The following is a 72,089-nucleotide window of genomic DNA, read 5'->3' on the forward strand; positions in this document are numbered from 1 at the left end:
TTGTCTGACTACGCTGCTTCCCATAAGGGATGGCAATGAAGGTCAAATAATTTAGGCACAAGAAGTTTGAGGTGACCTCATGGGTAGGAGGACACCTCGGACCCGCCGGCCACCGCCGCGCCCGCGAGGGACACTGATCGGCTGATCGACAGTAACAGTAAAAGGAGACAGGAAACAGCCGTACTGTACTGTACATTATGTGTTGCATGTCGTTATAGGTGAGCCGTACTGTACTGTACATTATGTGTCGCATGTCGTTATAGGTGAGACGTAATGTACTGTACTGTACATTATGTGTCGCATGTCATTATAGGTGAACAGTACTGTACTGTACTGTACATAATGCGTCGCATGTCGTTATAGGTGAACAGTACTGTACTGTACATAATGCGTCGCATGTCGTTATAGGTGAACAGTACTGTACTGTACATTATGTGTCGCATGTCATTATAGGTGAACAGTACTGTACTGTACTGTACATAATGCGTCGCATGTCGTTATAGGTGAACAGTACTGTACTGTACTGTACATTATGTGTCGCATGTCGTTATAGGTGAACAGTACTGTACTGTACATTATGTGTCGCATGTCGTTATAGGTGAACAGTACTGTACTGTACTGTACATAAAGCGTCGCATGTCGTTATAGGTGAACAGTACTGTACTGTACATTATGTGTCGCATGTCATTATAGGTGAACAGTACTGTACTGTACTGTACATAATGCGTCGCATGTCGTTATAGGTGAACAGTACTGTACTGTACTGTACATTATGTGTCGCATGTCGTTATAGGTGAACAGTACTGTACTGTACTGTACATTATGTGTCGCATGTCGTTATAGGTGAACAGTACTGTACTGTACTGTACATTATGTGTCGCATGTCGTTATAGGTGAACAGTACTGTACTGTACTGTACATTATGTGTCGCATGTCGTTATAGGTGAACAGTACTGTACTGTACATAATGCGTCGCATGTCGTTATAGGTGAACAGTACTGTACTGTACTGAACATTATGTGTCGCATGTCGTTATAGGTGAACAGTACTGTACTGTACTGTACATAATGCGTCGCATGTCGTTATAGGTGAACAGTACTGTACTGTACATTATGTGTCGCATGTCGTTATAGGTGAACAGTACTGTACTGTACTGTACATAATGCGTCGCATGTCGTTATAGGTGAACAGTACTGTACTGTACTGTACATTATGTGTCGCATGTCGTTATAGGTGAACAGTACTGTACTGTACTGTACATTATGTGTCGCATGTCGTTATAGGTGAACAGTACTGTACTGTACTGTACATAATGCGTCGCATGTCGTTATAGGTGAACAGTACTGTACTGTACATAATGCGTCGCATGTCGTTATAGGTGAACAGTACTGTACTGTACATTATGTGTCGCATGTCGTTATAGGTGAACAGTGCTGTACTGTACATAATGCGTCGCATGTCGTTATAGGTGAACAGTACTGTACTGTACTGTACTGTACATAATGCGTCGCATGTCGTTATAGGTGAACAGTACTGTACTGTACTGTACTGTACATTATGTGTCGCATGTCGTTATAGGTGAACAGTGCTGTACTGTACATAATGCGTCGCATGTCGTTATAGGTGAACAGTACTGTACTGTACTGTACATTATGTGTCGCATGTCGTTATAGGTGAACAGTACTGTACTGTACTGTACATAATGCGTCGCATGTCGTTATAGGTGAACAGTACTGTACTGTACTGTACATTATGTGTCGCATGTCGTTATAGGTGAATCACTCTACATCTGAAATCAGGGGGACGAAGCTCAGAGGCGCTGCGAACCCCAAAAGCGGAATCACAAGGATTCCGAAGGACAATTCCAATCTGAATTCAAGGGGACGAAGTGCCTAGGCACTGCGACACCCCAAATGCGGAACCACAGGGATTCCGAAGGATACCGAGGGACATACACAACCCACCGAGACGGTTTAAATGGTTGTATGCGGCACAGACGGGCGAGGACCGAAGTCCAAACGCTCGGCAGCCACATCCAGCCAGGACCAAAGCAGAAGGCGCCCCTCTCCCACTCCCTTACGGGTGTAGGCCAGGACGCCTCTACTTTACTGTGGGGCCTTGAGCCCACGCGGGCCGGGCAAAGAGTGGTTGTACGCAGTGTAGATGGGCGAGGGCCGGAGCCCAGACGCCCGCCGACCAAGCACAACCCGGAACTCTAGATTGGTGGTATATTCCCCTCCTAACGGAGGAGCCTTACCCAAATCGGGTTACGAGCGTAAGGCGTCCCTGCAGAGCCCAAAGGGTTGCAGTGAACGTTAGGTCACCGCACTGCCCTCCAAGAGGGTGCGCCACAAACGTTGCCTGCGATCCGAAGATCCTAGCAAACATGCGGGCTTCATGCGGATTGACACCGTGCTCTTCCCCCCGACCGAAACGAGGCGAACTGCCGATCGAACAAGGCGGACGCCCCCGCACCGACCCCCACGCAAGCCCATGGGTCCCCCACCCGCCATGGCGGGCAGGCGGATCCATGAACGGCATGCCGGATCAAGCAACGAGAGCGCCCCTCGCATCCATCAACAACCCTTGCGGGCACAGTTCGGAAATACCACCAAGAAGGAGCAGAAAGCCCCGCTCCGCACCCAAAGAGCACGGGTCGGGGAACTGCTTAAGGGGCCTTGAGCCCCCGCGGGCCGGGCAAAGACTGGTTGTATGCGGCACAGGCGGGCTCGGCCAACTCGGCAGCCACATCCAACCAGGGAAATTGTCTGACTACGCTGCTTCCCATAAGGGATGGCAATGAAGGTCAAATAATTTAGGCACAAGCAGTTTGAGGTGACCTCATGGGTAGGAGGACACCTCGGACCCGCCGGCCACCGCCGCGCCCGCGAGGGACACTGATCGACAGTAACAGTAAAAGGAGACAGAAAACAGCCGTACTGTACTGTACATTATGTGTTGCATGTCGTTATAGGTGAGCCGTACTGTACTGTACTGTACTGTACATTATGTGTCGCATGTCGTTATAGGTGAGACGTAATGTACTGTACTGTACATAATGCTCCGCATGTCGTTATAGGTGAACAGTACTGTACTGTACTGTACATTATGTGTCGCATGTCGTTATAGGTGAACAGTACTGTACTGTACTGTACATAATGCGTCGCATGTCGTTATAGGTGAACAGTACTGTACTGTACTGTACATTATGTGTCGCATGTCGTTATAGGTGAACAGTACTGTACTGTACATTATGTGTCGCATGTCGTTATAGGTGAACAGTACTGTACTGTACTGTACATAATGCGTCGCATGTCGTTATAGGTGAACAGTACTGTACTGTACATAATGCGTTGCATGTCGTTATAGGTGAACAGTACTGTACTGTACTGTACATAATGCGTCGCATGTCGTTATAGGTGAACAGTACTGTACTGTACTGTACATTATGTGTCGCATGTCGTTATAGGTGAACAGTACTGTACTGTACTGTACATAATGCGTCGCATGTCGTTATAGGTGAACAGTACTGTACTGTACTGTACATTATGCGTCGCATGTCGTTATAGGTGAACAGTACTGTACTGTACATAATGCGTCGCATGTCGTTATAGGTGAACAGTACTGTACTGTACTGTACATTATGTGTCGCATGTCGTTATAGGTGAACAGTACTGTACTGTACTGTACATTATGTGTCGCATGTCGTTATAGGTGAACAGTACTGTACTGTACATAATGCGTCGCATGTCGTTATAGGTGAACAGTACTGTACTGTACTGTACTGTACATAATGCGTCGCATGTCGTTATAGGTGAACAGTACTGTACTGTACTGTACATTATGTGTCGCATGTCGTTATAGGTGAACAGTACTGTACTGTACATAATGCGTCGCATGTCGTTATAGGTGAACAGTACTGTACTGTACTGTACATTATGTGTCGCATGTCGTTATAGGTGAACAGTACTGTACTGTACATAATGCGTCACATGTCGTTATAGGTGAACAGTACTGTACTGTACTGTACATAATGCGTCGCATGTCGTTATAGGTGAACAGTACTGTACTGTACTGTACATTATGTGTCGCATGTCGTTATAGGTGAACAGTACTGTACTGTACTGTACATTATGTGTCGCATGTCGTTATAGGTGAACAGTACTGTACTGTACATAATGCGTCGCATGTCGTTATAGGTGAACAGTACTGTACTGTACTGTACATAATGCGTCGCATGTCGTTATAGGTGAACAGTACTGTACTGTACTGTACATAATGCGTCGCATGTCGTTATAGGTGAACAGTACTGTACTGTACTGTACATAATGCGTCGCATGTCGTTATAGGTGAACAGTACTGTACTGTACATAATGCGTCGCATGTCGTTATAGGTGAACAGTACTGTTTACTGTACTGTACTGTACATAATGCGTCGCATGTCGTTATAGGTGAACAGTACTGTACTGTACATAATGCGTCGCATGTCGTTATAGGTGAACAGTACTGTACTGTACTGTACATAATGCGTCGCATGTCGTTCTAGGTGAACAGTACTGTACTGTACTGTACATAATGCGCCGCATGTCGTTATAGGTGAACAGTACTGTACTGTACTGTACATTATTTGTCGCATGTCGTTATAGGTGAACAGTACTGTACTGTACATAATGCGTCGCATGTCGTTATAGGTGAACAGTACTGTACTGTACATTATGTGTCGCATGTCGTTATAGGTGAACAGTGCTGTACTGTACATAATGCGTTGCATGTCGTTATAGGTGAACAGTACTGTACTGTACTGTACATAATGCGTCGCATGTCGTTATAGGTGAACAGTACTGTACTGTACTGTACATAATGCGTCGCATGTCGTTATAGGTGAACAGTACTGTACTGTACTGTACATAATGCGTCGCATGTCGTTATAGGTGAACAGTACTGTACTGTACTGTACATAATGCGTCGCATGTCGTTATAGGTGAACAGTACTGTACTGTACATTATGTGTCGCATGTCGTTATAGGTGAATCACTCTACATCTGAAATCAGGGGGACGAAGCTCAGAGGCGCTGCGAACCCCAAAAGCGGAATCACAAGGATTCCGAAGGACAATTCCAATCTGAATTCAAGGGGACGAAGTGCCTAGGCACTGCGACACCCCAAATGCGGAACCACAGGGATTCCGAAGGATACCGAGGGACATACACAACCCACCGAGACGGTTTAAATGGTTGTATGCGGCACAGACGGGCGAGGACCGAAGTCCAAACGCTCGGCAGCCACATCCAGCCAGGACCAAAGCAGAAGGCGCCCCTCTCCCACTCCCTTACGGGTGTAGGCCAGGACGCCTCTACTTTACTGTGGGGCCTTGAGCCCACGCGGGCCGGGCAAAGAGTGGTTGTACGCAGTGTAGATGGGCGAGGGCCGGAGCCCAGACGCCCGCCGACCAAGCACAACCCGGAACTCTAGATTGGTGGTATATTCCCCTCCTAACGGAGGAGCCTTACCCGAATCGGGTTACGAGCGTAAGGCGTCCCTGCAGAGCCCAAAGGGTTGCAGTGAACGTTAGGTCACCGCACTGCCCTCCAAGAGGGTGCGCCACAAACGTTGCCTGCGATCCGAAGATCCTAGCAAACATGCGGGCTTCATGCGGATTGACACCGTGCTCTTCCCCCCGACCGAAACGAGGCGAACTGCCGATCGAACAAGGCGGACGCCCCCGCACCGACCCCCACGCAAGCCCATGGGTCCCCCACCCGCCATGGCGGGCAGGCGGATCCATGAACGGCATGCCGGATCAAGCAACGAGAGCGCCCCTCGCATCCATCAACAACCCTTGCGGGCACAGTTCGGAAATACCACCAAGAAGGAGCAGAAAGCCCCGCTCCGCACCCAAAGAGCACGGGTCGGGGAACTGCTTAAGGGGCCTTGAGCCCCCGCGGGCCGGGCAAAGACTGGTTGTATGCGGCACAGGCGGGCTCGGCCAACTCGGCAGCCACATCCAACCAGGGAAATTGTCTGACTACGCTGCTTCCCATAAGGGATGGCAATGAAGGTAAAATAATTTAGGCACAAGAAGTTTGAGGTGACCTCATGGGTAGGAGGACACCTCGGACCCGCCGGCCACCGCCGCGCCCGCGAGGGACACTGATCGACTGATCGACAGTAACAGTAAAAGGAGACAGGAAACAGCCGTACTGTACTGTACATTATGTGTTGCATGTCGTTATAGGTGAGCCGTACTGTACATTATGTGTCGCATGTCGTTATAGGTGAGACGTAATGTACTGTACTGTACATTATGTGTCGCATGTCTTTATAGGTGAACAGTACTGTACTGTACATAATGCGTCGCATGTCGTTATAGGTGAACAGTGCTGTACTGTACATTATGTGTCGCATGTCGTTATAGGTGAACAGTACTGTACTGTACTGTACATAATGCGTCGCATGTCGTTATAGGTGAACAGTACTGTACTGTACTGTACATTATGTGTCGCATGTCGTTATAGGTGAACAGTACTGTACTGTACATTATGTGTCGCATGTCGTTATAGGTGAACAGTACTGTACTGTACTGTACATAATGCGTCGCATGTCGTTATAGGTGAACAGTACTGTACTGTACTGTACATTATGTGTCGCATGTCGTTATAGGTGAACAGTACTGTACTGTACTGTACATTATGTGTCGCATGTCGTTATAGGTGAACAGTACTGTACTGTACATTATGTGTCGCATGTCGTTATAGGTGAACAGTACTGTACTGTACATAATGCGTCGCATGTCGTTATAGGTGAACAGTACTGTACTGTACTGTACATAATGCGTCGCATGTCGTTATAGGTGAACAGTACTGTACTGTACATTATGTGTCGCATGTCGTTATAGGTGAACAGTACTGTACTGTACTGTACATAATGCGTCGCATGTCGTTATAGGTGAACAGTACTGTACTGTACATTATGTGTCGCATGTCGTTATAGGTGAACAGTGCTGTACTGTACATAATGCGTCGCATGTCGTTATAGGTGAACAGTACTGTACTGTACTGTACATAATGCGTCGCATGTCGTTATAGGTGAATAGTACTGTACTGTACTGTACATAATGCGTCGCATGTCGTTATAGGTGAACAGTACTGTACTGTACATTATGTGTCGCATGTCGTTATAGGTGAATCACTCTACATCTGAAATCAGGGGGACGAAGCTCAGAGGCGCTACGAACCCCAAAAGCGGAATCACAAGGATTCCGAAGGACAATTCCAATCTGAATTCAAGGGGACGAAGTGCCTAGGCACTGCGACACCCCAAATGCGGAACCACAGGGATTCCGAAGGATACCGAGGGACATACACAACCCACCGAGACGGTTTAAATGGTTGTATGCGGCACAGACGGGCGAGGACCGAAGTCCAAACGCTCGGCAGCCACATCCAGCCAGGACCAAAGCAGAAGGCGCCCCTCTCCCACTCCCTTACGGGTGTAGGCCAGGACGCCTCTACTTTACTGTGGGGCCTTGAGCCCACGCGGGCCGGGCAAAGAGTGGTTGTACGCAGTGTAGATGGGCGAGGGCCGGAGCCCAGACGCCCGCCGACCAAGCACAACCCGGAACTCTAGATTGGTGGTATATTCCCCTCCTAACGGAGGAGCCTTACCCGAATCGGGTTACGAGCGTAAGGCGTCCCTGCAGAGCCCAAAGGGTTGCAGTGAACGTTAAGTCACCGCACTGCCCTCCAAGAGGGTGCGCCACAAACGTTGCCTGCGATCCGAAGATCCTAGCAAACATGCGGGCTTCATGCGGATTGACACCGTGCTCTTCCCCCCGACCGAAACGAGGCGAACTGCCGATCGAACAAGGCGGACGCCCCCGCACCGACCCCCACGCAAGCCCATGGGTCCCCCACCCGCCATGGCGGGCAGGCGGATCCATGAACGGCATGCCGGATCAAGCAACGAGAGCGCCCCTCGCATCCATCAACAACCCTTGCGGGCACAGTTCGGAAATACCACCAAGAAGGAGCAGAAAGCCCCGCTCCGCACCCAAAGAGCACGGGTCGGGGAACTGCTTAAGGGGCCTTGAGCCCCCGCGGGCCGGGCAAAGACTGGTTGTATGCGGCACAGGCGGGCTCGGCCAACTCGGCAGCCACATCCAACCAGGGAAATTGTCTGACTACGCTGCTTCCCATAAGGGATGGCAATGAAGGTCAAATAATTTAGGCACAAGAAGTTTGAGGTGACCTCATGGGTAGGAGGACACCTCGGACCCGCCGGCCACCGCCGCGCCCGCGAGGGACACTGATCGACTGATCGACAGTAACAGTAAAAGGAGACAGGAAACAGCCGTACTGTACATTATGTGTTGCATGTCGTTATAGGTGAGCCGTACTGTACTGTACTGTACATTATGTGTCGCATGTCGTTATAGGTGAGACGTAATGTACTGTACATTATGTGTCGCATGTCATTATAGGTGAACAGTACTGTACTGTACTGTACATAATGCGTCGCATGTCGTTATAGGTGAACAGTACTGTACTGTACTGTACATTATGTGTCGCATGTCGTTATAGGTGAACAGTACTGTACTGTACTGTACTGTACATAATGCGTCGCATGTCGTTATAGGTGAACAGTACTGTACTGTACATTATGTGTCGCATGTCGTTATAGGTGAACAGTACTGTACTGTACATAATGCGTCGCATGTCGTTATAGGTGAACAGTACTGTACTGTACTGTACATTATGTGTTGCATGTCGTTATAGGTGAACAGTACTGTACTGTACTGTACATTATGTGTCGCATGTCGTTATAGGTGAACAGTACTGTACTGTACTGTACATAATGCGTCGTATGTCGTTATAGGTGAACAGTACTGTACTGTACATTATGTGTCGCATGTCGTTATAGGTGAACAGTACTGTACTGTACTGTACATAATGCGTCGCATGTCGTTATAGGTGAACAGTACTGTACTGTACTGTACATAATGCGTCGCATGTCGTTATAGGTGAACAGTACTGTACTGTACTGTACATAATGCGTCGCATGTCGTTATAGGTGAACAGTACTGTACTGTACTGTACATTATGTGTCGCATGTCGTTATAGGTGAACAGTGCTGTACTGTACATAATGCGTCGCATGTCGTTATAGGTGAACAGTACTGTACTGTACATAATGCGTCGCATGTCGTTATAGGTGAACAGTACTGTACTGTACTGTACATTATGTGTCGCATGTCGTTATAGGTGAACAGTGCTGTACTGTACATAATGCGTCGCATGTCGTTATAGGTGAACAGTACTGTACTGTACTGTACATTATGTGTCGCATGTCGTTATAGGTGAACAGTACTGTACTGTACATAATGCGTCGCATGTCGTTATAGGTGAACAGTACTGTACTGTACATAATGCGTCGCATGTCGTTATAGGTGAACAGTACTGTACTGTACTGTACATTATGTGTCGCATTTCGTTATAGGTGAACAGTGCTGTACTGTACATAATGCGTCGCATGTCGTTATAGGTGAACAGTACTGTACTGTACTGTACATAATGCGTCGCATGTCGTTATAGGTGAACAGTACTGTACTGTACTGTACATAATGCGTCGCATGTCGTTATAGGTGAACAGTACTGTACTGTACATTATGTGTCGCATGTCGTTATAGGTGAACAGTACTGTACTGTACTGTACATTATGTGTCGCATGTCGTTATAGGTGAACAGTACTGTACTGTACTGTACATTATGTGTCGCATGTCGTAATACCAACCCCAGTACACAGTGTGTTCAGCAAGGCCAGTTGTCGGTGTGGCAGACCTTCCTCCTGTGATGCTTTCTTCTGGGTCCCAGATGTAGTGGTGACGTGTGAAAGAAAGAGACGGATGCTCATTATTAGCTAGTTGTTGTTCTTGCTTACTGTAAATTGTTCTGGATTAAAGGCATCTGTTAAATGCCTAAATTGTAAATTGTACATTGTTGATAAAATAAAAAATATACATACAAACACCTTGCTGTGTGTGTGTATATATTTAATATTATTTAATCAACAATGTACAATTTAGGCATTTAGCAGATGCCCTTAATCCAAATAGTATAGGTAATATAGTTACCTTGCCATGATGGGACTCCAAGGAATGATGGGAAATTAAATGAAATTCTTAGATTGTCTTGAAGAAATGAAATTCGTCAATTGTTTTATTGAATGAAACACAAACACACACGCACGCACACACGCACACGTGCATTAACATCCACACCACCACAACGTCCTTATAGCCATGTAGGGTAATACGGTACGGAGCTGCACTAATTAATATCTGTTAATTTATGTCACTAGAAGAGTGACACAAATTCAACGTTTGCCACCTGGAAAGTACTACGAAAAGAGGTTAATCAAACAGAAACTACAACATTTGGACAACCTGGCGGGAAGGAAACAACAAGTTAGGGAAAACTCACACAGCTTCAACAAACACACGGCACACACATGCGCGCTCGCTCACACAGATACAGGGGGGAGCGCTGAAGTCCTTCAGCGCCCCCCCCCCCACACACACATACACACCCTTAGGCCCATCACAATTACTACATAAGTATTTGTGATAAAGTGCAAATGCCTCAAAATGTTAACGGATGACCAAAACCTACTCAAATTCCATCAAACGGTTTTTAACATTGTAATAATCAGTGTAAGGCTAATGACATTGAAACACTGCAATACATTGTAATTTTGAAAATTACAATATTAATATAATATGCTATTACAATTTGTAATAGCATTGTAACACTATGTAACTAAATAAATAAATTCCAACTCACCAGTCTGCCAGGTCCACAGGCCGGGGAGAGGCAGGGAGCCAAATCTGTACCTCTCCCCCACACTGTTCTGAGGAGGAGAGGCAGGGAGCCAAATCTGTACCTCTCCCCCACGCTGTTCTGAGGAGGAGAGGCAGGGAGCCAAATCTGTACCTCTCCCCCACGCTGTTCTGAGGAGAGGCAGGGAGCCAAATCTGTACCTCTCCCCCACGCTGTTCTGAGGAGGAGAGGTAGGGAGCCAAATCTGTACCTCTCCCCCACGCTGTTCTGAGGAGGAGAGGCAGGGAGCCAAATCTGTACCTCTCCCCCACGCTGTTCTGAGGAGGAGAGGCAGGGAGCCAAATCTGTACCTCTCCCCCACGCTGTTCTGAGGAGGAGAGGCAGGGAGCCAAATCTGTACCTCTCCCCCACGCTGTTCTGAGGAGAGGCAGGGAGCCAAATCTGTACCTCTCCCCCACGCTGTTCTGAGGAGGAGAGGTAGGGAGCCAAATCTGTACCTCTCCCCCACGCTGTTCTGAGGAGGAGAGGCAGGGAGCCAAATCTGTACCTCTCCCCCACGCTGTTCTGAGGAGGAGAGGCAGGGAGCCAAATCTGTACCTCTCCCCAAAGGCTGTTCTGAGGAGGAGATGCAGGGAGCCAAATCTGTACCTCTCCCCCACGCTGTTCTGAGGAGGAGAGGCAGGGAGCCAAATCTGTACCTCTCCCCCACGCTGTTCTGAGGAGGAGAGGCAGGGAGCCAAATCTGTACCTCTCCCCCACGCTGTTCTGAGGAGGGTTCCAGACAAGAGCACCAGGCATCATTCTCCTTTAGAAATAAACAAGAAAAAGGATATATTAAAAAGAAAAACATCAGAACCGTCTGAAGTGAGTGGTAAAGGAAAGGAAAGGTACTATGTTTACCCAGGGTAACTGGATTAAGGAAAGGAAAGGTTTTAACATTATTGTAGTAACCATAACAGTGTAAGGCTAATGACATTGAAACACTGCAATACATTGTAATATTGTAAATTACAATATTAATATAATATGCTATTACAATTTGTAATAGCATTGTAACACTATGTAACTAAATAAATAAATTCCAACTCACCAGTCTGCCAGGTCCACAGGCCGGGGAGAGGCAGGGAGCCAAATCTGTACCTCTCCCTCACGCTGTTCTGAGGAGGAGAGGCAGGGAGCAAAATCTGTACCTCTCCCCCACGCTGTTCTGAGGAGGAGAGGCAGGGAGCCAAATCTGTACCTCTCCCCAACGCTGTTCTGAGGAGGAGAGGCAGGGAGCCAAATCTGTACCTCTCCCCCACGCTGTTCTGAGGAGGAGAGGCAGGGAGCCAAATCTGTACCTCTCCCCCACGCTGTTCTGAGGAGGAGAGGCAGGGAGCCAAATCTGTACCTCTCCCCCACGCTGTTCTGAGGAGGGTTCCAGATCCCCCACCGCCGTTCTGAGGAGGGTTCCAGACAAGGGTTGTACTGTACTGTACATTATGTGTCGCATGTCGTTATAGGTGAGCCGTACTGTACTGTACATTATGTATTAAAGCATGTATCTATTTATAATGCAATCACAGTTGCGACCGCAATGTATCTATTTATAATGCAATCACAGTTGCGACCGCAATGTATGCGGTACCCCGGCACAGAGCCGGCTCCGACCCAAAATGGACCGGACGGGGGGAAATCACTCTACATCTGAAATCAGGGGGACGAAGCGCCGAGGCGCTGCGAACCCCAAAAGCGGAATCACAAGGATTCCGAAGGACAATTCCAATCTGAATTCAAGGGGACGAAGTGCCTAGGCACTGCGACACCCCAAATGCGGAACCACAGGGATTCCGAAGGATACCGAGGGACATACACGACCCACCGAGACGGTTTAAATGGTTGTATGCGGCACAGGCGGGCGAGGACCGAAGTCCAAACGCTCGGCAGCCACATCCAGCCAGGGAAATTGTCTGACTACGCTGCTTCCCGTAAGGGATGGCAATGAAGGTCAAATAATTTAGGCACAAGAAGTTTGAGGTGACCTCATGGGTAGGAGGACACCTCGGACCCGCCGGCCACCGCCGCGCCCGCGAGGAACACTGATCGACAGTAACAGTAAAAGGAGACAGGAAACAGTCGTACAGTACTGTACATTATGTGTCGCATGTCGTTATAGGTGAGCCGTACTGTACTGTACATTATGTGTCGCATGTCGTTATAGGTGAACAGTACTGTACTGTACTGTACATTATGTGTCGAATGTCGTTAAAGGTGAACCGTACTGTACTGTACTGTACATTATGTGTCGCATGTCGTTATAGGTGAACAGTACTGTACTGTACTGTACCTTATGTCGCATGTCGTTAAAGGTGAACCGTACTGTACTGTACTGTACATTATGTGTCGCATGTCGTTATAGGTGAACAGTACTGTACTGTACTGTACATTATGTGTCGAATGTCTTTAAAGGTGAACCGTACTGTACTGTACTGTACATTATGTGTCGCATGTCGTTATAGGTGAACAGTACTGTACATTATGTGTCCCATGTCGTTAAAGGTGAACCGTACTGTACTGTACATTATGTGTCGCATGTCTTTAAAGGTGAACCGTACTGTACTGTACTGTACATTATGTGTCGCATGTCGTTAAAGGTGAACCGTACTGTACTGTACTGTACATTATGTGTCGCATGTCTTTAAAGGTGAACCGTACTGTACTGTACATTATGTGTCGCATGTCGTTAAAGGTGAACCGTACTGTACTGTACATTATGTGTCGCATGTCTTTAAAGGTGAACCGTACTGTACTGTACATTATGTGTCGCATGTCGTTAAAGGTGAACCGTACTGTACTGTACATTATGTCGCATGTCGTTAAAGGTGAACTGTACTGTACTGTACTGTACATTATGTGTCGCATGTCTATAAAGGTGAACTGTAATTTACTGTACTGTACATTATGTGTCGCATGTCGTTAAAGGTGAACCGTACTGTACTGTACTGTACATTATGTGTCGCATGTCATTAAAGGTGAACCGTACTGTACTGTACTGTACATTATGTGTCGCATGACGTTAAAGGTGAACCGTACTGTACTGTACATTATGTGTCGCATGTCGTTAAAGGTGAACCGTACCGTTACTGGGTTAACGATCCCCATTTCCTGTCAGCCTACTTTCTATCCCTTCATAAAAAAATAAATAAAGGCGAAAGACAAAAAAAAAAAAAAAATGGCCTGTCTTGGTTTAAAGCCCACTCACCACGACAAGGTGCAGGCCGAGAGTGGGGAACACAGCACAAGAACACATAATAATAATAATATATTTTTTATTTATAACGCACTTTACATTTGAAGCAAATCTCAAAGTGCTACAGGCAGAAAAATGTAAAAGAAAAATAAGAATAAAACAGTTAAAACAGCACACACTTTATGAGCAGTCCAAGTAGCATGACTGTCATTAGCAATAGTGGTTAGGAGTCAAGATATGTAGCATCATCTGTTAGTTGTAGTTAGTAGTATGTGATCTGTCACTTAATATATAGCTTCTGTAACCCTGAGAGAAAGAAAGAGAACAAAACAAAAGAAAAATGCTCATTATTAGCAGGTTGTTGTTCTTGCTTACTGTAAATTGTTCTGGATTACGGGCCTCTGTTAAATGCTTAAATTGTACATTGTTGATAAAATATTATAAATATATACAGACCTTGCTGTGTGTGTATATATTTAATATTATTTAATCAACAATGTACAATTTAGGCATTTAGCAGATGCCCTTAATCCATATAGTAAAGGTAATAGTTACCTTGCCATGATGGGAGTCCAATGAATGATGGGAAATTAAATGAAATTCATAGATTGGCTTGAAGAAATGAAATTCGTCAATTGTTTCATTGAATGAAACACACGCACACACTCTCCTATACACGCATGCACGCGTGCATTAACATCCACACCACCACAACGTCCTAATAGCTATAGGGTAATACGGTACGGAGCTGCACTACGGTAATTCATATGTTAATTTATGTCACTAGAAAAGTGACACAAATTCAACGTTTTGCCACGTGGAAAGTACTACAAAAGGGGGTTAATCAAACAGAAACTACAACATTTGGCCAACCTGGCGGGAAGGAAAGTACAGGATAGGGAAAACATTTGGCCAACCTGGCGGGAAGGAAACAACCTTGGGAAGGAAACAAGATATTCAACAGTTGGTACTTTGAAGAGATGTGAAGAGATGAAATCTGAAACCTGAAACTAGAGAAGAGAGAAAACTAGACTAAAGACCTTGGTACGGGAGGACGGGTAGCAGAGCACAATGGACGGGGGTCGCACGAGGGACCGCTGGGTACGACCCGGTTCCTGCACAACCCAGTTCCTGCACGACCCGCCTGCCCATTATGCCTGATTATCCCAGATTCAACCCATACCCCGGGGAGAACTACACTATAACTGACGTAGATCCAGCGTCGTCCAGCTCGTAGATTCAATGTTGTCAACGTCGGGCCCCAAATTCAACATGCTCGTAGATTACACGTCGCGTCGGGCCAATCAAAAACAGATTCAACACACACACGGCAAACACATGCACGCACACACAGACACAGACAACCCCCCCCCCACACACACACACACACACCCCCACACACACCCTTAGGCCCATCACCAAGTATTTGTGATAATCGCAATACTTTTGGGATAATAGTCATAATCGCTCCCATGTTAGAAAGTAGTGGAAGTAGCAGATCTAGGAGCTCAAAACTGTTTTGATCTCATAGATCTGCTACTTTCACAATTCATGTATTTGTTTTTGCAATTTAAATAATTTATTAATACTTGTGACAGGCCTAATGTACCTCAATGTACCAGCTTGAGCGGTACATTTGCATGGGGATTCCAGACAACATAGCGCGCCCACTATCGTTGACCGGGCGAGGAGACCCCCCAGGCATCTCGACCCTATCCCCGGCGTTCGGAGGTCACTCCCCTGGCGTTCCCAAGGAGCATTCCAGACATCAAGGACAGCCGGCATAATTTTCCTTAATAAATAATGCCTATAAATAAATAAACAAAAAAACAACAAAAAACAAGTGTTAGAAATGACTACACCTGTACGTGCCCATCGGCCTACTTGAGAACGATGCAACTAGGGAACCTAATAATACCCGTTGTCAACTTGTCATAGCACCCGTTTTAACGGGTCCCTTTTGTGCCCTTACTGTATATGGAGGTCTCTACTGTATCTGTCCGTCTGTGCCTGAAGAGTGCAAACTGACTGGAAAAAGTGGACTGGTTAAGTAATCAATTGGCAAGTGTGGGGTTGCCATGGCAATCAATTGGCTGAGGCAGAGGCTGGAAATTGCACAGGTGAGGCCGGGGGCTGATTGGGCCCACTGGCAGAGCCTGACCAGGTGTGCTATGACAAGTTGAAAATAGCCGATCTACAAGCTCACAACAGCTCGCAGTGCAAGGTATTACCACTGCAATGCTGTAGCTAAAGAAAAAAATACAATCTTTCTAACAGCAATGCAATGATGAATATTATTTAAAGGTATTCATAAGCAGTGTTGGAATAAATACTCTCATTTCTGACTTGAAGGACAACTTTAGTTGTTTTCAACCAAGGTTCATGTTTTAGGCTCTGATTAGAGAAAGTAAAAGATGAGTGTTAATTTGTTCATTTTAATTTGCTGCTTTCTTTCGTTTTAAATTCGAACATGGGGCTAGAAAATGTTATGATGATTTCTTTAATAATATTTACTATAGTCCTACTAGACCCCTGGAAATGGCATCTGGCCTCAGAATATCACGGGATCAACTGAATGTGAAGGAGGATACTGGGGGGGGGGATGCCATACTGTGTGTCATAGGCTCAATATGTCAGTTTGTCACCTCACCCTTGACATTCAACAGATCCCGTGATCTTTTGTGGCCAGATGTAATTGTATGGGGTCTAGTAGGACTTCACTATAGTGTAGGAAAACAAATCGCTATAACATATTTAGCCCCATGTTCGAATGGCCCCCGCCCATGTCAAAAATAGGTAAAATCGCTAAAACGAAAGAAAGCAGCAAATGAAAGAAAATGTATGCTCATCTTTTACTTTCTCTAATGACCTAAAAAACATGAACATTGGGTGAAAAAATAGTCCAGAATTGTAAATGTACAAAATATTTGGTTTTAAAAATTTACATAAAGTACCAAAAGTAGAAAGTATAGTAATTCTACAGAATGTCCCATTACAAGTTTTCAAATGTGAGCTTGTAGATCGGCTACTTTTGTATACATGTATACAGGACTGAAGTGGTTAATGCATGTTTTGTAATAAATATTTAAAAAAAATCTGCAAAGTAACTAGTAACAAATGTTTTCAAATAAATGTAGTGGAGGTAGAAGGATAATATTTGGATCCCAGATGTAGTTGTAAATGAATGATTGTCCTTTTGATCAACGTTTGCCTGTCATCTCTCCTAATAGGTGGTACCAACATCAATACAGAATGGATGGAATTGTGGACAAAATATTTTATAGAAGTGTATATTTGTTAGTCTCTAGTCTAAATGTTCTGGTGAATTTAAAATGGTGGACCCTATTGTAAACAAGTGTAATGCTGTCCACAGTAACAGTCCTTGTATTGAGTTGTGCTTTCATGTGAAATGTAGCCATGCTGCAAAACTGTTACTTCAATCAATTTTATCCGACACAACAAAACATTCTAATAGCCTATATATATAGTTTTGGATCCGAGTAATTCTCATGATCTCATCAAACGGTGGTTCCGTGGCTCAAATGGGTCTGAGAGGCTAAATGTAGCTCTTCTCAACAACATTGACGACACAGGCGGTTCTTTATGAACGGGCATTTATTGGGCATTCTTCTCATCCCAGCTGTTCCATGCCTGGTTAACCATGCCCACACAAAAAAAACAATAAACACACAACACAAACAACCAGCGAAGCGCGTCACGATACAAACATTGACCAAACAAACAACAAATGTAGAAAATGCGCGATGCGCAGGCGAGCGCGTCCATCAAACAAAAACAACGCAACAAACACCAATCCAAACACAACAATATACCTCGTTGGCCGGCGGCCTGTCGCGGAAAAGGCCCCTGCATCCCGAGTTGCTTAGAGTCCTTTGAAATGTCTCTTTGACTTAATGTTCTTATAACTTTAGCAGCGCAAACGCACTACACTGCTGCACGCGTAGCCTACTGCTTCCTTGTGCAGACCAGAGTCTGAATGAGAGAGACACGGCTTATTGCACCACCTGTGTGCAATGGCAGGTAATCACGCATCAATCAGTCAACCATCGTCCAGTGTTGCTACTGAACTGACAGACAGAGAACCTGGCTCTGCCTCAGAAAGTTATCATCACATGTTTTACATTTTAACCTTAAATTAAATCAATTATGAACCATATATTTATTGTAGGCCTACATCGTGAAATTGCTATGAATTATTCTTTATAAACGTATGACCACCATGAGCTGTTGTATCCCAGCTATTCCAAAGCAAACACTTCAATAACAGCACTTACAAATGTCATCAAACGGTGGTCCGTGGCTCAAATGGGTCTGAATTCTGATGGCTAAATGTCATCAAATGGTGGTCCGTGGCTCAAGTGGGTCTGATATAGGGCTAAATGTCATCAAACGGTGGTCCGTGGCTCAAATGGGTCTGATATAGGGCTAAATGTCATCAAATGGTGGTCCGTGGCTCAAATGGGTCTGATATAGGGCTATATGTCATCAAATGGTGGTCCGTGGCTCAAAAGCAGAATAAATAGGCTAATGGACCTTGAAAACCCTGAGCTAAATAAGCTAAACAGTAGCGTAGCCCAAGCCAACACCTGCAAACACTCGACCCACCTGATTTTGATAGACCGCAGAACTGAGGACTTAAGTTTCCACAGCTTCTTGTTGTAGAAGATTTTTTTGTTGTTTTTCTCCAGCCTGGTAAAAACAACACAGACGGCCTACTCGCTGTCCATGTCAATTAAATGTTATGTTACGAGTTATTCATTAAAACAAACGGCATATTGTAGCAACAAACACTCTAGCAGCGTGGTGGTGTTGGCGTGTGGTTACACCAAAGGGTGGCGTGAGCTGTGAACTGATGCAGATGGTACATGTGACCATACAAATGCATGCATACTGATGCATACAAACAGATACAAATACAGACATACAATTATAAACCTGGGGCCTATTTCACGAATCTTGGATTAACTAATCCAGGATATAGGCCAAAGCCAGGCTTTTTAAATCCTGATCTTTACAGCCTGGTTTATTCCGTTCCACTAAAGCCAAGCGAGGCTCAGAATTGGCGGATTTGGCGAGCCGGGATCAGCAAGCCTGGCTTAATAGACAGTCTGGCTTGTTGTCTCTAGACCCATTCTGTGGATTTACTGATCCTTCTTCTTCATGGGGTATTAAGGCAGTTTGCATCCTTAATAGTTGCATTACAGCCCCCTTCTGTATATCTCATTATCTTTACTAATCTATTCAAGACCAACTGATACAAGGATTTAAGCTTCTAAAATAAATACTGCTGCTGTAATTAAAGAGAGAACATACTCTCAATAGTGGATAGACTGAATGATTAACTAACCCAAAAATATAGTTTACATTTTACCACTACTATTAACTTAAAACAGAATTCTTAATATTGTAAGCATAATGATATTGTCGCATTGTGATATTTGGCCATAACTCCCTCCTCTGAGGGAGCTACCTTTGGGGAAGGGGGTTGTTTTCCAGACAGGGGCCAGACTGGTGAGGTTCATAGGTTCATTGGTTCATTTAGCATGCCAAAGTTTGTGCTATTGCCATTGAGAATGCATTGGGCGTTTAAGTTAAATAACTCAGAAAGTACAAAACATTTCAAAGTAAAAAGTTCCAGCATGTGTTTCCACAGTAAGCTGAATTTTACAAAGTGTGAATGGAGTTTCTAGGTGAAAGTGATTTTTTGAAGTGCCACTATCTGCCTATAAATGTCTCAAATTTGAAAGCACTATATTTCTAAAACTATGAAACATTTCAAAGATTCCTTTTCAGGCACACATGTCCACCGTAGGATGAACCTAAATAGGTTTGAATGGGGTTTCTAGGTGTAAGTATGTAGGACTAGTAGTGGGTGAAACGTTACAATATGTTGTAAAACAATGACTAATGGTAATATTTAGTGGTTTTCACTTTTACAAAGAATAATAATAATAATATAATATAATAATTATTCTTAACCGTGCACTTGCACGACAGCAAACCTATTCATGGGGAACATTCACCAAAAGCAGCTGATCTACAAGCTCACAAGCTGTCATGATGTTGTGCAGCCTATATATTTTGGTTATTTGATTTTAGTGCTTAAATTAGTCCTTTAATGCAGACCGATACAAATAAGGCAACATAAACCCATAATAATTGAATAAATCTGGAAAACATCATTGGTTTGTGATCAGTTTGACTGCTTAATGAACAGTAAAGACATCAGGATTAGGTTAAACCTGGCTGTTAGCCTGGTCCGGAGCAGGCTAAGTCCAAAGCATAAGTTTCCATGGTAACTAATGTAGCATCACTTTCATGAAACCGAATCAAGCCTCAACATATCCAGGTTAACTGGTTAAATTAATCTGGCAAGATCAACCAGCTTTCATGAAACCGGTTAAGCACTGATCCAGGATATATAAGCCAGGATATGTGTTAAAGCCCGGCTTAATCTCTAATCCAAGTTTCGTGAAATAGGCCCCTGGGTTACATTAAAATGACGCACTGTATCATACAGTATTACGAGAATACGAGTTAACTTGCTGGGGAAATACAGTGTGTGTTATAGAGACAGGATGTCGGCAGAGATGTAGCTTATAAATGATAATATAGGGCCGTGAAATGGACAACAGGATGGCACATGGTGACATGACATTAAGTAGGGGTGGGATGAAAACATATTGTCACAAACATGGGGCAAAACAGGGAACAGGCCAAAGTTAAAGATGATTAGGGATGTGTAAGGTGACAAATGTGAGTGACATGGAGGAAACCTTGACATTAATTGTGGGCAATCTATCCATCAGTATTAAAGTCATTTTAAACCCTTTAAAATGGAATAAAGAAAGAATAGCTTATCCTTAGTATGCAAATTAGTCATGCATCCGTGCACACATACGCACAACAGGTGTTATTGCTATTATGTTATGTTGTTTAATGCTTTCGCTTTTCTTTGTCTTTATTGCTCTGTAAAGCACTTTGACCTTCATTTCATGTCATGAAAGGTGCTATATAAAATGCCCAAATCGGGTCATCAGGTATACTACACAATTTATGTAGTATAGCTAAATCTCCTGATTTCGGGTTAGTCTTTTCCTAATCCTTGTGCATTATTACCTGCTTACAGTAGGCCTAATCTTTGGTTGTATTGTCTTCATCAGGCCGGAGACTGTTTTCGCTCCTGTCCGTTTGTCTGTGTGTCTGCGACCAGCTAATCTCCGGCCCCGTTAGACCAGTGTGAAACTATGCACGCACACTCCCAGTAGGTTAAGGAAGAATCTCTTCAACCTAATGGTGGCGCTATAACTGGTCCATTCATGTTTCGGCCTATAAACTCTGTAGGTCTTTGTACGCCATACAATCAAACTTTTTTTTTCTTTAGATCATGGATGGTGCAACTTCCCACATTATGGGCCTGACACTTTTTGTCCAAAACTCTGATTATGTCTCTGGTCGTGTGATAAAGATGTATCTTGTCAGCTTTTTCAGATTCCATTCAAATTGGCTATGATTTAATAGCTTTCAAAGTTTGAGGGAGGGGCACAAGATGTCAAATGATGAGCATTTGATTGCCTTGAAACTTTGTATGCACACTCACAGTAGCCCAATGAAGAACCTCCACCACAAAGGTTTAAAATCAGCCTCATGGTGGCGCTATAACAGCCTGCTTCACGTTTTGGCCTATAACCGTTGAACCCAAGTTCATATGTTCCATAATTCCATATGTTAGTGTCCTACAACCTTTGTCCAAAAGGCACTTTGCCACTGTGCCGCCGAGCAAGGTGCAGTGGTGCACCTTGTGGTGCATGTGTTGTGATCAAGATATATCAGTCAGATTTCTCATATACCACTCCAATTGTCCATAACTGCCTTTCAAAATTTGCCCGGCCTGTTGGAGACCTGCACTCAGAGGAGTGCACTTATCTAATTTTATAGTATAATTTACTCCAAGCTTTATCTCATTTTCTGTATCTATTGTGTTTCATGCTGTACTGCCATGTCAATTGAATTTCCCCCACAGGATAATAAAGATCTATCTATAGCTATAGTATCTGCAACAAATTGAACTGAAGAAAAACAATACAAAAATCTAAAACTTAACAGGAATTGCAGTAGCAGGTTCAACTTGCAAACATTTAGAAAACTAGGAGTCCCTTGACTTGTATGGTAAATAAATGACAATTAACAAAAAAACAATCACATGGTTGTTTGAAGGGTTTGATGTCAAATTAATAAACATCTTATTAACTAGTACTGTAGTGTCATGCAGTAAACTACACACGCTGGAAGGGGTTAAGTATTCACCAGCCCACCAGATAGCATAAATTAGTAAATAATGTATTAGGTATTTCTTGGTTGCCATGGAGATGCAGGGCTTGCTAAAAATAGCCAAGGTATGTAATATATTTATAAAACTATGATGAACTGTGGGAGTAGACACAGCCTTTATCGAAAGACATTTATTTCCTACATCAAATCATTGTAATTGCAATTTGTGCATGCTGGTTGTGTACCTCACCGTTACAGATCTTACTGCACATTCTATAACGCAGACAATCAATCATTTAACCCAAATGTATCATGTCCCATTGCGGCTAAAGGTGTTTTTACCTGTAGCCTACTATTGCCAAATACAACAACCCTCTTGAATCTTGAATCTATGATGTACTAGGGCCTAGGCTTAAGCCTTAAGGGGTACATTTCTGGTCCTCTTATGAAGGCAGGCTCTGGCCTCTGGCCAGGTCAATATAGCTCACACCAATCAATCCTTCCATCCCATTTATTACAGTAGATTAGTTAGCAGGCAGACGGACTTGTGCATGTTGGCTCACAGGAAAAGGCTCGTGAAACTGAACTTGTTTGTTTATAAAAGCGTTGGAGTCTAGGGTACGTTCAGATATAAGCACTGAGCCAATGCTGTGCCAAAACAAATCAATACGTGAGTGCGCTCCCGGTGCACAGATCTGAACGCACCCATAGAGAGATCCCCGTTACTGGAAATAAGAAGAAAAATAAAACAATCTATAGCAATGATTACTATCAGAATAATAAGCTTTGCGTTATAACAAAAGAAAACTTGTTTTAACAAAGAAAATATCACTTATAGAGCGTCGCAGTCCCACCCCTTTCATGACGACGAGAGGCCCGGGAAGAGAATTCCTGATTTATTTTTCCCATAGACGTTTCAAAAAGTATTTATTTAAAGACATGTAAGCCTCGGACAACCTTGTGACAAATCATTTCAATAAATAAATAAAAACATTGCGTTTATTGTCATGATTTGTCACAACAAGAGTTGGCTTTGTCCGAGGCTTAAAATGTCTTTAAATACTTTTTGAAACATCTATGGGAAAAATCAATGGGGAATTCTCTTCCGGGCCTCTCGTCGGGGGCGGGACTGCGACGCTCTATAGGCATACTACTTTTAAATATACTGTATATTTAATGTAGGCTACATGTAGCAAGTGGCACAATGGGTAAGAGATTGACTGCGTGTAAACCAGGTTCGGAAAAGGAGCTCAATGTGTGAATGAAAACCAATGAAATAAGGGAGGCAGAAACTGGAGTTAAAGGGTAACTGAAATATTATTATTATTATCAAAAACAGAACTTAAACAACTTTGAACATTTATAGAAAATAATAAACCAAAAAATGGGGGCCCTTTAAAGGTGGTGACTGTCCAGGTTGAGTTCCTAATTATAGGGGAAATTCGGTCTGTCTCCAGGGGGGAGAACTGGGTTACCACATTTGTGGAGGGAGGGGGGCGTCGAGGTCCGGGTCGGCTCGCCAGGTCCAGGTACCAGCCGGTACCAGAACCATCCAATGGGTTTCCTTTTAAGGACACAAAAACCTGACCTGCAAGGCCAGGTGTCTACATCAGTCTTTTGTTCAAAAAGTCATTGTTGTACAACTTTAAATAAAAAACTATAAAATGAGTAAAGAGTTCGATGTGATCAGTATCGAATCTTTAATCATTTATCGAATAAGTCTATATCTTTACATGCATGTTTTTAGAAAATAAAATTCAAAGTATTTTATAATATATATAATTATATAACATGACATATATATATTATAATAGAATACACCAATATTAATTATTAAACAAAAAGTTCAAACATAACTCATAAATCAAATGCTTTCAAAATAAACACAGTTAACCAGTTGATCCAAGTTAAAGTTAATGACACCAAGCCTATATGACTCACCGAAGAGTATCCAAAGATTGTCACAGTGAACCTGCTGCTGCTGCCATGCTTCTGTCAAACATTTCGGCCATCTTGCATAGGTGGAAGTGGGAGTGGGGAGTGTAGGACCTGATGTCAATTTTATACTGCCTTGATTGACAGTTGACATGGGTTGCCATTTGCTGGGTTACATACATCTAAATAATTTATATATTTAGCGAGTCGAGAACTTCAAGTACCTCAGGGCCTGGACTACCTCAACTGAACAGGATCTGACGGTTCGGAGAGCACTTGCCTGGAAAGCCTTGCAATTCAATTCAAAGGGCTTTATTGGCATGAGAAAACATACATTTACATTGCCAAAGCAGAAAGAACAATACAACAATACAGCAATACAATCAAAACAAAAAATTATGTACTTTGAAGGTCAGAATCTTCAATAGATCAACTTCTGTGTACCTTGCACAGGATGAGGAGAGTGTGGAAATCAGACATGGGAGAAGATCTTAAGAGGCGGGCAGGCGGCTGTTCATAGCTACTGTGTGTGGAGTCAGTACTGCTGTATGGGGCAGAGACATGGACCCTCACAGTACAACAGGAAAAAGCCCTGGATGGAGTCTACACAAGAATGCTACGAATGGCACTAGGTGTCACATGGACGGACCAGACCGCATCAGAAATGTGGACCTCTATGGGACCTACCATGGGTCACGGACAAAGTCAGAGAGAGAAGGATGAGGCTGGCAGGGCACTGTGTCAGGCACCCAGAACTTGAGGCAAGTAAATTTACTCTGTAGGAGCCAAACCCAGGGCAAAGCCAGGAGGGTAAAGAAGCGTACCACCTATGTAGACTTGCTGCGGCACGACAGCTTGGCTAACAACACTGCAGACTAGAGCTCAAGAACCTGATGTTGGATAGGAATTTGTGGAGGGCAGCGATCCAAGGAATCCCGAGTTGGTGTTGGCTAGACCTCACTCTGCAGCAACGACAATGAAGATATATTTAACCACTTATGTAAACTGTCAATGGGTCTCGTCATGGCCCATGGGGGCCCCTGGTATTCAAGGGCCACTGGGCAATATGCAGTAGAATGCACAAATCATCCAAACATAATCATTATCTATGATTAGCTACAGAGTAAATATGCCTTTTTTGTTGAGGATCGGCACTGTTTCTGTCTGGCTGGTTACTGGTCCTAACTCGATGCATCAACCATCCAATTGTGCACTCTGTACAAGCTGGCCCTTTGCCATGCCATGAATGGCATCATTGTCAATAACATATTCATACAGTTCTAGATCTTGATTAAGGTTATCTCAGTTACAAATCCATACAGCCCATCAATAAAATCCTTCCCAAGTACGGGGAAGGCCACATTCATACCCAAAGCACGATGTAGTACTTCACATGAACTTTCTTAATCTAGTTTTGATGTTATATCCAATGCTATAAGAATGGTCGCAGACAAACAGCCGAAGAAACAAAGAAATGGAAAATCATGGACTGAAATCTTGCAGCTCCACCATGCTTTTGCAAGGGGTTAAATTAAATGTCATAGTATGTTATAGAAATTACTAATCATTTAATTTGTTGGTAATAAAGAAAAAAACATTGAGACACTTCATAATGATTTTGAAAATATAATGCAATATGATTGCAATCCAGTGTCAAATCGTGTTTTGTTCTTTGTTTGTTGTTCTGTGTTCATTTCATTATTGTATGAATGTTGTCAAATCGTAGAATATAGTTTGAATCAATAGTGTTGTTTTGCGAACAGATTGAGACCAGAAAGAAATAAACTGTATATAATAGTAAAAGACTGGGTGAGGGGGACCCCTAGTGGCAATACAATATAGTTTAATTTGAATACAGTCAGACAAGCTTTATTTGTGATGTATGATTTCCATCCTCATGGTTTATGGAAGGATAGGGAAGGACTCAAGGAGTGGAGAAGTGGAAGATCTCCTGACAAGAGAGCTGTGGGATATTCAGGGAGAACTTCATCAAGGCTGCCTAGTGCCTACAATGTCCTGCTATGCCATCCCCAAAAACCTTATTAGCCATATAGCCAGCATCAGCAGCACTGGTACTAGACTATAGGCTACTATGCTAAAGTAACTAAAGTAAAGTAGCCCTAAATGTATGGTCTCACACTCACAGTTGTATTTGTTTTGCTAGTAGTAACAATTTTAAGAAAGAAGAGTCAGCAGAAAGCACAGGAATTAGGAAAAGAGTAATTACAGGCCTGCTTACAGGGCCCTAGCTCTGATCCATAGCTCTAATGCCTTTGCAAAGGCATTAGCTATGGACAATGCAGAGCTACTAGGCTCCCAGCACTTGGACTGACTGCATGGACATGGCATGGTGAAAGAGCAAGATTGGTGTGGTCAACAGTAGGCTATATACAGTATTGTATCAATAATAATAATAATTGTAATAATAATAATAATAATAATACATATAATCCAAAATATACATGCACAGGCAATTTACCCCAGTACTGTGGGTAGAACAGAACAGTCTACAGTAGATAGTCAGGAAACTGTTTCTGCTGGCTTCACTTTCATATTATTCAGGAACGGGTGGATTGATTCATTGTCATTTTAATCGATGCACTATACAGTTAACTCATGTCCATAATTCCCTGATGTCTTGTGTAAGGGTACCTTACGATCTATGGTCCCCTCCATAGACCAGCAGGCCTATTGCAGTCTCACATTGACAAATACCCTGCTCAGGTTATATCAAACTCCACCTCCCCATTTCCACACACAGTGTACGTGAGAGGAAAACTGAAACTGTGTAAAAGGTTATTCTCAAATATCCCTCAATGAACAGATGTTCGCTCTTTGGATTTCAGTTTATGAATCATGTCCCTTCGGTCACTCTCAATATGATCTTGTTTCTCCATTATCACAGTTAAATGAGAATACACGACTTGGTTTGGTTATCCTTCTTTAGCAATTGAAGAACTTGCAATGAAGGCAGACCTGCTTCCAACAGCCAGGTTAAGTTAGGTGTAGTAACCCTCACCCCAATAGGGATTTCACTCCAGTTATGTAGTTTCAATTTACTTTAGGAATTTGTAACCAACTATAGCCACACACCCATACAAGATAGCTGATAAGAAAACAGCCTAAAGAACCTTATATTCCTTTCTCTTGATGTTGCCAGTATAACAGTGTCATCCATTAGAATTAAAACTGATCCATTTTAAGAAACCATCGTCCCCACAACGTTTTTTAATCTCTCTGATGAGCATGTTGACATACATCACAGACAGGAAGCAGGGTGTTGTAGGGAATAGGATCCTTGCCCCACTCCGCTGCATGCTGTTATTGTGGTGGGGCCCAGGATACTGTACATCATAGTAACTCCACAGTCCACACCCCATAGTCTTTTTGTATTGGCTTAAAATATTGTCTATACATTCATGAATCCACTTGCTGACCAGTTGTTGGTATTGGGCAATCTTTTTTATAGGGGTTTCTTGTGACCCTACCATTAACATCCTATGGCAGGCAAAGATATCAAAAATGTCAAACTTTCCTTTTGCTTTGCTAGGCTTTGCTTTCCTTTGGTAGGCTGCCAGACTACCAGGATCTTTGAAGAGTTTTCCTTTTAGGACCCTGTCATATAGCCATATGCTTTGAGAAAGTCTATAAAGGTAACCTACAGCTTCTTTCTGACACAATGTTCAATTATAAGCCTAAGTGACACAATGTGTTCTTTGCAACTTCTTTTAGGTTGAGCTCTCCTGACTGCTCTCGGAATGGCTTATAGCAGCAGGACATCAGTCTGTTATTAAACACATAGTCATGCACCTTTGCTACAGTAATTATCTCCCGGTAGCTGGTAATTGTCACAATCAAGTTGGTTACCTTTCTTATATTCTTAAAAAGCATGATCAATCTGGCAGGGGCCCAGCTCATCGGTTTCATGAGTGTACCTAGAAACATCACCCATTCACCAAGCACCAGTAAGACGCCATAAAAGGCGAGAAGCGACCACAGGGCTGAGATTACTCTACACGTCTACAGGAATAATGTCACTTCATTATGTCAGCACTACAGCAGAGTCCTGATGTCACTCGCTAATCCCCTGGTCCAGGGCCGTAGAAGTTTCATTTTAAATTGTCTCATATAAGCATTGTGGTCCAAAAATAAATAAACTGTCTCAGCGATATTGTCAGGGAGGTGTCTCTGTGTCGTCACAACAGTCAGTCAGTGATATCACTTTGGGTTTCTGAGGACATTTCTCAATGCACTCTCAATGCACAAAATGCAACAGTACAACTAAAGCATGAAAACCTGCAAGAGTAAACACAGGCTTCCTGCGCGTTTTCATAGTAACAGTATTTTCCACCTCTTGGTACCACAGCACCTCAAAGGCCCTTAAAACAAGGCTCCAGACCTCCCAAAACAAACTGGTCAGGCTCCTACTTGGCCTCACCCCCCGAACCCACCTCACCCCTGCCCACTTTGACAGGCTGGGATGGCTTAGGGTCGACGACAAGAAAATGTGGAACGCCCTACCAACAGTCATTAAGACATGTGAATCCCTTGACTCCTTCAAAACCGCTCTCAAAGGGCACCTACGGATGGCTGCAATTCGAAACTGGCCTCTGTAAAATCTGATTCCTCCATCCACCCCCCCCCCCCCTTTTCCCCTCACTGTATATGTATCTTTTCCCTTTTTGCTTATATATGATGAATTCCTGTTTTGTTCTTTAACTACATAGAAGTGTCTATTTGTATGTCTCTATATGTTTTGATGAATTGAACAATGTGGACCCTGTTGTAAACAAGTGTAATGCTTAATTGGGTCGTCCACTCACAGTTAACAGTCTCTGTATTGAGTTTGTGCTTGAAATGTACTGTAATTCTACAAACTGTTAATAAATATTTCAATCAATAAAAAAAAAGCTGTAGGCCTAGTCGCAATTTGCGACGGCAAACACACCTGGGCTTAGTTACACCATCAGGGTCTGCTCCTTTTCTTACCTTTAGTTTGTGGTCAATCATGAACATATCATTTGACATAATCTGTCAAAAGGATAAAACACTACAATGTTTGAGAGCTATAATTTCACTGTGACCCTTTGAGAGTTGGGTGTGTGTAAACTGAGTGCCACGTGTTGAGACGGAGGGGATTGGGATACCACTACCAGAGACAAAACATATATAAATGAATAATACAAACTGGAAAAGTGTGCTTCTCTGTGCACAGATCACTGGTAGGCCGGGTTACCTACCCAGCAGTGCCTGCTGAATCTGAAAAGCAGTCATAGCCATGAGGTCTGCAATCTGCAACATCTATAGATAGATACAGTGTACCGAGTTGTGTGTTTTGGACAAAATTTGTAGTAGCAGCAAAAAGGATAATCTAGTCTGGGTAGACTAGTGTGTCACCTTGCTGGTCATTATACACCAGGAGTGAGTGCAATTTTTAGTTCTGCTCTAAACACAGGTATTGCAGAATGACAGTATATCTAAAATTAGGTGCAATCGATATAAATACATTTTTAGTACCCGCATTTTTTGTTGCTTTAAGGTATTGTTTTCTGTAAAGCATCTTTGAGTACTTGGTAAAGCACTACATAAATCCGATGCATTATTTATTCACAATTCACATTGTAATCAAACTAGAGACCTTTGAGAAAATTATACAGTGATTCAATGTTTTTCATCAAGTTTAATGCCAATGCTTGTCCTTGTGTTGTGTTTTGCGTCATGGTTTTATGCTGTAACCAATTTCCCCTAAAAAGGGAACTGACACCTTAAAAGAAACACGTCATAACTATTCCGAGTCCTAAGAAATGACTTAAGTTTCACTTCCATTTTCCTCACCATTAAAAAAAAATAAAGAGAAATAAGAGACATGAAACATGAAGATGACAAATTTACTCACTATACGAGTAGCTTTGTTCTTCTAAATGGCCATCTGGCCATCTGTTTTTTTAGACCAAACAATTCACGGAAGGTTTTAAACTGTAAAACAATTCTTCTGATCTACAATACTTTTATACTGACAATTAGTTCCTCTGTAATTAAACTAAACTCATCCCTAAGTATTGAGATAAGATACGACTGGAGAAGATACTTTTACCATTGGAAAACAATACACAGTAATGACAGACTTATCAGAATCCAGATGGTTCCATTTATTTGGTTTGATTACAACTGCTGTCTTACAACACTGCAAACGTGATGGTAGCAACAGGACGCAGAAGTTCAAGGAGTGCAGATCATTTTAGGGCATGGCTTGGAGATCTGAGAATATGTTATTGAACTAAGTAATAAGTCATAGGAGAACAAGGAGATAAGCTATTGAACTGTAGATAAGAGTAATGCAAGAAAGAGCAGAGTAATATGAGTGACGTGCCTGTGAGAAGACAAACTAGACTTTAAAACATACTCCAATAAGCAAGATATTAAGATATAAATACAGGTAGCATTCATTTGGTGTGAAGCGATCTAGCTGCTTTCCTTGCCCAAAGTGTGTTTGTCAAACAGATACTCTGCCATGCCATTCTGGGGGGCCCCCATGCGTCGCAGGTTGGTCACCCAGTCCGAGAGCTCCTTTATGGACTTCACCTGCTCGTCCAGGTAGTGTGTCTCGATGAAGTCACACATCTGTTAAAAACAAGAACACGAAGGGGAGGGGAGGGTTATGTTAAGTTATATTATTATTTTTAAATCTGAAATAAATACTTTCAGTCATCTGAAACCGCTTTGTGGAAAAGATATTCCACTCTTATTAATAGAACCGATATTGATTTGCCTGAATGCCTAGCTTCAGCGGCACTGAAAATAACCTTTATACTGTATATTGCACGGTTGAGACGATGATGAATGTGCACTGTATTTTCCACAAAATGAAGACTTCACTTATCAACTTTGCTATCACACTTTGTATTACACAGCTAATACGAGTGACGCAGCTCTCAGCAAAATGCCTTCTGTCGTTTTAAGTAAGACTGAGCCCATTTGGTAGATGTAACATTAAATCAAAACAGTTGAAAGATCTAAATGAAAGAAGAAATTATACTAAAAAAGGTGGAGTTAATCATTGATCTGACTCTGCTCTCCAACTCAGCTGTCCTGGAAAAACTCCCAGGAATCAATGTTTAAAGAGCAACTCAAGGACTTTGTTGGCCTGAATGCAATCCATCCACATTACTAAATCAGGTTTCAGGAAACAACACAGAACAGACACTGTAAATAGCATTGTATAAATAGCATTGTATATCATTCATAGAACCAGGAGTGAGGAAGCCATCATGCTTCCATGTTAAGATCATCTTACTTTGAAAAAAGAAAAGAAAAAGGACTCTCGCTTAAAGCAGTAGGAGATTTGTGAACCACAAAGTTTGATGATTCGTTTTTCTATGATATTGATTGTATGTAAAGTCTTAAGGATGAACTAATGCTATCTGGTCTTCTTTATTTAACAATCAATATTAATGACCTTGACAATTATTGTATCAAGTGCTAATCTTTATTTATATAACTATAATACGACAAACTACACTATACTTTATTTGTAATGATGCAATAAGACAAGTTTAACAGCACAATCCACTTGATGTGGACAGAAGATGGTTGTGAATGTGAACATTGATCTGCTACCAGGTTCATTTGGAAGAAATCCAAGACCACCTCAGTCCTTCACCTTCACAGATAAACTTAAAATATGATAAGATCTTAAATATTCCACCTTACACTGTCACTGACAAAAAAAGATTGTGAACACTGACAGTACAAAAATGGTCCTTGACAAGGTTCACTTGGAAGCAACCCAAAACTATTACAGACTATTTTTCAATCTTATCGCAATGTTTTATTTAACAATCAATATGTGATGGTGATAAGACCATCAATGCCGTCTATTGCCGAGGCAGCAACATCAAGAGCACAGCATTAGTCATGGAGAGCTTTGCCACAAGGGGCAATGGCCTTGACAACTGCTTGAGAATCAAGTCTTCACTGTGAATTCTTGGTATTGTAGAATCAAGCACCATAATATGTTATATGTTTAGTATAGGGCCAGAAAACTGATTATAACCCTAAAACATTTTTGCCTCATTTTATACAGCTAAAGTCACAAATTGACTAGACATCTACACATTTGTCAGTGGAGCATTCCATTTGAATTTACGTTATGCAAGTGATACATGGGTCTCACTTGCCCGTTAATATGCATATCATCAGCAGGAACTTGCAATTCATGCACACACAATAATGGGAACTACAGTATGATAATTAGTACCGGTAAGTAAAAAAGTTCATGATCTCCTGTACTCACACATACCTTTGTTGTTTTTTCAGCTTCCTATTTTTTGCTTTACCATCACACACTGAAAGGGATGTTTGTTAACCTCTAACCTTAATTTTATGTCAACTTTCAAGTAAGGATAATACTCACATGTGGGTCATTATGTTCAGTGGAAACCTTGTGCAAGTCCAACAAGGACTGGTTGACGCTCTTCTCAAGCTGGAGGGAACACTCCAAGGCCTCAACACCACTGCCCCACTCGTCCCTCTCAGGCTTCTGAAATAAACAAAGAAAAGGACACGGACAAAGTCAGCAGGGATGAAAAGTAACCGAGAGCTAAGAGTGATCAAGGAAAAGTCATATTCCCCATAAAATGTAATTGAATTTCTTAACTGAAGCTGTAACTGAACAATTAGATTAGGGGGCTTAACATCTAGTCTGCACAACAAGTTCACACTTCTATCTTTCCAAGCAAGTTTGCGGTTTAACATTTCAGTCATCATACTCAATGACATGTCTGAGAAAGATAAGAGCTCTAAAACACTCACACCCTCTCTATCTGTTGCCCCCCAAAGTGGTCCTCCCAAGATAGGCCAAAAAAACCCCCTCATAACTGAAAATATTTGCACATTTAACAGCCTAGTTTTTACCTCCCCACATAAAGTACATACATGCAAACACACACACACACACACACACACACACACACACACACACACACATATACCCTGATATCTTGCAGGAAGATCCTTCCTCCCCTCTGATTCTGTAGTTTCATGAGTTTCTCTGCATGATCACGTTCCTCGTGGGACTGGTTACGGAAAAACTTGGCAAAGTTGTTCAATGCTTGGTCATCACGTTCAAAGTAGTATGCCTGGGAGGTAAACCAGTTGGAATGGGGTATTTGCATTAAAAGCTTGTCTTTATCTTTTCATAAGTGATAACAGAAATTGTGGTGAAATATCAACTGAGATTGTAGAGAGAATGTTCCAGAAATAAAGGGTGTCGTGACATATTGACGCAGAATAAATGGAGAAACTACGACCTTCAATAAATAAGGAAAAAAATAAAAAGGAACCAAATGAAATCAGACCATGTACTACATACACGGTCCGTATTTATTTGGTTCCTTTCGGTTATACAGTAAGAGCCAAACTCTTTTTCTTATTTTTACTTTTAAAAATAACAACCCGGTTATGTGTATAGCTAGTAGCTACATGAGATCAATACGTGAGGGTTATATTTGTGAAGCAAGATTACATTCCCAAAGGGCAGGCAATGAACTCTGACCTTTTGGTGTACATTGCCAAATCTCTAAAATAATTTAAACTGAACATAATAATGTTAAAAGGACACCTTTTTCAGACTGTAAAGCAATAATGTTGGACCAAACTCAAAGATACCAAAATTGTGTTTTTGTCTAAAATGGCTAGCCTGACTAGTTACTCAGTTACTAGTGCCTGCCTGTCTACCTTTAACCTTTTTACCTCAATGCCCTCTGTGACACACCGACCCATAGTTTTCTCCATATCCAATGGCATTAGTATTAGTTTTGCAACCTTTAATTATTTGTTCTCTCCCTAGTCTTGCTAGGCGTCAATATAATTTGCAATTTAAGTCTCGCTTTCACCTCTAACTCAGGCTTACCATGGACAGGTAGACATAAGAAGCATACAGCTCCAGGTTGATCTGCCTGTTGATGGCTGCCTCACAGTCCTGATGGAAGTTCTGTCTCACCTGGGAAGCCATGATTCTACAATGAAGGAAAGAGAATTCATTTTATATAGTGTTTTTGTTTTTTTGGTGATGGTATTGAATTTTGTTATTTTTCATGCCATATCAGACATGGCATAGGGCCTGAATGGGAATGAGACCGCAAGGTCTTTTTTTGGTGCTATCTCTTTTAGACCAAGTGTGAAGTCTTAAAGTAAAGTCAGTCCAGAAATTAGGATATTAGCCTCATATACTGATAGAGAAATGATGATGGCGTAGGCTACTGTAGAAAATCGTATTGTTAATATTGATGACAATTATGTCACAAGAGATGTTTGTTGTCCGAGGAGGAATTAGACTGGTGTATATTTTGAACCTCATTTACGCACTTACTGGTCAGATTGGTCATGAGCAGTGAGCACACTATGCTATGGTGCCACAAACTCTGGCTTAAACCGTTTCAAATTGGCAGTTACAAACTGTTAGCTCAGCAGGAAAAGCATTACTTCACTAGGTTCAGTAGCTGCTCTTTTAGTAGAATGGTAAGAATACACTATACCGTGTCAGAAAAAGTAAATATAACCATTTCTATAAAATTTCTGTTTTTGTAGACATCCAATTGTTTTAGCAAGTAACCGCTAATAAACGTAAACAACGCACATACAGTAGATGCAGTACACTCAACTCCACACTAAAATGGTTCAATGACCATTTAATCGAGCTGCAACATGTGCAATTACTTAATGTGGAAACTTGGTCTACATAACGCAATGTAAAGTCCGCAGAGCATTGATGACATTGCAGTGAATGCACAATGATGCTATCATATTACAGATTATAAAAACGTGTCTTTCTTGACTGTAGTGCGTTACACTGACCGTGTAGCTAATGCCCGCGGACAATGAGGCCCACGAAAACAAATACACAATTTAATGTATCTCTTATTTCGCATTGTTTAGGCGCGTTATGAAGGCTCTGGTAATAGCTGAAATTAACTACAGGGTAGCTCAATTCTAGTGTTTATTTGAAGGAGTTTGAAAATAAGAATCCATCTTACCGTTGAGTTGTCTTGTAGCTTAGACACAAATTGACTTGCGTTGTTTAGCAGAGAAGCAAGCTATCAAGCTAACGGATGTTCGTTCTTCTATCAAATACGATTAAATGGTCTGGATGATTTAAGAAGTGGACGGCGGTTTCTTGATTGGTGATGATGATGTCAGTCTAGATGCGATTTGTATAATGATGGTTTTTTTGACAGTGGAAAGGTTGCCGTTCAAGCACTGTTGAAGCAGGTAACCTTCACTGTCCGCTAACGATCAGTATGATAATGTGTACTACGACTGCTGCAGACTACTAGAGACGTTGGAGCTGAAGCAAACAATGACGTAGACGAGGGAGGGGCTCTGCGCCACAAACCAACAAGCACATAATGGGCGTGGGGCGTTCGCAAATCCTGGATGCTGCTCGGAAATTGCATCACATAATATACTGCTGAGTCCTGACTGCTTAGATGTCATGAAAACAGTGGTGGAAATTAACTAGGGGTATGAAAGTACAACATTTCCCCAAACACTTATTGTATTTAAGTACAGTTTCAAGGTATTTGTACTTTTATCACTGTGAATATTACCAGCGGTGCAAAGTAATTAAGCACAATGAAATAATCAAGGGCAGGCCCTTGGCCTCACCATAACACCAAGGAGGTCGAGGCGACACCCAACAGTAGTCCTGACAGACTTGGACTATGCGGACGACATCAGCCTGATCTCTGACCACGTGGAACAAGCTCAGGAGCTCCAGCTGACCAGAGTGGAATCAGAGTGTGCCACGGTTGGCCTCCGGCTGAATGCCAAGAAAACTGAAGTTATCACCTAGTATAACATCCCATCAGAGCATCCACCTCTGACAACGAGTAAGACGCGCTCATGGGTCAACTCAACCGAACAAGACCTGAAAGTACGGAAGGCACTTGCATGGAGGGCCCTAAACGGCATGGCCAGTGTATGGAACTCCAATCTCCCCTGTCAAACCAAACTCAGCTTCTTCTACGCAACGGTAGAGTCAGTTCTCCTATACGGAAGTGAATGCTAGACCTTGAAGCCAACCCTGCAGAAGTCTCTCGATGGGTGCTACACCAGAATGCTGAGTGCAGCACTCAACATCAATAAGAGCACACATGTTACCAACACAAATCTGTATGATGGAATGCCAAGGGTGAGCCAGAAAATAGCAGCCAGGAGAATGGGACTAGCAGGACACTGCCAAAGACACCAAGAGCTGCCAGCCAGCAAACTAGTGCTGTGGGATCCAACACACGGGCACCAGTCACGAGGACGTCCCACACTAACATACGTGGATGTACTCAAGAACGACGCAGGAGCGCAAAGTACCAACGAACTGGCCAGATGTATGGAGAACCGGGATGACTGGAAACGACGATGGAGGGCTCGTCTGATGACGACCTAGAGAGATGAAATAATCAATGGCACCTTTTCATATAAAGCCCTGGTTGGAAAACTACCACCATACTATTTCATGGTTTTTCAGGCCTGTTTTAAACGATGCAAGAGATTTGCATTTTTTGAGGGAGGGGGTCAGGGCATTCCACACTTGGGTGGCGGTGCTGTAGAAGGATAATTTACCCATATATGTTTTGAAAGTGGGTGGTACCAGATTGTTGTTCTCGCTCCCCCTAGTATTGTGGCTGTGGGTGTTGCTGGCTTTTTTGAGGCAGTTAGTCAGGTATGCGGGCACTGAGGGCATTGAGGGCAAGGTTGCATTTACAATTTTGAAGGTCAAGCCCATTTTCAACTGCTTAATTGCATGATCATTACATGCTCATAATTCACGTTTTAATTACTGCATATTAAATACATTATTATTAGTTCCTTACCCTTGAGGTGTAGGAGGTATACAGCTTCAGGTTGACCATACGGTTGACGAAGGCCTCACATTCCGAGCTGTAGTTGTGGCGCAATTGGGACGATGCCATTTTGGCTGGCGTTTTCACTGGTTTTCAAAATGAGACTAGAAAGCATACAGTTTAATTGCGGCGTTTTTTCAAACAACTCGAGAATGCAGATTAATATAGCGAGAACTCCTTGAAGATTCTCCCCGTTCGTTGATGTGAAGCTGAACGCTGTCGCTGGCTGTATTTATAAGCCCACAGTGCACCCTGTGACTGACATGAAGCTGCAATAAACCATGAGTTGGACAGGACGTAGGTATGCTATGTGAGTTGGCCAATCACTGAGTGCGCCCTCATGAATATGTTTCAGTTTGATTAGTTACCATATTCACAATCGTTCAATTTTATATAATTGGCTAAATAAAACACTTTATTTCTGTAAAGTTTGTGTGGGCATATAAACCTATATAAGGCAAGAATGTCAACATTTCATTATGCTGTAGCATGTGACATGTAAAACTAGGATGATTCTGAATCCATCCAAAAAACGTCCATATAGTCGTCATTACAAATGTGATGAGGTCAGTACATTTTGGGCACATTTGGCCAAGTGGCTATGGCCGTTTTTAGCCCAAGGAGTGTTTGTTGTGCAAAATTGATGCTTGGAATGGATTCAGAATCATGAAAACCCCTTAGTTTGACAATTTGAAAATCTTGCCTTATATAGGGTGTTAACTTGTTAATGGTATCGTCACAAATATATCCGCTATATAAAAAGTTTCAATACCGACAGCCGGTTAGCATGTGGATTCATGAATGTATATGTAAAATGTTTCTCTTTATTAGGTCGACGTTTTGGTCGCTTAGACCTTCATCAGGACAGACGATCCCTGGACTATAATTTTACCCATATTTACTTAGGGAACAGAAAAAAAACCCTTATATGAACTAAAACTACTCTGCATCATTCTCACGCCACATGATTTACAAGCTATTACAAACTAACAATACTTGATTAATTATATTTAGAGTTATGTAACAGATAGAACCACGCCCGCTGCACTTATCATTGGAGCCCACCTTTAATTAATTGATATCATAAAAGGCCTTAATCGATTAATATGGTTGAAACCAACTGATAAGGATATGACAAGGGTGTTACTTAAGTCTATATAAACAAATAACAATAAAATACTTTTCTGGAGACAGTGTAATATTCAGCCCAATACATTCTAAATCTATTTCATTATGTGACCAATCAATGAGACTACATTTGAGTGTGCTTTTTACAAATATTAACCAGAACCGCCTCAAAAAGGCCTCTGCCCGGACCCCTGCCCAGGGTCCATATATGGAGCTGGCCTGTTCCGAACTCACAACACTCCACTCCATATTTGGGCATGCCTGACACAGAACTCCATAAACTGGCCTGTTCTGACATCCCAACACTCCATATTTGGGCATGGCTGAGACAGAACTCCGTATTTAGGAATAAAGGGACACAGAGTCAGAGACACACATACTGTACAGAAATCTGATATCATTAAAGGGACACAGGTGGGGCTTTCATTTTCAATCTGCATCATTCCAAGTATGTGTGGTTTCATTTATAGTTTTTCACTGTGGGGTAAATAAAGAGCCCTTGTGAACATCAGTTGGAGAGTTGTCTATCCTGCATCAGATGAAGATTGTTTAGGAGCAGTTTATTTATCATTTGTTTGTGGTGGTACTTACATTTGTAGGTCGCGTTTTCCATTCGGACAGAGCAGGGCTGCACAAGGCAATCAAGTCTAGATCGGCATGGACTCGCTCTTGAGGGCTTTATAAGACACTTCCACTCAAGGCTGCTTGGTTTCGGACGGCACTTAATAATGTGAGTGCAAGTCTGTAGGGCGAGTGGTGAGGAGGCGGTTTAAAAAAGGGCCTAAGTCTGTGCGGTGTGCATTAAACTGTCCTTGTCCACACTTACTCTGGTGTTTTTGAGTCAAAGTGGGTTGTTTGAGACTTCTCTGCGTCTGTGTCACTGTCGTCGTTGTTGCCGTTGAATCTGTCCTAGCGAGACCATATGTACTACCTGTTTTGAAGGTGCACATAATGCAGGAGGCAGCAGGAGGATGCTTTACTAATAACTAGCGTTTCCATACTCCGATACTTAAAAATAATCTGCAAGGAATTTCTTGACAGGAAGTAGCTCATATAATGTCTACGGTGGATTTTTATGAAACAAAAACTTTACAGATTGAAAGAGGATAATTCAAGCTTTCCCTACAGCTGCAATGTTGGTGATTTTGACGTTGTTTAATGTAATGAGGACTTTAATGTTTGGATGAATGGGCTCTCTATGGAAAGTGTCACCTACCTTGCTGGCAAGAATATGGAGAATTAGAATGTATTACAGAAGATACTGCCCAAGTCTCTCTTTTACCAGCTGTCAATGCTTCCTTTCCTAAGAAAATAAATTTGTATAATTCCTGCCAGACCACACAGAAGATTCAACATTTTGCAATAATGGATTTATTCCTTGATTAGGCAATAATTAGTATTTATAGGCTAAGGCTAAAGCCATTGTGGCAATGGTTATACAACCTAGTCATTCTCTTAACTGAGATTATGCAACTTCAATGTTGCTGTGCATTACAGAACAAAGCATGCCAGTGTTAGTGGCATCATTTCCTACCCTTCTGAGCAGGCAAAAAGGACAGCATACTGTATGGTGAACAGTGTTCCTTGCTGACCACAACCTTGAATTACACATAAGATTAAGACAATCAGTGAGTTTGAAATTAAAAATAAAGTGTTATTTATTTTTGCCTGGTGATCTACCTCCATTGGCCTTAAAAACAGTAGAGGGCAATGTTAATCTGGATACGTCCATGCACAGGCGATAAAGCCTGACATAGCACAGGATACAGCTTGTGAGACTTAACTCAATCTAGCCCAAACCACAATATACACAAGAGTTAAGCACCACACCAATAGTCAGACAGATAACCCTAACCCTCTTGAACAGTCAAGAAACGGTCCACCCAAAAATGTTAGTCTCACATCCAATCTCTAATTACATACCTACTTAAACTTGTGTACACCGGGGCTATCTATACACAACAAATCCACCAAATATGGCTATTTATTCTCTCTTAAATTAGTCATTTTAAGCATTCATTTGGCAGTCTTTCAGAAAATCAATAATGCCATTAAAGGACTAAAACAGGGACCGATTGTTTTATACAAATTTTTATTTATCTTGTTCTGAAATGTTTAGTCAAACAAGCCAAATCCCATGTCATCATCTGACCCCTCCTCCTCTGACTCTTTCTTTTCTTCCTTCTTCTCTTCAGCTGTAAAACATGTTCAACATCAAGGTTAAATCTAGTTAAGTATTAGCCAAGGTGAAGCAATGTAGTGTGTCAATGATACAGACAAATTACATGTTAAAGTAAAAAATATATATGCTCACCTGCTGCAGCAGGGGCGGCGACAGCAGCAGCTCCACCTGCCGTAGCAGAGCTGGCAACTGCCACAGCACCACCTGCGGGCATGCTGGCCAGTTTACCATAACCTAAGAGGGGAAGGGTATTGCCAGATGTAAACAAGAATCCTTTTCAAATCAGTTTCTGTTGTGTAAAATCTGTATATGTGAACTACAGTCTCGAGTCTCTCGACACTGGTACATTATTAAAACTACAAAAAAATATCTATGTCCAAATAGCAAGAAATTTAGGCCAATTACAAGAATGCACAGGTGATAGTTTAAATCAATATTATTTCAAGCTTTTGCAGTGATTCATTACGATTAATGAACAATTATATAATTTTAATAGGGAAAATAGCACATCTGTAAGACAAGATTGTAGATCGGCTATTTTTGTTCGCCACATTGTACAACTAAGTATAATGTATTATCTAGCCTAGTTGACAAATCTATTTAGTGTATATATGCACACACACACACACACGTGAATCTTTTCACAATGACATTATTTTTCAGAAAGGAAGCCATTGAGGGTTAAAATGCGTCTTAATGCTTCCAACTCGAGTAGAATTATTAATGTTCTGTACAAGTGTCCATGATATATATGATGTGGAGACAATAAAGACTATTGTCATTACCGTTTGCTCAGTACAATATTTCGGGGGCATATTTAGAATGTGTGCAGGGTTGAGTATGTTGAATCTAGTTTGCATTAATGAGGATTTAGTTGACACAATGAAATAAAATGGCGATGGTATTCAGTGTGGGGCAGACGGCCTGTCACAGCCAGATTTGGGAGACCAGTAGCTTTGTTGTTGCAAGGAAAGCGGTAAAAGAGACTTTTTCGTGGTTGTTTTCGTCTCTTACAAATATTAACCTCCGACGGAGGGACACAGTATAACTCTACGGGGACACAAAAGTGGGACCCGGAAGTATCTCTGGAGGGGGGGCTCACATCACGGCTAAAATACTGAATATGTTTCTATTTCAGGTGCTCAATATTTCATGTCAAGGACCCCAAAAATATATGTAATTGGCCGCCGACCCCCATCTCAAAATATGTTGTTCCAGGGACCCCTCAGAAGCAAAGATTTGAGTTAAAAACGTTCGCTCTGAAAAAATATAATGAAGATATATGAGGCAAGGAAGAAAATGTTAAAAAAGGTGCTTCTGGGATCAATCGGGATAACAACTCTATAGAACAAAGTGGAGATCCGGGTACACTTAAGGTTAAAAAGGAGGAAAACTTTATTCAACCGAAATGTTCCGACCTATACGGTCATCATCAGCCCTGATGAAGACTGTATAGGTCGAAACATGTTGGCAAATTGAACGTTTAATGCAATCAGTGAATCAGATAGGAATTTTCTGTTTGGATGTATGGGCTGTCAAGGACAGAAAGTCGTTTTTTGACACGTATGATGTCACATGCATAACCTCTATAGGCCACAAGTTTACACAGCAGAGGCATGAGTAACAACTCAAGACAGTCGCTTTGAAATGCAAAATACATAGCATCATAAGCACTATTGAAATTAAAGTAGCATAACTAGTAACAAAGACATTACCTTGGGCAATCACCTCATCCACATTTTTTCCATGGAGTTCATTGATGACCTGTTGTGCGAGAGCATATTTTAATATTAATCATCACAACAGAAAAACAGTACAGGTCATACAGTTAAAGGTTATGCTAAAAGGATAACTCAAAAATCCCCATGACCATCATACCTTCTCCATGCGGGTATCGTCCGCCTCAATGCCGACACTTTCCAGGATTTTTTTAATGTCCTTGGCCTCTGGGTTGTTATTGCCTCCCAGGGCAGACAGAAGGTAAGCAGCAACGTAACGCATGCTAAAGGGGCAGAAAATGTCACATTTAAGAAAAAAAGACCCAAAGATATTATATAATGTAATATGTGGAATCACTGGAGTGGCCAAGAAAATACCAGAGATTCAGTTCAGACAAATGAAACACTGCCGTGCATATTTTATGCTTCAAACTATTATGCTATAAAGATGAATGTTGCAGCTGATTTGAGGTAAAGACAACGCAAAAACGGGTTACATTATGCAGTCAACGATGATAGATACTAGCTAAATCAAATTTGAGATTAAAGACTTGCACTCTTGCAGTGTGCTAGAAGGATTAAATCAAATTGATTTAAACTGGTTTACTTGTTAAATCGATAGCAGCTATGAGTTTGAACAGTGTCTGACGTGTTTCTCAGGTTATTAGAATGGATAATTATGAATGTCATACATAAAAATAAGTGAAACCACGGACGCTGGAATAAAAGTTATTCAGTCATGCACTTTCCAAATGAATGAGATGACGAATCCATCTAGCTTTAATCTGTACACCTACAGAATTGCATGACTGATAGTATGGCAGTATCTTAATAAATGTAAACGAACCAAAGGCCAGCAAATTATAGTTTTACATGATCTCCACCATGCGGCGGTTGATCAGGGGCACATCAATGCTAACTTGCTAATGCTAGCATGTCATGGGCTGCGCTGATAACACGAAATGTCCCCACGGTATGAGTATTTGAAGTGAATCTTTAGAATTGTCTATGATTCATTGAGATGTAGTTGTACTTCTGGGGTTGATTTACCACTCATATAGCTATTTATAACACTTTATTAAGACACTCACTTGAGCTGGAAAGGCGAACGCGTGTACACGTTGAGATTGACACAGGCGGAAAGGAAGTTGCGTAGCAGGCTGGAAACGGATGTAGCAGCCCAGGAGCAATGGAACAAATTAAATAAAAATTAAGAAAATACGATAAATGAATACGTTTCGGAATATCGTAATAATAATAGTAGTAGTGTATAAGAAAATAAATATATTTGGAACTTTTTGGACAGTTTCACTTTAGTTTGAAAGAAAGAATGTATTTATTTATTTATTCGTGTTTACATGTACAGCTGACAGCTCATGAAAATAAAATATTAGAATATTTTACGAGACCACTAATAAATAAATAATAAATGTCAACCATCTGGCAAGTAGGGCGTGGCAAATTGAGGTGTCAGTGCAAGCCCAGGTTTGCTTTAATAACAGCCGTAAATTTGTATTGTTGAATCTACTGTCATTCACACCGGTAACAAGACAACTCACCCCGATTCTGTTTTTCCTCCCAGCATTTTCCCCAGTAAGGGGTGGGAGAGGCTGGACAGCAGACGCCTGGACTTTGAATTTCTCTAACTATAAACTTTCATGACAGCAGACAGCCTAAGTACAAATATAATTTATGAAAAGCTACTACAGTGAAGTCTGTTCACATAAGTTATTGTAGGATATTATCTGATTATTATCTGACGAGGTACCATTTGAGTGTGCAAAACCTTACATATATAATACTAAATTGTTTATAGGGACAATATAAGTAAAATACTATAGTCTTTCCACAGGAGTATATTTTTATATTTTTGAGTGGTGCAACCACTCCAAGGAACAGCAAAGCAATGTCCGTGTTCACCTATGTGTGGTACCGTTAACCTACTATGTGACCAGTATGAGTACCAGTAGGAGCGCTGTTATGCCATGCAGAAACAGAGAGAGAGAGAGAGAGAGAGACAGCGCTGCACTGTTGCCTGCTAATGAGAGAGAGAGAGAGAGAGAGAGGAGGGGGGGGGGGAGAGAGGCGAGTTGCACCACTCGGTTCACACAGGTGTGATTTTTCCAAAAATAATACAAAGTTATCCCCCTCACTGGTGAAAATTCCGGGAGGAAATATTCCTCACACCTTCCTCTTGACAATACAACCTAGATTATCTGTGGGGTTCAGGCCAGTTGGCTGGTCAGTTAAGCACAGTAGTACTACCATGGCCAGTACAACATAGCAGCCTACTATAGTTTAAGTTTTGGGCTTTTGGCACTGTGGGCAGGTGCCAAATCGAGCTGGAAATGAATATTAGCATCTCCATTAAGCTTATCAACATACTGAAACACAATGTACTCTAAAAAGAAGGGTGTGTTGAAACCAGTGTTAAGTTTCCACTGTCAGTGGACCAAAACCAGCAGATAACATGGCCTAAATTATCACTGTGTTTTATCAAGTCCAGAGTCTCAACACAACCGTCTATTATGATATTTTACAGCACTGTGTGCCTCCATACATTGACAATTGCTTTATGTTGATTCTGATCTTCCTTTTCCAGCAGCACTTGGCACCTGCCCACAGAGCCAAAACTACTAGTAGGCCTAACTGCCTGGTGTACTAACCATGGTATTACTGTGCTTAACTGACCAGCCAACTGGCCTGATCTGAAACCCACAGAATATCTAGGTTGTATTGTCAAGAGGAAGGTGTGATACAGTAGATTCAACAATACAAATTCATTTATGGCTGTTATCAAAGCAAACATTGGCTTCCATAACACGTCAACAGTGAACAAAGGCTGATCACCTCCATGCCATTGATGAAATAATTTGTTCAAAAGTAGCCCAGACCAAGTATTGACTGCATACAGATGGTCGACATTTCTGGTTTAAAAATATCTTTTAGTGGTCTCGTAAAATATTCTAATATTTTGAAATAGGATTTTTTGATTTTCATGAGCTGTATGCCATAATCATCAAGATTAAAACAAAAAAAGGTTTTAAATACTTCACTTTATGCACAATGAATTGAGAATATATGAATATATGTCCTTTGTTGAACTGAATACAGGTGCTCGTTGGCGAGGTTTAATCATGAAGATAGAGCAGAGGGTCCAAGGCACTATGTCCGACTGTTCCAGTGAAGTGAAGGCCATTATTATATTTTATGGCATGGCAAAGATCATTAAAATGCGACCAAAACGCGTTGGTCCTCCATTTTTATAATGATCTTTGCCATGCCATAAAATATAATAAAGGCCTTTTCACTTCACTGGATCAGAGTGCCTTGGACCCTCTTCTTTATCTATATGGAAGTTTTATTTTTTGAATTATATTTGGGAAGATAATTAACTTTGACACAATATTAATTTGTTTTGAAAAGGTGCTGTATATCACCTGGTTCTGCAGTTCCTCTCACAGCATGCCAAATCCTATGGTCTCTAGTAGGGGGCCATTATGAGGATGATGTCCCGTTTGTCTTGACTCTCCACTTGACCTCTACAGTTTCTAAACACTGTGGGCTCTATTTCCGTCCATGCTAAACCCGTTATCCCTAAACTTCTTTGCCTTTAAAAAAGTTCAACTACCCAATCTACATCGACACGTTGTGTGCTTGTAAGTATTCAAAAATGTTTTTCAAAATAGTAAAAAAAAAAGAAAAAAAAGGCAAAGAAGTGTAGGGATAACTGGGGTTTAGCATGGACAAAAATAGAGCCCTGTGTGTGTTGCACAAATGCACAGTAAGGATGGATGGATGTACAGATACTGGTGCACCTGCTCCTGCTGCTGCTCTGGCTCCTGCACTAGTCCCAGCTCCAGGATGCTGTGCTTGCTGTGAAATGTCATCCATTCTGGTTGTCAGATAAGATGGAGTGAACAATTCCCATGCAAGACGGATAAGATTAACTGTGGCCAAACTTTGGAAAATGATGGCAGCCATGTGAGCCACAGTTCTCATCCATCTCTGTGCAACTCCACCGCGTTGTTGCCATCTGCTTCTGGTGTGAATATTCTAACAGTGAAAGGTAAAACAACCAACTTGAATGTGAAGATGCAGGCCAGGCAGGGCCTCAGTATGTGACTACTACAGGTCACACAACACAACCAACAATAACTAACTTTTAAGAGTGCCTTCACTGCACACAAAGTTTCCCGCAAGTCTGCATAACAATTTTAGAAGATGTTTTGCAGAGGCTGTTTAACATTCCTATCAAGAGTTCTTAAATTCTGCCGGAACCTGACCCCACATGTCGTTTTCGGTCTGTGTCGGGCCCAACATTTATGGTAATTAGTCTGGCCGTACTGAGTCTCAGTCGGGCCGGCCTACTCAGGGCCCGTACATATTTCTTCAGGCCCGTTGAGAACAATTTCACACAACCACTGTCTTCCTCTCCAAAGTGGGTGCATATCATTGGGCATTTTACCACTTAAGCCCTATTTTAATGCCAAGTCAGGGGAGTCAGTTTGATAGTGAAAACAACAAGCAGCATGAGTGCCTCATGTCCTTGAAGTAGAAAGGTCAAGGCCTTGTAATTTCTAAATAAATGAAAGAAAATAGGAAACCACTAAGGCTACTCAACTGTATACTACTCACTTTTCTATTGCGGGTGGTTTTATATTATATATTATAACAGTTTAGATACTTAAAAGGACAACTTTGTTTTGTTTTTCCAACCAAGGTTCATGTTCAGATTCAGATTCATGGGGATTTTGAGTTATACACTGACTGACTGACAGGAAATGCATGATTCCATTGTTATCATGAGGCAGTCATAATATATATTCGAGAGCGGCGCCATCGTCTGACCATGGAATATGTAGAAGGGAGGCTGTGGAGCAAACTCGGATATTAAAGCCCTCCTCCGTGAGAGTGTGGAGGTTGTACTGCTGGGGCAGATCGGCGTGTGCACGCATCCGCCTGGGTGATGTCAGACTGCTGGGCGAGTGCGGTCGCTTTGGCATGGGATGAACTTTGACCAATAAATGCACAATGAAAACAGGTATGGACAAGGGTTCCTGGCCATGGCCAGGGTTCATGGCCATATATATGGGGATTAGTGAGTGACGGGGGATTGCATTTAGGTGTTGTGACAGATCACGTGATGTCATGATGACCTGGGCACCTGGGGGCTTGGCTGGGGTGACCAGGGGGCTGATGTCACGATGACCTGGTCACCTGGGGGCTGGCCTGGGGTGACCAGGGGGCTGATGTCATGATGATCTGGTCACCTGGGGTGACCAGGGGGCTGATGTCACGTGACGTCACGATGACCTGGAAGCTTGGGGAATTGCGACTTCATGACAGAGTGATGGGAATTGTGGGTTATGTGAAAAACGCACAATTTCATAGTTATCTGCGACCTTTGGTCGCAATTACTATTATTTTTATTTTCTTCTTTGACAGAGGCAAAATGTGGCTAAATATGTCTTTTTACAAAATTGTACAGCTTTTTCTTTATTATTTACCGGTACTGTAGTCCCACTAGACCCCAGGAAATGACATCTGGCCACAGTAGTTGTTTTCCGTGTGTCTGAACGGACTACTAGGCAGGCAGTAGGCTGGCTGCCATACACATGTCGTAGGCTCAATAAGTCAGTTCGTCACCACCCTCTTCACATTCAATAGATCCTGTGACTATAGAAAATAATAAAGAAATAGCTGTAATTAAATTTAAAAAAAAAAATACATATTTAGCAGTCAAATAGCTAAAATCGTTAAAACAAAAGAAAGCAGCAAATGAAGAAAAACAAACAAAAATGACACTAATTTTCCTTATAAAAACCTCTCCAATAAAAACCTAAAACCAAAAAGAATTGTACTACATACACAGATCAGATCATGGCTCCGCTAGACTCGAGAGATCTTTCCTTATTTTTGAAAGGCAGACAGGCAGTTAGGAAGACAACCAAGATGCAGGCATTAGGCAATAAACAAATTTATTTTGTGCACCCTTCAATCCCAATGTCTTTAATCTACCTGACACCCACTACATTGCTGTACATTCCACATTAATGTAATAGTAAATATATTGGACGACATAGACTAAGAACACAACATAGTTTAAACATAAAAATCTGAAACAAGCAGTAAAACATTCAAAATTTTATAAAAATTTCACCAATGTTGCAATGTTGGTATTGGTACTCATAGGCTTATAACGCATAGGCTTATAACATGGAAGTATTTCAAAAATACAAGCTGTGATCTATGCCTGTTCACTTCCTTGAAATGGAAGGTGTTGGACCTAATCAGTGATGCTAGATCTCAATTCTGAGAGCCTTTACATACAGTATATAAGGCCCTGGAACAGTCAAGTGGGAGCACCAATCATTCTTGGAAAATTCTTATGAAAATCACTTATAAAAAAGGGAGAGAATTATCAAAAGAAAACTATTATAAAAATATTCTATTGACCATAACAATATATAAACAAGAATAACTGTTAGAAACCTGATCAAATTTCATTTTGGATTAAGTCGGCAACTACAGGTAACATTCTAAGGACAGCAAGGCCAACTAACCGATATAACAGGTTGTGGCTAGTTTACATATTTTGTGATGTATGTGAAGTATTGTATATTTAATATGGGAAGTTCAATGGAATACACAACCCATATTTCTGATATTTTGAGAATTAGATTAGTTAGTTTTCATTGAAATATTATCTCCACTACATACTATGAAAAGTTCACGCAGAAAATATCCCTATCCCATTGTGAATGTAGTTTTTTACATTTCATGCACTTCTGTTCTTATCTGATCTGTATTTTACATTCATATACAGTTTATGGCTAATTTGATTTCATTATGAAAGTTATTGCAACAAGATCTCTTATACATCTCATCTGAACTAGAGTACCTGAATTAGCCACAGTCCAGGCTATCTTTTGAACGATCCATTCAATTTAAGATTATACATTTCAAATGCCCCATCATGTAGTATTCCTTTAAACATTTCTGCACAAGAGGTTGAAGTCCTAAATAACTGCTTAAAGTAAAAAATTGATGTTTAATCTGCACTATTAAAGTTGACCTTGCATAGATGCTTGATTTAACACCTCTCGGATATATTGTCTTTAGTGATTATGCAATTGAAATGTTTACTAAACTTAAGCATTTCTTCCACTAGATTTCAGGTACAAGGTATTTCAGGTCACAAATATTACTTAATTTAATTAAACTTCCTCGACTCAGACACATTTACAAACGGAGAAATAAATGTTATGCACAATAAGATGTTCAGGTAACTGGGTAGATTTTTTGCCACCATACATTTACTACCATGGATGTGAAATGGGAGTTCAAGAGTGCAGAATGCCTCCGAACCGTTTTAGCCCGATTGCAATCAGTGATTTCAAAAGTGAAATACAAAAGTGTTGTGAACACAACCTGACAATAATAAATTAAAGGGATATTTCACTTTCATGTTTGGGGTAATTTAAACACATACTCAGGCTTTTGTGAGCACCCCAGACAGTTTTTATGTTGCTTGATTCTATTTAGACATTTGCCATTTATTTGATGGTGCCCCTTCCTATATAACCAATTGTATCTCCAAACTCCATTTTAACCATGTTAGATTAATTGAAAACACATTTTGGTCCATGTGACTTATATGTCCTTGGGCCTGTGTATTTTTCAATTACGTTTTTCCTGCATCTGTAGGCAGTAAATAATAAATAGGATGCAAAATGTATGACAATGGAAGACAGCAAAATCCTTATGGAGCACATACCAGTAGTACAGTAATGTAAAAATTATAGTTAATTTAAATTAAGATCATTTACAATCCACTAACCATTGTGTAAAATCATACTTAATTATTGGTAGACATGGTCACATTAAACTTCAGTTACACAGATCTTCAAATAAAAAGTGAAGTAAGAACATAGTTTGAAGTGGCTTATTGTCTGCATATCTATCCATCCCACCTATCACCTTGTAAGGGTGCTAGACCAGGGAGATGGATTGCTGAGGTGGAGCGACACTGCCACAACTAGTCCGGTACCACTACTTACCTCGCCTTGCTTGCTGAAAAGAACAGATTTTCAATATTTTCAGCGTAGGTAGTGAGTCGTTGGTAAAACAGGTGCCTTTGAATCACAAGGTTCTGGGTTCAATAACAGGCAATGCCAACTCAGTGTATGAGTAGTATGGTTTGAGCAACTAAAGTGTGGCATAATTACTGGGAGCCTAGGATAAGTGTGGGATCCGTCTCAGCAATCCATCTCCCGGGTAGAAGAAAACGTCATTCAAACTGCCCTGTCTCTGGGAATTTGGATCCTGCAGAACAGGACCCAGGATCAGTTTCAGTGATGCAGTCGAACAAAATATAGTGCGTAGCCATAGACTATTTCAAATTCAATTCATTTACGTCAATGATGTCCATATTTACAAGTAACTGGGAATTAGACACACTAGAATTCGACCGGCCTTCGGCTGGTCTCTCTAGCGCCACGCCACCCAGGTGGCCAGTGTACTGTACAGTACCATACTGTACTGTAGCAGGCTTTACTGTACCGTAGCATACTGTAATGTACCATACTGTCCTGTGCTGTACAATACTGTTTTGTGCTGTACTGTACAATACTGTACCGTACCGCTGCGCCGTGTGTGGTGGAAAAGGGAGTGGCCTAAAACATGATGTAATTTGCATCACTGTGAAATGTTGCACAATGACATGCAAACTGTACAGTAATTATGACAGTTGCATGGATGCAACATAGTGCGTTATGTCTGGACAGGCATGCAGTAGGTATTGTGCATGGAGAGATTTGTGCAGTGTGGTTTGGTAGGAGAAGACGCACGTATAGACGGTGGATCCACCTTTCAATTAGTGTAGCCCGTCATCTTCATTTCCAAGGGTATTACCATAAAGTGGTTTTATATACATGTGCATCCTTTAACCAGCAATTGCTTATTTGCATTCCACATAACCTATAACTTTAGTTTGTAAACTACAGTAACTCTTCAGCTTACTGGTAGCAGTGCCAGTAAATGTATGTAACAAATGCAAATCAAATCATGCTTAAAAAGCTGGTTTAGAAAAACTAACATTGTTCTTTAATATCAGATAATGGCAAGGAGAGAAAAAAAAAAAGGTTCACTGAAAATGTCATGGTAACCCTAACATATTTTCATTTACGCCAAATGGCTCACATATAGTGTCTCAGGCTTTTTTGTTTATTTAAATCAGTGGTTCTCAAAGTCGGATCTGGGGACCCCAGGGGTCCTCGATTGTTCCAGGAGGTCCCTAGTGTAATGTGTTAACACCATACAAGATGTAGTGTTAAAACTATTCAATATAGAGCGCCGAATACTGACGTCACTTGCTCATCCCCTGGTTCCAAGGGGTCCACGGAAGTAATTTCTCTATGGAGAATAACATGGCTCATCTTAAAATAGTTTCATATAATCATTGTGGTCCAAAAATAAACAAGCTGTCTCTGCGTTATTGTCAGGGAGGTGTCTCTGTATCGTTTGCGACAGTCAGTCACTCATATATGATTTGTTTGTTTCTAGCAAAAATGTAACACATTTAGTAGCAGTAGCAATAGCGTTTTCTCTTAGTCAGTTGATTCTTCATATCCATATGAGTGAAACGGCCCCGGATGACATATTTTTCAAACACAGTTCTTATATGAGGCAATCTAAAATCCCCTATGGGGATTACAATGCAAATAAAATGTACACAAACCCATGGGTTTGCGCCCTCTACCGATATTGACGTCAGACTTCGGTGCTCTATATACACATTTCTTCTGTGTTTTATTTTTTTAATATTTTAAATTGATTTTGAAGCCATATATTCAGAAGGGGGGACCTCAATTGAGTACATATTAATGTAGGGGTTCTTGGTTTACTTTAAGTGATGTGCGTATTCATTTTTTGTAAATTAAAAAAATATAACCTACATTAAATTTGGCCTTAAAGGACAACTTTCGTTTTTTCAGCCAAGGTTCATGTTTAAGGTTGTTATTAGAGAAAGTAAAAGATGAGTGTTATTTTATTTTCATTGGCTGCTTTCTTTAATTTTAGCAATTTTTGCTATTTGTGACAGGTGGGCGGGGGCATTTGAACATGATGTATTTTATTTATTTATAGCGATTTATGTTTTTATTATTTACTATAGCCCACCCCCTTCACATTCAGTAGATCGTGTGATCTTTTGTGGCCAGGTGTAATGTCCTTGGGTCTAGGAGGACTATAGTAAATAATATAAATAATCGCTATAAAATTGTAAAACCCCAAAAACATTTAGCCTAATGTTGGAATGCCCCCGCACCCCCCTGGCAAAAATAAAGAAAGAACGAAAGAATAAAGCTAAAACGAAAGAAAGCTGCAAATGAAAAAAGAAATTAACACTCATCTTTTACTTTCTCCAATAACCTAAAACATGAACCTTGGTTGAAAAAAAAACTTAAGTTGTCCTTTAAACAAAGACCATGAAGAACAGAATCTGTGTGTTGCCCTGAGGCACTTAGCGACTGTACAAACAAAAAACATATACGATACAGAAACGAAACAGATACGTAAGCATAAGGAACCTTTGTAATGTGAATTAAATAAAACAAAATGTTAATTTAAAAATTATGATCAGTTTAGTGTTCAGCAGTGTCAAGTACAACAACAATTTGTGGATTTTAAAACTCTACAGAAAATAACATTAACATGTGACTACAGACCGAACTCAGTTCAATATTGTCGTCATTACAGGGAGTTAAGTGGGGGACAGGGACAGATGAGGCAGATAAAATAATTGAGTATTCATTTAGAGGACAACACTACTGGGGATAGTTGTTCTGTTGCCGGCGCTTTGCCGACCTCATTTTCTCAAAACGTGACTCCATTTCCTCTAGGACCTTAGGGGTGTACCTTACTACCAGCTTGACTGTACCCTGAGCTGCCTTGAGGAGTTCCACAGCTTTCTCGTGATGCTCCCCTTCCACACTCTGTAGAAAGCAAGAGAAAGTCATGAGTGTGTGTGTGTGTGTAAGGTAAGAGATAATAACAATAATATAAAAGCAAGAATGACACTCAAGTCATAACTGCCAGGTGCAACCAGCATTGATGCTTGGCTGTCTCTTATCCCCTTATTTTTATTTGTTATTTTTCCCTGAATTTATTTAATTATCGTCTTTTTGGTGAGTTTACTTGTTTCTCTAACCACCCGGCCGTTGTTTTAGCTCGTTTCCAACATGCTTTTGTTGGTTCAAGCACTGTGTTTTGTCATGGCTTTCCTGCAGCTCCAGTTAGCTCATAACATTTGCTGCTGTAGCTACTCGCTGTACATGCTGTACATCAGTGGCAAAAACAGAGAACAGGCAGGAGAACACAGAATATAAACGAGAAACACAATAATAAAAATGACAAAAATGTAAGCATGAAAGCATAAAATGGACTCAGGAGGGATTAAAAGCCAGGGAGAAAAGATGAGTCTTAAGGTGAGACTTAAAAACACCAATGGAGGGGGCAGAGCGAATGTGAAGGGGCAAGCTCTTCCAGAGTCTGGGAGCTGCAGCCGCGAAAGAGCGTGCGCCCCTAGTGCTTTTGTTAGTTGTTCGGCCCTCAAGCAGTACCTGATCCGCAGAGCTCTAGCCGGGGTGTAGGGTTTTACGAGCCTGGAGAGGTATTCGGGGGCCAGCCCATTTAAACATTTAAAAGTAAATAAAAGGACTTTAAAATCAATTCTAAAAGAAACCGGGAGCCAGTGAAGGGAGGCCAGCACGGGGGTTATATGTTCTCTCTTTTTAGTGCCGGTTAAAAGGCGAGCAGCAGCATTCTGGACCAGTTGCAGTCGTCTGATTGCAGACTGTTTGATACCAATGTATAGAGAATTACAATAGTCTAATCTGGAGGAAATAAAAGCATGGATTGCAGTTTCTAGTTGTTTTGGGGGGAGGTATGGTTTGACTTTAGCCAGAAGACGGAGTTGGAAGAAACTAGGAGGCAGCCAATCATGACTTGGCCGTGTTTAGAGTCGTTTTACGGTCAGGGTGTGATGCAAGGAGAGAACACACCATCGTTCCGACTGAGTTCCGGTCCTCGCTGAACAGGGTCCCTGACCAACCTGTAGGAGTTGCCTCTCCACCCGGCTATCCCCCTGAACATGAGCAATAGGCTCTGTGCAGAACTGTAAGGTGGTGCAACAGTTTTCTTTAAATGTTCAGTTTTCCATAGCTTTGTTTGATTGGCCCGGCAGCAGCTTTGAACCGGAAACATGTGTTTGTTTGCACAGAGCCTATTAGTGTTCATTGGAGCACCCGACCACGACCAAGCCAGATGCATCATGGAGGAAGTTTTAAACCTTGGTCTCAAAAGGTGGTGGGCAGGAACTTTATCCCTGCACCACCCAGACCAACAGGAGAGCATTGCCCACTTTGAAATGTATTGTTTACCCCATTTAATTACTCAGGTGCCCACTCTGTACTGACATTTTACATTTATTTTGCTCTGTGATTTCTGAACTTTATGATAAAATTATCAGTATCACATGAATTTGTTGTATTATGATGAGAAACAAATCAAATGAGAGGCACATGTTGTGGATCATATCATTGTGTAAATCTGTTATGAACATACCACTCCATTAACAGAGAGAAGCTGATCGCCTCTCTTGAGGCCACCATGGCGGTCAGCAATGCCCCCTGGGATGATCCTTGATATGTAAATAGGAGAGTTTTGTTCTTTTCCACCCATTATGTTAAATCCGAGGCCTTCTTCCGTCTTGGGTAGCTCCACAACACGAGGGTGTGAGTGACCCTCACTTGCTGCGAAAGCTGCAACAGTAGCCTAAAAAGAGAATTAATGTTGTCAATACACAAAAGGAGTCTCAAAAATCATGTATTTTGTTCTCTAGTCTAGTGTTCAGTTTAATTCTACCTTGGCTGTGGCATTGGCCCTGACCTCAGGACTGCTGTTGATGTCCACTGTTTCATACACATGTTCATACACCTGAAGAGACATTGAAATGTATTCAAGATGGAAAATGTTACTCTTTGCATTTGTAATATTCATAAGGGAAATGTACTAACTGGAGCCGAGTGTGGAGAAAAGATAAATGACTAACTTCTCGAACAGCATTACAGAACTCGCTCTGCAGAACCCTTTGCAGTGCCTGCAGCTTCTGAGGAGGCACTTCTCCTGTTCTCTGGAGCTTGTCAAGAAGTTCAATAGCACGAGAAATATCTGCAGAAACAAACAGAACAATCAGAGATCTTCCCAACAACAATGAGGTGTGTTAGCATTTGTGAGACCAGTTCAAACATGTATGCTATGGAGGAAAGTGGCAACACTAGGGGTGTAAATCTTGGACCACAACGATTATGATTTTTTTGATAACAATTCATGCAATGAATCACAAAATCGCCAATTTCACCATGATGACTATTTGATTATTTCAATAAAGATTTTATTTTTCTCATGCAGTTCTGTAATACAATACTTTAGTGTTAGTGGATATAGCTAAGCAATAACAATTTATAACAAGCTTCATGTTCTCCGCTAAATATTTTTCAAAAAGTGCCACATTTGACAGAAAATCGATTACAGTTGAATCACCACCTTATGATCGACGTTGTGGACTCTGTATTGCAAAAGATGATATCAATAATTTGATCAAAATCCCAAAGGGAGGCCAATCATTTTCCAATATTTTTCAAAGGGGGTGAGAGCTCGATCAAAATAACGATCATATTCCCTTTTATTTGCCAAGTAAGTTTGTGCATACTAGATAGGGACGTCGCTGACGATTTGGTTGCCCTACTGGCATATATTTGTGCTGCCCCTCCTCCCGATGAGAGTTCTGCGTTATATCACACAGATCGGCTACTTTAACCGTTTGCGAGAACACACAAATGGGCAAACGTTATTATGCGGCAGAACCGGAGAAAAAATATATTAGGAGGGTCGGTTTGGCACTTTTTATTGCCCTACTCGCGGTGCATATTGCACGTAGCGACGACGGCACGGCGCTCATACTAGAAATTTGAGTTGGTGTTCCTAAACGTTACAAATAGACATAACCACACAAGAGTATATTAAATAACACATAGCATGATGTCCCTCTAGGGCAGGCTACATACATATTTACATCAGTGCAGAGAATAGACATGATGATTACATTGATTAAATATATGAAACTTTTCATGAAGGGTGAAATCAATTGGAACTGTGGCTGAACTTCGCTGAAGACACCCTGGGGAACAACAGGATCCAAAGATGACAATGCATTTTTATTAAAATAATAATAAATATAGGATATAAGATGGGGTCAAGCCCAAAAATAAAAAAGCTATAAGCAATATACAAAATGAACTATACAGATTAGTGATGCACCGAATATTCGTCCGCAGAAATTATTCGGCAGAAAATGGCTAAAAATGCATTTTCTGCCTATTTGGTTTCGGCCTGAATAGGCAGAAAATATATCACTGAATAGTGTAATGCATTCAAAAGAGCTGAATAAATGTTTTATGGACCCATAATAGTGATTATTATTTAAGTTAAGTTTTGCCATAACCATTTATTTTAGCTTTAAAGGTACGGCCATGACAGCAATAGTAGGAAAATAATATATAATATAAATCATATTCGGATATTCGGTATTCGGCCAACTGTTTCCTATATTCGGTCAGGAATTTCCCTTTCCGTGCATCCCTAATACAGATGACATACGTTGTTTTGTTTTTTACGCTGAAGGGGTTGTTTGTCAACACTGTAGTCCCGCAACCGCAACCGGAGTCAGACTCCATTGGCATGTATGGAAAATGGAAATGCCTGTGACGTGGTCAAAAAATGTATCGAGCAAATCATAATATTTTTTTATCTAGGGATCTAAAGGTCAGAGGTCTTTTGACGAATGAGTGTGAGCTTCAGTTACTGAGGGATCCACACAGCCCTCAACCATATTGCCAAATTTCGTGAAAAACGATAGCTCAGAACTGCCCAAACTGCTAAAACAGCGGATACGATAACAAAAGGGCCCTTTGGGCTTGACCCCCATTAATAAAAATAAATAAAAATCACACCTATGCAGTATGCATCATCATACTGTACATCATCATGACCCAACAAGTCGATTTGCTCAGACACATGGCGTAAATTCTCCATCATCAATGGGAATTTAACAAAAATACCGATTTGCTCAGACACATGACGTAAATTCTTCATTCATGAATGGCATTTAATGTTTGTGTAAGGACAAAAAAAAACCTCATGTTGGTTATGGATGTAATGGTGATGTAAAACAAACGGTGCAAACACAAACATTAAACGCCATCAACAATAAAGAGACAATATGACGTAAATGACACATTATGACGTAAATGTTCCCTTCATTGTCAATGGCGTTTACAAAACAAAGATTGAACTAAAGACAAACATTAAACCTGTGTATAGGAGGGGCTAGCGCCTCAAAATCTACACTATAGCTGAAACCTTAACAATTTGATTTGTATTTACAAGCAGGGATGCAGCGGTCTAATGCAGTGGTTCTCTTAATGTGGAGTGAAAAGTAAATATAATATTATGTACAGGTAAATTCAACTAGGCCAGTACATTTAATTGACAGACCATATGAGACCAAATCATGTCTAACAGTAGCCCCTCTCGGAACCCTCCATAAAGCTTTTCTGAAATTTGGATATCGCTTTATGTAGGGTCCCTGTGCGTTACTTTATTTTCGTATGGGAATGTTGGAACGTGGACATAAACATCCTCCGCATAAGTCAATCTGCGCTCTTTGACGACTTTTTTTCTGCATGTGTGAACTATAAGTACCTATACATACCGCTGTGAATATCTCCTGTGTCGCGGAAGCCGTTAAGTATTTTTAATCTATGTTTGATTAAAAATGTCGCTTTGCTTCTTCTCTTCCTACCTTGTTTATTGACCTCATTGTACCGCCTGGTATCTGGCTAGCTAGTGGCGCTATAGCTATGACAGAGCAGATCAGGGGCAGGAACGTAGCCGGCACAAGCCAAACGCACATCGGACGCGGTACAATAAACGGTAAATAAACAAGAAGAATCAAAGTGACCAAATCGGTCAAACAAAGAAAAAAAATACCGCGACACAGGAGATATTCGCAGCGGTATGTATAGGTAACATACAACATTCATCAACACCTGTCTGCGACGAATCCTCCAGATCCGCTGGCCAAACACCATCAGCAACAAGGAGCTGTGGCAACGCACCAACCAAATGCCCTCAGAGGAAGAGATCCTCAAAAGGCGTTGGAGATGGATAGGCCATACTCTCCGAAAACCAGCCTCAAACACCACAAGGCAGTACCTCAAGTGGAATCCCCAAGGGAAAAGAAAGAGAGGTCGGCCACGGAACACCTGGTCGCAGAGACTTGGAGGCAGATGCAAAAGCTATGGGCCACACTTGGGGACAGCTGGAAGTGTTGGCTGAGGACCGGGATGCTTGGCGAACTCTTGTCGACGGCCTAAACCCCAGAAGGGGTAATAGGCGTAAGTAAGTAAAGTATGTATGTATAGGTACTTATAATTCACACATTCAGAAGCCCTCACATGAAAAAAAGTCGTCAAAGAGCGCAGATTGATTTATGCGAAGATGTTTACGTACCGGTGGCAGGGTGGAGCTGGAATAGGCCCCAATGCTCTGGGTCTACAAAATGTCAGAAACTTCAGTAGCATTGGGTTCTGCTTGTAGGGCTAGTCTAACAGTAAAATGTTCTTAGATTTGGGTCCAGATAAAAATAAATATATTTCAAATTAAATTGAAAATTCGAATTAAGAGTACTTGAAATTAAATAAGGTAGAGACTGGTTCTCTTCAATCATGCAGTACAGTAACATTTTAACCACTTAAAGATAAAAAGAATGTAACATTTGCCCAAAATAGGAATGTCAGTGGATACTGGACAGTGGTTAACCTGTCCACTTGCTACTTCTACCATCAACCTACTAACCTAGCCCCTCCAGGTCCAAAATACAGAAAAAGTGAACTTATCACGTACCGTTTACATCATCCGTGGTTGTCCACACCATAAACCAAGTTGAAGCGGAAACCAAAATAGGCCTATGGTATAATACACAACTGGTTGAATAATAAGCATAAAACAACAATGGCTCCCCCCCCCCCTCCCCAGCTCGCATATGCTAAGCTAACGTTTGCAACTTCTGGACAATAACAATTAAATATGTAAGCTAGCTTGTTCACGTTACCTCTTTCCAACCGCACAGGTTCGCCAAGCGACGCCATTCTTTGACCGTGGAGGCAGTGGGCGCTGGGCAAAGGTTGCGTTAACAATTATATGCGACTCGCGAGTATAAAAGCTTTACTTGGGCGTCAAGTGAGTCGAAAATCTGATTAGATTAGCTGTAGCTCATTTGGTTATCTTGCTAGCTATTTTCCAGAACATCATGATGGTGCGTTTGCGTAAACCTTGTAAAGTGCAGTGGCAGTGGACGGTCTATACTGGGCTATACTGCCCTCCACCGGGGAGTGTGTGTGGAACAGTAGCTCTACCTATGGTAGACACATGCGTGTGTGTGTGTGTACGTGTGTGTGTGTGTGCGTGTGTGTGTGTGCGTGTGTGTGTGTGTGTGTGTGTGTGTGTGTGTGTGTGTGTGTGTGTGTGTGTGTGTGTGTGTGTGTGTGTGTGTGTATAATCCCTCCAGGGAACCCCATAACTGACTGAGAGTGTAAATGGAACCAAATGTGGAACCAAATGGTCCATATCGTTCCTTTTATACACTGTGCAGAGTTGCAGGCCTGGCTGTAAGGGTCCATTTACCTCCCCAAGGAACCCTAGGGTTCTTGGTCCCTATACTAGTTTGATATATATTATATTATATTATATTATATTATATTATATTATATTATATTATATTATATTATATTATATTATATTATATTATATTATATTATATTATATTATATTATATTATATTATATTATATTATATTATATGTATTGTCACTGCACATAGTATACAAATTCTTTGACAATGAAAGTATTTCCTATTGTGTGTATATATATATATTAAGTGTTGGGGCCAGACAGAATTCCTATTTACATATACAAATCTGGAATGTTACAGCAATAATAATCAATGTTAATACAGAAATTGTATTGTATGTTTCTAATTATTTGAGAGATCATAATCAAAGGAAGTAAAGAGAAATAGCTAGAGTAACAGGAGCTATATCTTTCCTCCAAGTTAGAGACCTTAAGAAAGGACCATTATTTTGGAAGGTGTGGGGATATGCCCAATTTAAAGTTTTCTGTGCAACTGAGCACATATTCTGGAGTCTGGACCACATTTTTATTCAAACTTGGCGAATATTCTTTTTGCAGACCTGTCAGCCACTGCTGTTGTCAGCTACTATGTCTTGTTACAGTGCAAACTGAAGTTAAGTTACCAACAGTCATTAAGACATGCAAATCCCTTGACTCCTTCAAAACCGCTCTCAAAGGGCACCTACGGACGGCTGCAATTCGAAACTGTCCCCCGTAAAATCTGAATCCCCAACCCACCCCTTTTACTTTCCCCCCTCACAGTATATGTTTTTTCCCCCTTTTTACCTCCTCTATGATGATTTCCTGTTTTTGGCTATATAGAAGTGTATATTTGTATATGTCTAAATGTCATGATTAATTGAACATGGTGAACCCTATTGTAAACAAGTGTAATGCTTTATGGTGTCGTCCACAGTTAACAGTTTTGTATTGAGTTGTGCTTGAAATGTACTGTAATTCTCCAATCTGTTAATAAATACTTCAATCAATCAATCAATCAATCAATCAATCAATCAATTAATCAATCAATCAATCAAAGCTACTTTAAACTAACTGTTGGTTTGTTTCTTAATTGCAAATAACTGGTTGGTCAATATTTAGCAGTTAGCTAGATAACTAGTGTTAAAAATATGATAGGCAGGTAACTGGCTAGTTTAAGAAATTAACATTTAAATGAACATAGATGAACTCACCCCTGTGACAGTTTCACATGATCTAGCAGCTATGGAAAACTAGGCAGATGTATCTTGGCTACCTAATGGGTGTACTCTTTTTATGACACAGCCATGTTGTGCCAAGTCATCATCCTAAATTAGGTACATACCCATTCATATGACAAGGGCACCCCCAATGAGACTGCATTAGGAACTGCTGAATAAACAGTAAAGTCCTCAGTGTGAATTTAACGCAGAGTGACTGTACAAAGTGTACAATCTGTGAGATAAATTATCCCCCCCCCTCCCCCAGTGTACATGCCCTCGTTCAGTTCTATACTTCTTCTCATGCAGTTCCCACATTAAAATCTGTGACTTGCCCTGTAATAATGTTATCTACTCTACTATACTGCTACTGTTACGGCTGCTACGGCTATAACATCTGGGAAAATAAAATATACAGCACTTTGAAGGAACATCGCTGTCTATCTTTCAGTGTTTGTTTGGATGAGAACTTATAGGTTTATAGGTTTAACCATTATATTGAGTGAACCTCTGTATCTCTTTAAAGTAATGTCAGTGGTCAGAGATATACTAATCTTGTCATCATTCTCAGAGATGGCATAGAAACTGTTTTGTCTTAGTTCGCTAATCACTTTCCACCTGTTGTCCCTTATTTTGGCATGTAATTGTAGGTGGCCTAAATGGCTAAACATACTTTCTCTCCATATGTATGTTAGTAATGTTACAGAAGATTAGCGTCAAACTCAGAACATTTTCATTTGGGGGGTTTCATTATTTGGAACTGTTTCATGACTCAAGATTTCAAGTACGATTCTCTCTAAAAAAGAAAGAAAGAAAGATTATCAGCCTATAACTATTATTATAATGAAACTCCCTGGGGTATGAACTGAGAAATACATGGATAAATTTAGATATTGAGTAATTATATAGCAAACATTAGTGATGTCCAGGAATGTGACAGCAATTTACTTGGTGTTGTTCCATCCTCTTTACCTGTCAAGTGATCACAGCAGTTGTCTGTGAAGCCCCGCATTTTCCCAATACCCACCATCTTCTAGCCTTTAGATCACAATGGCCATATAATCAAAATCCTTGAAAATTGTTTACATATATGATGTACATAATTCCAATCCTATTGTGTGTGTGTGTGTGTGTGTGTGTGTGTGTGTGTGTGTGTGTGTGTGTGTGTGTGTGTGTGTGTGTGTGTGTGTGTGCGCGTGTGTGCGTGTCTGTCTGTCTGTCTGTCTGTCTGTCTGTCTGTCTGTCTGTCTGTCTGTCTGTCTGTCTGTCTGTCTGTCTGTCTAATATGTTTTTTAATGTTATGGTATGGTTAGACCAGTCATTAGTCCTACAACTACAACCTATCTCAAACCCTCACCCTAAACCTAACCTCCCACAGGGCAGCACACCTAAAACTAACCTTAAGGCATGTCTAACCAATGACTAGTCTAAACTAAGTATGCACCCCTATGGTAGTGTTAAAATATGTTCACATATGAACTGTGTTACTTGAAACAATTTGATGCATTTTTGGAATGCAAGTGTCTTTAACAATTAAGGTTAGTCATTCTAAATTAAGCTGCTATACTTCAGCAGTAGAATGTGACTGGCATCCTTAACACTACCTGTCAACAAGATTATTATTATTGTGGGACTTGCTGAATGATTTCACAGAGGAGATTGTGTGCACATCTTGTACCTGTAGTTAGGCCAGGTGCTGGACATCAAGGCAAGAATCAAGGAGAAGGTAAAAACATCTGCACACTGGTTTAAAGCTGTTGTTAGCGTTTTACGTTCTCCCTATTTAATTACATTTTAAATCCCCATACCATGGCAACCAAGGATCTCTATCTATCTGTCTGTCTGTCTGTCTGTCTCTGTCCGCCTGTACGACCGCCCGTCTGTCCGACCATCCTATCCCATCCGTCCACCCACCCATCCATCCACTCATCCATGCATCCATCCATCCATCCATCCTTCAGTTAGCTATCTAACTATCTAGTTCCACTGGTAAATTTTTTTCTACTTAAAAATACATGATCCAAACTTTATCAACATTATTTTTGTTTTTCATTTGCCTATAGTCATTTTTATTTCTTCAAATATTTCAGTTTAATATTGCAAACAACTTCACAACATACAAAATGAATAATATTAACCCAGAAACATGTCAATGAATAAATTTTATATATATGTATATATATATACTCTTATATATCTTGTCCTCTGGTGGGGATAAAAAAATAAACAGCAAAGCTTTGACAACAGCACCTTGACATAGTATGTAATTCCAACATTACCTTGAGAAGTTTAGAACAGTAAACAGATAAATTACTTGAGAGGAAAACCGTTTTCTTTTGAGTATGTAAACGGAATGTTTTGGTCAGCTTCATATCATTTTTTTTCCTTAAGTGGAGAATTTCTCAATTCACAATTGAAGCAGCATGCAAGCTTTTGAAGATGGAACTGTCCTGTCTCCTTTCTTGCCTCTTTGTTCCTTCATTTTCAAATTCTTGGCAACGTAAACAAATCACAATGTCTTGAGGAATGTGATATAGTAATTTAAACTGGGCGCAAATGACTGATCAGATTTTTTAAAATTGTTTACAAGGTCATGGATATGTTCAATAAATAGACTGTAGTATCACTTTTACTGTATAAACTTTTTTTTACATGCAGTCCATAAAATTTTCATTTGACGGAATAATTTACCCTGTTATGTATATATACAAATAGATATTTTCTCTTTATTCTCTTTTTTAAACTCTTCAATAAAATCTATACATTGTATACACTATCTCCCTCTTTTAATGGTCAATGTGCATACACATGAAGTGTCTATCCTTATGAAGCGCCAGCCAATCTTCTTTTTGCTATCCATGGTAAGCGCTCGCACATAGGACTGGGTTGTCCTGCATTGGGAATTATAATGCCGTTTGTCTATTCCTCGGCAGCCGTCCTTCGTATACCCCATGGGGTTGCATTTGGTCTCATAAAAGTATTGCTTGAGTTGGCCATTGGGGACAGGGACCTTTTCCATGACGGTAACTGTCTGCCCAGACATGTCTATTGCCGTCTTTTTATCCACAGCGGTCACCCACTGGCTAATACTGTCACACACGCTGAGCTCTCCACGCCGCGAAGGGTCAGAGTGTCGCCGCACCCTCATGGACATGTTAGCGGCATCCAGATAGTTTTTGTATTCCTCCAGAAGAAAGAGCAATGGCGGCTCCAAAGGCACTTGGTTGCTGATCATCACCCGCGAATCGTACAGATCGTCATCCTTTGTCTCTGCGCCATTCACAGAGGACCGGCCTCCGCCACCCTGGCCTTTATCAGCCCCCGGTCCCAACTGGGCCTCCTCTCCCTCCACCTCCAGCAGCTCTTCGATCACCTGCTCAAATGTGTCTGTGAGTGAAGGCAATGCCCCCCGTTGGCCTGGCCCACCCCCACTCTGCGGAGTCCCATGGGCTCGGGCAGCTGTCTCCGCGGCGCCCAAGTAGCCTTCCGTCCGGTGGCCCCGCATGCCCAGGGCATCTCTCAGGGGCGCAGCTCTCATGCAACTGAAGTATGAAATAACCATAGTAAGGAACAGGATGGTCATCACTCTTCTGACCTGGTGGAACTGGATAGAAAAGAAAGAGAGATAAAAGACAGGACAGGGAGAGAGGAAGAGAACATTAGTCACAGAGTCTATGAAGCAGTTTCTTAAATATATTGGCTTGACGTTGACCGTGAGCAGTATTTCCTCTGTGCTTTCATTCCACTTCCAGTTCCTGTTAATCTCCCATACACTGTCATAACCAAATTTAACTCCAGTCCATACCAAAGATTGTGAGAAGACTGCAAGACTTGAAGCAATACTATACTATACTATACTATACTATACTATACTATACTATACTATACTATACTATACTATACTATACTATACTGCTTAGAAGACTGCAAGAAGGCTGCAGAGGAGGGAATGTTTTTGCCCTGACACAAGCTGGTACAAAGCCTGATGCCTTCAGTGGGATTGGCAGATCATATCCCGAACCATGGACCCTACCAAGAACCACCTCTAACCTGAACCTAAACATTGGGGGTGGTACACAGCTTGGGATCAAAGTGCTGCCTGAGATAAATGCAGGGTAAGAAAGTCTCATAAACAAGTAACTGTAGGACCTACAGTGTAGGTGGCCACACCTAACCACTTTGGGGCCTAGCAGAAACAACTTGGTGTATTAAATTGCGAGTACATACATACATAGAATAACTTAATTAACTGGCCTAATTTTAAATAAATTGTATAGTGCAGCTTTAAGTATCATTCATTGTCAGCAATTTGTTTTATTTGTTTTTAGTTATGTAGACTTGTGTCCCGTTATCATTATTTTCTTATGCATGATGTAACTTTTTAGTTGGTTATCATGCAAAAAGGCAATGCTGATCAGGTTACAAAGGCCCAATTATTTTCAATTCCAATTCCACCTAACAAACTTATGATATAGCTCTTCCATTTCTTCACTCAAATTCCCTGAAAGGGAGATTAAAAAGAAATATGAAGGAAATTTTATATGAATGAAACAAAATATGTTTTTTCAAGAGTTCATAAGAGTGATTTCAAAACTGTGAACATATTATTCTTTACACAAACGCGTACACACACAACACACGCACGCACGCACGCACGCACACACGCACACACACACACACACACACACACACACACACACACACACACACACACACACACACACACTACCAGTAAGATGCCTGAGGGCCGCGAGAAGCGACCTCACCCTAAAGGTCGAGGTCACGTGCACGCATCCGGTGAGCACTGGTACTTTGGAATGGGGGTCAGATCAACATATACACCTGGGGGAGTGCTGGCGCTTTGGCATGGGGGTCAGATCAACATATGGAATGAATTCTGTACTGGCCATATAAGGAGCATGTCTTGTTCTGACATATGGAATGTCAGAACCTGTTCTGACATATGGAATGTCAGAACAGGTCAGCTCCATATATGGAGATCGAAGGGTGGCAGCGGGGACAGTGTCTTGAGTGTACAGGGTTTGATGAGGGCCCAGGTAGGACCGAGCCTTAATAAAGGGCCTGTTGTGAACTCTAGTTTTCGTGTGTTTACTATCACCTATACTATTAACTAAGTAAAACTAATCAGGATTGTGTACTAGTAAATGTTGAGAGACCCGAAACCCCGTTGACCTGAGGATACGTCCCAGGTGCATCCATGCAATGTTTTTTAGTTATAGTTCTTCTATTTATAGTGACTCATAGGAATGAGAGACGGGTGACAGCCGGAATGTAGACGGCACCCGGGTGAGCAGTATGGGTTAGCGCCCCAGCCTGTGAGGAAGCCCAACAACCCTCGGTGAGGCCTTTGGGAGGGCCATGCAAGCAGCAAGCGGAACCGCAGCACCATGACCCTGAGGAACCATTGCCCACCACTCCTGAATGAACTGTCTGGTGCTGGGACTCTGGTGCAACGCACAGGTCCTCGCTCTACTACTGAGAGCAGGAGTGGACCTGGTGAGAGGTAGGAGGGGCCCGGACAGGAGACAACCCACAGAGCCTAGTCCCTCCATGTGCCAGAAGTGTACCTCCCAGCCCTGGCAGAGTAGTTCTGGAGTATTTCCAACGCATTGTGTGCCCCTGGTTTTTCCCTAGTGGGACTGATTGAGGGTAGCTACTGGGACGTAAGTCGGGACTTGATCACTCCCGGCTGGGTCGCCTGAGTGAGGGGTATGATGTTGAGAGACCCGAAACCCCGTTGACCTCAGGATACATCACTGAGGATACGTCCCAGGTGCATCCATGCGATGTTTTTTAGTTATATTACATGCTTTAGTTTAAACCAAATTGCTCATATAATAACGTTCTGACGGACTCATTACGTTACTTATTTCTGACATGGTGAATATTATTATTACGAAGTTATTTACAGTGCGGCCTGAGTCCTGTGAAAGCTACCATACTAAATATTGGGAAGCAAGGCTTATTGAGGGACAATTGTTTTGGCAGATGAATGAAGAGCATGATGGAAGCAACTAACAGGGTGTCAGGGCTTAGGAGTGATGGCAGTCTGAAGAATTTCTCTCACTCTAAAGAGCACAGTTTTACACAGTAAAATCGAGTGTACAAATGTAACCAAAAAGGCAATTTGCTTACATTCATACACTCTGATCAGCAATTTGATAGAATTAACACTCTTTTAATAGCAAGTTTCGAGCAGCAACTTCAACTCACAAGATGTTGTATGGGGAAAACGTTTAAAATGTTGTGAGATTTGCCAAACTATTACATATCGTATCCCATGGTTACTCCTGTGCATACGGTAGACGCAGCATCCCTTACCTTTAAGTAGGTCTAAGAGCCACAGCAAATGTATTGGAATATGCACAGAGCAGATCTTTACAACTAGTCAGAATGGACAGGAGGACCATAGCAGAACACAGGAGCAAACCCCACCTAAAACGCCTTTGTTTCATTCTTAATTGGTGTCTTGGGCAATTAACCAACACCACGGTGACTGCCATAGAGATATCTAGTCTATAAATAGGCGGGCTGGGAGTCTCACAGTCTCTATTCAGAATATCACATCCTTCTTCTTAATGAGCCACTCAGTCCCAGAGCTCAGTGACGCACTCCTCCAGTGTGAGAGAGAGTGTGGTGGTGTGTGTGTGTGTGTGTGTGTGTGTGTGTGTGTGTGTGTGTGTGTGTGTGTGTGTGTGTGTGTGTGTGTGTGTGTGTGTGCGTGTGTGCGTGTGTGCGTGTGGGGAGGGGGGATCTTTTATAGTAGAAACAAAGACGAGAGTTTTGATATGAAATGCAAAGCTGTTTATGTTCTAAACTACACGTTCCCAGTCCAATTCAGACTTCATGTTGGAGATGCTGCAGATGAAGTGCTGTGTCTTCCCTGACAGACCACAGGGGTAATATTGCAGTAGCAGGGGGGCGGAGAGTGTGCCAGCGTCATTTCGCAGCATAACAACTGCGAATGACGTCCCTCCCAGGTATCCATTGGGGAGAGAATTGAAGGGGAGGAGGCTGTTGGGGGTATAATGCTTAATTTATGCTGTCATACGACGGTGTCGCACAAATGAAAATAGCAGATCTACATGCTCACAGTGCGTTACAGCCACGACGGGTTGTGAGCTTGTAGATCAGCTATTTTCGGCATGTGACACCACAGTACGACTAAATATAAATCAGGCTTTAATGCCACTCATCAGTGTGCAATTGCTTGCCAGTCCTCTGGGTATCCCCACACCGAGAACAACAAACACTTTTATTTCTATCTCTGTGATTTCCTGTTTCCATCAGGAGAATCAATATGGCTTATGCTCTCAATCAACATCCTGTTAAAATGCAATATAACCAACGAATCATTTAATTGCTGTGGGACCAGCTCGGAATCTCTATGCTCTACCAGAAACGATGACTGTGATGACTCCTTTGCTCTCATTTTGTACATTTAATGTAAGAGCATTCTATGTGCTATGTTTCCAGCTACATTTCCTGCATGGTTAACCATCAAGCTTATATGCCTAATGATAAGATATATCTGTAATCTAGAAAGATCAAGCTATATATCCACAAATGTAGTCAAGAAGATACAGTGTAACCACTCACAATTGTATGTGTGAAAAAGAAAACCACTCAAATGTGAGTGTCACACAGCACATCCAAAGAATGTGTAAAAAATGTAATTAAAAACCATACTGCAAAATAAATTAACACTATGTTACTGTGCACTGCAGGCTAAAACCATGCACTGGATGAAGGTATAGAGCTCTGCATACCAATACTCAAACACACTTGTATTTGTGAAAAGGAGCATGTGTGAATCATAATAAAGATTAAAGGTCAGTGTGTAGAGTAGACCTTGTAGAGTCTCAAATCCTGTTAAATTAACTCTGAGAATGTATGGAACCAAATTCAGTCTTTTCTGCCTCCACACAAGCACCTGTTGGGCTATGTATGTAACATACCCTTGCATTTAGTCTTTATATGCCAGGTGGGGATTATCCCTTCTTTGGCAGAAATCCTTCCTTTGAGTCTTTGACAGATGCCGAAAAGTTTCTCTAAACATCAAAGTACAAGCATGCCAAGTGTTGTTATACACCCAGACTATAATGGGTTGTACCTGTGTGCAAATGTCAGCAAATTACTGTATGCATCGTCTTTACTATAGTTTACACTGCTGCTTAGAAATCGTTTAATGAACATCAATCAATAATAGTATCACGTGAAAGTGAACAATGATGTCTGAAAACAACAATACATTTAATAGAATGTCCTACTTGCACATTTTATTTTCTATTTCTGTCACAACTCCCTTGGGGGCACGTCTTTTCGTTAAAATCTCGAGGAAAAGAGTTAGCTTCACAAAACGTGTATTGTCATGTCTGATCTGTAGCACCCAACAGATTGCAAACCAAATGTTCATCTTTGAAGAGAGATATAGCGAAAACCTACTTTCACAACAACCAATATCATACTTCTTACAAGAAAGAAGCAATGTTTGAGATTTGTGAAAGCTTTTATTTGTGAGATCTGCTTCCATCTGATAAACACTGACATTTCAAACAATAATTAAGAACGCCTAAATACTATAACTCCAGGCAAACTATGTCTACTACCATAATAAAATCACTCCCGTGTGAAGTGAGGGGCGCTCTTATACGTCATCATACATCATCTCATTCTGGCCAATCACAATTTGCGTCAATCCTCACACACACACACACACACACTCAAAGCTGGGCATACCGCCCCTCAAGAATAAGGCAAAACAAAATAGTTGCTGGGTGATCTAGGTTACCTAAATAAGCTCTGGCTTCCCTCCTGCAGTAAAAGGAGATGTAGTCGCACAATGTTTAGCAGCTCCCACTGTAGTTTTATTTAAGTTATCCTAACTTAAATAAAACTACCTTGTGTAGTGTGCGGACTACATCTCCTTTTCCTGTACATATCTTTTTCTTCAGCACCTTCAGCACCAAGTTTTTTTAGAGTAGGCCTACTCTCTTGTGGATTCCTGCAGTGCCATATAAGTGAATAGGACAGAAATATGTCATCAAAATATGTTGTCACTCATTTGTCTACAGCACGAATTAATCCACTATCAACATGAATTCACGGCTCATGTTCCTCAATGCCAAATGATCCAGTTACAACAAACATTTGTTACAGCTGAACAAGAATATATGCAAAAAATCAATTTCAAGCCGGTTCTGTTGAATTTGTACCCACTGACTCCGGTAATGTTATGCAATGCTGTGATACATTTATATCACTAAATAATACGTCACATCACATCACATTGCCTACTGGCCTGGGTCTGACACAAGTAATTGGCATGCGATTATATCCGCGGGCCATTTTTTACGTTATTAGGCAGTTCCCAAACATGTACGCTAGATGTCAGTCGAGACCATGACATTTTTAAGCAAAGCCTCTCTTTTCACTCCCCCCCATCTGTTTATGTGCCCAACACTACAGACAGACAGACAGACAGACGCATACAAACAAATATGGCCTTCATACATAGGCTACTAATGTAATGTATAATTAAACCAAACAGGCTACGTGTGTAGGCTGCACACTATAGGTAAAGTCATTCACACTCACATTGAGCTACGTTAATTTAGCCAGTGGAAGGAATGGACGGGGACCCGATGAGGTGTTCTTTGGAATTTGCAGCAGGCAGTCATGTAACCTAATTGAGTTTTCCTGTCCACTGTCACACAGCGGGAAAACTCCAAGTAGTTTGTTTTTTAATTCATGTTCATTCTCGCCTTTTGAGGTCATCCAGTAGCGACTAGACCATGAAGTAGCCTAGACCAACGCCGTGGGTCTCAAATGTCTTATAAAGTCTTAATGAGTTCATGAAACTTTTTTTATCTGCAAAAAAGGAGTGGATGAGCTTACTTTTCTCATTTAGATGTAATAACCTTATATATGGGCTATACAAGTTAGACTATACTTTTATAGGTTAAGTGCCAAGTGGCGGATTCAATTGTTTATATGCACATCTATTGTTTCTTGACAAATAAACCACAAACATTGTTTATCATTATCATCATAAAGCAAAACTGTTTGCGAAACTACACTGAATCCTTCTGGGTCTCTCAGTCATAGAAACTCAATCAACATAATAACTCAGTTTTTTATTAATGAACGAGAGGATAAGATTACATATCCCCTCTCTCGTGCTGCGGCACAGTCTGTGCGTTTGTAGGATAACCCAACTTGATCGGGCTACTTTTAGATCTCCCCGACTCTGAAACGGCATCGAACACAAGCGAAAGTGATCAAACAAGTCTAACAAAAACATACCTTTACTGCCCAGTCGTAAAAGAGACCATTCAACAGGACAGTGTCATCTGTGGTGTTTTGGACAACTCCCTGAGTAATTACTTTAAGCGTTATTTTCCACTGTAGGTTAGACTCTCCCGACAGCTTCAGGATATCTCTTCAGCTTTGGAGCAAATAGATTAAATTATTGATGGTGGAAATTGCATGGATGAGGTAATGGACTCCCATGGCTGCGCGGCTCCTTTGCAGATCGCTTGAAACAGAAGTTGTTCCCTGCCATACGCTGCGTCGCAGCAGCACCAACGGGATGAGAGACCTCTTGAGCTTGAAATGACGATCCTTTGCAACTACAGTAACTTACTACACACATTCACAATGACGTTGCAACATGTGACCCGGCGCTTGGCTGACTGGCCACCAAACTCAGTTAAAGAGCCCTGGCATCCATAGGCTACCTATATATCTACTAGGCTACATAATAATAGGACATATGTCTAACAGCTGGAATTAGCTACTTTAACACAAGATATAGATATAGGCTATAGCCAACTGTAT

At 41.5% G+C, this 72,089-nt stretch overlaps 4 protein-coding genes across 4 annotated transcripts; all 4 read right to left on the minus strand.

Annotated features, from left to right (window-relative positions):
- Nucleotides 1-30,415: 30,415 nt before the first annotated feature.
- On the minus strand, nt 30,416-35,614 carry fth1a (ferritin, heavy polypeptide 1a). The gene is made up of 5 exons (XM_080764734.1): nt 35,324-35,614; nt 34,201-34,306; nt 33,281-33,427; nt 32,704-32,829; nt 30,416-30,911 (listed from the first exon to the last, which is right to left on the minus strand). Exons 2-5 carry the CDS (start codon nt 34,300-34,302, stop codon nt 30,753-30,755), a joined length of 534 nt encoding a protein of 177 aa, XP_080620860.1. The 5' UTR covers nt 34,303-34,306; nt 35,324-35,614; the 3' UTR covers nt 30,416-30,752.
- Nucleotides 35,615-40,392: 4,778 nt separating this feature from the next.
- rplp2b (ribosomal protein, large P2 b) lies at nt 40,393-43,372 on the minus strand. Its single transcript, XM_080760103.1, has 5 exons — nt 43,309-43,372; nt 42,378-42,501; nt 42,215-42,263; nt 40,632-40,733; nt 40,393-40,512 (listed from the first exon to the last, which is right to left on the minus strand). Exons 2-5 carry the CDS (start codon nt 42,498-42,500, stop codon nt 40,433-40,435), a joined length of 354 nt encoding a protein of 117 aa, XP_080616229.1. The 5' UTR covers nt 42,501; nt 43,309-43,372; the 3' UTR covers nt 40,393-40,432.
- A 4,804-nt stretch (nt 43,373-48,176) lies between these two features.
- On the minus strand, nt 48,177-59,662 carry lin7c (lin-7 homolog C (C. elegans)). The gene is made up of 5 exons (XM_080764777.1): nt 59,454-59,662; nt 55,332-55,450; nt 55,145-55,216; nt 54,845-55,054; nt 48,177-53,214 (listed from the first exon to the last, which is right to left on the minus strand). The coding sequence occupies exons 1-5, from the start codon at nt 59,488-59,490 to the stop codon at nt 53,047-53,049; spliced, it is 606 nt and encodes a 201-aa protein (XP_080620903.1). The 5' UTR covers nt 59,491-59,662; the 3' UTR covers nt 48,177-53,046.
- Nucleotides 59,663-63,935: 4,273 nt separating this feature from the next.
- On the minus strand, nt 63,936-71,636 carry bdnf (brain-derived neurotrophic factor). Its single transcript, XM_080760221.1, has 2 exons — nt 71,556-71,636; nt 63,936-64,833 (listed from the first exon to the last, which is right to left on the minus strand). The coding sequence occupies exon 2, from the start codon at nt 64,810-64,812 to the stop codon at nt 64,003-64,005; it is 810 nt and encodes a 269-aa protein (XP_080616347.1). The 5' UTR covers nt 64,813-64,833; nt 71,556-71,636; the 3' UTR covers nt 63,936-64,002.
- Nucleotides 71,637-72,089: the final 453 nt, after the last annotated feature.

Source organism: Protomyctophum bolini, assembly GCF_963924005.1.
Source record: "Protomyctophum bolini genome assembly, chromosome: 1".
Taxonomy (NCBI): domain Eukaryota; kingdom Metazoa; phylum Chordata; class Actinopteri; order Myctophiformes; family Myctophidae; genus Protomyctophum; species Protomyctophum bolini.

Coding starts and splice junctions, on each gene's coding strand:
- bdnf (XM_080760221.1), bottom strand. CDS start 64,812: ATGACCATCCTGTTCCTTACTATGGTTATTTCATACTTCAGTTGCATG.
- fth1a (XM_080764734.1), bottom strand. CDS start 34,302: ATGGCTTCCCAGGTGAGACAGAACTTCCATCAGGACTGTGAGGCAGCC. Junction 32,830..33,280: donor TCTTCCTGCAAGATATCAGG/GTATATGTGTGT, acceptor TGTTTATTTCAG/AAGCCTGAGAGGGACGAGTG. Junction 30,912..32,703: donor CTGAACATAATGACCCACAT/GTGAGTATTATC, acceptor TGTTTTTAACAG/ATGTGTGACTTCATCGAGAC.
- rplp2b (XM_080760103.1), bottom strand. CDS start 42,500: ATGCGTTACGTTGCTGCTTACCTTCTGTCTGCCCTGGGAGGCAATAAC. Junction 42,264..42,377: donor ACGATACCCGCATGGAGAAG/GTATGATGGTCA, acceptor CTCGCACAACAG/GTCATCAATGAACTCCATGG. Junction 40,734..42,214: donor GGATGAGGTGATTGCCCAAG/GTAATGTCTTTG, acceptor TTCCCCTCTTAG/GTTATGGTAAACTGGCCAGC.
- lin7c (XM_080764777.1), bottom strand. CDS start 59,490: ATGGCGTCGCTTGGCGAACCTGTGCGGTTGGAAAGAG. Junction 55,217..55,331: donor TCTGTAATGCTGTTCGAGAA/GTTAGTCATTTA, acceptor ATGTCTCTTCAG/GTGTATGAACATGTGTATGA. Junction 53,215..54,844: donor TTCTCTCTGTTAATGGAGTG/GTATGTTCATAA, acceptor TGCTTTCTACAG/AGTGTGGAAGGGGAGCATCA.